Source organism: Photinus pyralis, unplaced genomic scaffold, assembly GCF_008802855.1.
Source record: "Photinus pyralis isolate 1611_PpyrPB1 unplaced genomic scaffold, Ppyr1.3 Ppyr1.4_LG2, whole genome shotgun sequence".
NCBI lineage: Eukaryota > Metazoa > Arthropoda > Insecta > Coleoptera > Lampyridae > Photinus > Photinus pyralis.
This window is the reverse complement of record NW_022170403.1, coordinates 42,605,059-42,677,147: the sequence shown is the minus strand read 5'-3', so window position 1 is coordinate 42,677,147 and position 72,089 is coordinate 42,605,059. Positions and strand designations below refer to the sequence as shown.

Below are 72,089 nucleotides of genomic sequence, written 5' to 3'. Positions count from 1 at the left end.
AATTTTACTATTATTATGTCTAAACCTAAAATAATGAAAACTGCAATATCACTAAAAATTTATTTGAATACCATATTATGTATATCAAGTTTTATAAACGACTCTTTAGACATACCTACGCTCGTGTTTAATAACGAGTGTCTAAAGAAGTTTATAAAACGCGTTACATACTATACTTTTTCTACGAGAATTGTTGAAAAAGTACCTACACAAGCATAATGTCCTCGGAAAAGGATCCTACACGGTTGTGTTTTCGCCATTCATCGAAAATATAAGCTCTCTCATATACTGATACCTTGATTTCTCAGGTAAGAAGAAATTCCTGATGACTTCTGTTGCCGCTTGCGTTATTTCAGGAGGACCAGTAATAACATTTTTCTCTTCATTATCATTCTCTGTGTCCATTTTTGAAAAGAAGGAGTTTCCCTTACGATGAATGTCAAAATGACAAAGTTGGGCATGTTATCAATATGATTATTATTTTTGTCGCCCCTTTTACAGTGCCGCCCTGGACGGACCGCTCCTCCGCCCCCCCCCCCTGTCGGTACGCCACTACTACTACGTTCACCTATTTTTGAAAATTCATTAGAATCAGGAAATATTGGTCTTTTTCTTTCTTTTAACATCTGGCTAAGTACTTGCTCTGCTTCATTTAAACTGTCTAAAAATATTGTAATGAATGTGTACACGACTTTTCCCCCCGCCACATATTTGTAATATCTCATTACGGACCTATTCTTGAATTTCTGGTGATCATTAATAAGATCAATTGTTTAATCGTCTAAATATACCAATTGGGTTTGTTGCCTTGTAAGAGCAGTTGGTAATTTGGAAAACAAGGAAAAATGTATTGACAAAGCTTTCGTTTATCAAAAATGCTTTCAAAACAAATTGGAGTAGCTGCAGAAGTTTGCTAAGAAAGACAAATTACCTACATTACGTTTGAGTTTCACGGAAAATTTAAAAATGTACACGTAAATTTCCCATTTTCCACTGTGTAATTTCTGATAAATGGCAAATAAAATTAATCGTGTTCTAAATAACCTAACCCTATTAAAACACTATAAATGCCATAAAATATCGATGTGTAGATATGCACTTCTTGGGCGATAATTAATTTCTAATAAATATATTGTCGTCAAAAAGGATACTTCACAGAGAACAACTTTCTCAAAACAGCCCCTAATAAAAATAATACCTACACATAAGGTATGTTCCTATTTTACTACAAATGACAATAAGAAAGACGTAATTTATATTAGATATTATGTAAATATTTTGATTTTAACATGTAGAAGCAATAATGAAGTCCTTCCCAGGCAATTTTAATTACGATTTCTGGTTCGCATTTAACTAAATTAGGAGTTGACTAGCTCTCGTTGCTAATAATAGGTAGGTTGTAGTGTGTGACAAATTAAATTAATAACTAGGAACTGGACAAATACTACAAATGTATAAAATTGGCAATAATAGTGACCGGGTGGCGTAGACTAGTTTTTTCGCGGGAAACAACGACCACGTATGGACTAAACAATGTCCTGCGGTCAAAGGACTCGCTACAACCAGTACTCACTACTATTGTTTACTTTTATTTGTCGCATAAATAAATGCAACCTGTTTATATGACTCACAACTGATCTGATCGATTTTTTGCCTATCAATTGCGACTTGTTTGAAACTTGATGGATATAAATAAAACAGGATAAGTAATGTTTAAAATTAAGTGTATCGTACATCGCGCAATTTTATGACAACTGTTCGAATTTTTTCCTACTTTAATGCTTTCTGCAAAAATGTACGATACAAGCAGCGAAAAACTAGAAATGTTCTTTATTTGGTATTTGATGAAGAAAAGTGTGAATCGTGCAAACATTTTGGTACATTGTTTGACAAATGTGTGGCGGTAAATCTATTACTGACAATCACTGTACTCGTACCTATTATGCACAATTGCACATACGCAACTTTTTCTTGCATTTTTGTTCCTATTTTAGTTATACATACCTACACCAAAAATGTAGATACTTACGATAAGCTGTTCACTCAGCATCAAAAAGATTATTTCAAAGTTTACTCTTTAGATGGGTTCTATTACAGGAGTGCTCATTCTGGCACACACCTCGTATTCATCTATACCTTTGAATATAAAATTATATTCAAAGTCTATACATATATCATTAATTTAATGAACATAACATATTAAATTTCCGCGGTTTTTCAAAAACCTTGAAATTGAACTCTAAGCACATTAACAAAATTATTGGTACTAATTTTTTTGTAAAGAGAAATCTTAATAATTATCAAAAACGATTTTAAAATGTGCGGCGTTTGAAAAGGTCCCGAAAGACCGCTAGGTGGCTGTGACGTCACCGCTGCACCGTAGTATTGCTTACAATGGATCCAGCAAAAAAGGAAAAAGCGCCGAATAAGTATTGCATTGCCTGGGTGTGTTAACAGCAGTAATCGCGAACCTAATAAGGTGTCCGAACAGGGAATATACGAAAAAAGTGGTTACAACAAATCTCGTTGTAATTCTGTATTTTCCGAAACTTGGCACTTTATTTCCACAACAAAGTCCGGAACAATACCATTATTGAGTATTGTGGATTTAATAATAAGCCACAATATCCATTCAATCCAAAAACTAATTTTGAACTGGATATTTTACATTTACTCAAATATTCCAAATTTCAGTAAAAACCATGCGGGGGTAATTTTATTTTGCACATACGATAAGAATACATTTGGATGCTTATTTACGAGCCCCTAGCGAGTTCATGATTTTGCAGTTTCTGTCTATTCGGCCGTCTGTCCGTCTGCGGACAAAATAACTCCCGAACGGTTTCGAATTTTCCAATTCTGTTTTCAGTATTTTGTTTATCATCATTCATCACCCAAAGTCCAAGGAAGATCTGATTAAACGTTCAGTGACCCAGGAGCCCGTTTGCTATATTTGTTACAAGTTTATTTAGAGCTAGTGTACGGGTGTATGGGTACAATTTATGTTAAAAATTCATATTTTTCAAAATCTAAATTTCTAATTATCATGCTGCGATATTTATTCCAAAACTTATCTGGAACTGAAAAGACCATTTGATACAACAAGAATTGGCGAAAAAATTGCGTTTCAAGTAAATAAACGGAATAATACCTAAAATTTAATTACGACTATATGAACTAGAACTGTTACTTATGTGTGCAAATTGGAATTTTTGAATTTTGGAAATTGGGAAGGGTTTCAGTTCGAAATTGGCACCGCATGATTTGCGATTGTACTCGTATGTTACTCCTTAGTGAAAAATAAAATTTTTGAAATTTATCAAGGAGTAGTAGTAGTGTAGTAGCACGTAGAACCTTGGTCGAGGACACAAGTTTTCGCAAATTGAAATTTCTTGTTATTTTCTATTAGGTATCGTAAGTTGGTATATTAATAGTCTTTGAATTCAGTTTTTTGAAAATATATTTTATAAATGGTTTACAAATGGTAAAACGGTTTATAAATGGTCGAGATGCGAAAAGGGTACTGTGAATTTTGAATCGATTCGACTCAACTTTTGGCATTGCGTATTACATAGCTAAAGCTATTCCCATATTGAATTTCATACAATTCAGTTCATAACTAACGGAGATGTCAAAGCGATCGGACATGTCTAAACAAAGTTATCGTTCACACGGACAGGTAGAGGGACAGACAAACAAAGGAACAGACGGACAGACCAACAGACATACGACCGACAGCAATACAAAATTATAAACGATCTCTAGGATCGTTAATAAACGGCAAAAGTGTAAAATTATCAGTGGCGGCTCGTGGACTTTGAGTATGGGGGGCGCGAAGATATATTTGTATACATTATTAAATGCGGCGATGGCAAAAGGAGGGGGTTGAGACCACTTTGCGCAAATTTTTTTAAAATTTTCAAGGTCACGCGTTTTCCTGGCACTTCTGAATTTCAATTAAAAATTATTTTATACAAAAATATAGACATTCATAATACGAATTTTTTAGATATAAAAAATCTCAATCTCATTCATGTGAAAACTCGATACAAATCAACGTAACACCGGACACTGCCGCGTTCCAGCCGCTAAAGATGTGCGGCCAAAGGCTAATTTAAAAGAACAGACTCAAAGTAGTGCAGTGCGCATGCTACTATCTGTTGTCATGGCAACGCCGGCCGCGAAGTTGATGCGGCCGAGCACGCGCGCCGTGTGCCCTTGAATGACAGCGAGAGCGTGTGGCTGTCGCTGGTCATTGTGTGCATTCAAATAACAAATAAGAAATCTTCAATCTAGTTTATTTTAGTTTTCGTAGAATTTGTTACGATCCACAATAAGTCTACGATTATTATTACATTATGATTATAATTAAGTATAGGACATTGAATTAATTCTTGCGAAGTTAAGACAGTGAAACAAAAAACAAATTCTTTTTTCTGTTTTCTGTGATTTTTTCAGGAGGGGCGCGCGGCCATGCGGCCCTTGGTAGTAGCCGCCCCTGAAAATTATGGAACATGTAAAAAACGGTTTGTTGGTTTTTTTACAATAACTTTATTAGCAGACAAAATTCCTTGCTTGGTGCAAGCCTCGAGACCATAACGAACCAAATAGCGAAAAAAGTAGAACAATAGCTCTTAAGATAAAGAACTAGTAGCGCCTCAACGAACGAGCGGACGGACGGACGGACCACGTGCCCACAATAGCGCATTTTTTTTATTTTTGTGGAAATGCGCTAAAAATGCGAAAAACTTTGGGAGTAAGTCGGCGCACAAATGACATAAAAAATTAAATTAGCATTAGCGGAGTAATGATTTTAATTTAATTTTTAATTTAATAACCGACGGACTCGAGCGCCACCAAGGTGGCCTCGCCCCTGGTCAAGGTCGTCGGCGGTAGCAGCGCTTTGACGGATCGGTCTCGGAAACCTCGCGCAAACTCAACCAGGGTAAAGGGCAGATGACGAATGCGGAAACAAAATTAAAGCCCACAGCTCAACTCAAGCCATACGGTCGATTCAACTACATAACGAAGTTCCCTTTTTACATTAATACGCCACTTTATATGTTACTTACTTGTAATGGCAAATGGCCTTTGGTGTTTGTCCTTAATAATGCAAAAAATAATTGTAAGCGCACCCTGATTGACTACATTTTTATACACGCTGTTAAAATTGGAAGATGCAAAAGGTCATTAGTTAACTTAAAAAGATATTTTTGGCAAATGTTTAAGAGTTGGAAGTTCATTTTGAATAGCAACCACTGCGTGGGAAAATGGAAGCCCTCGATTGTCGCATGAAAACAAGTTTTTTTTTAAATTATCGAATTAATTATAAAATTTCTTCACAATACTCACGAGATTAATTAAAGAGATAGTTAGTTGCGTGTAACCTAATCCTGGCAGGTAGGTAATAAAAGGGCAAAATTATTCTTTCTGTATGAAAAACCTGTCAATATTGATGTACGCGGTCTCTCTGATGAAATGGGGGAGCACATAGCGCCTCATTTGGTAGCAAACGCGAGAACGTGCCTCTTATCCTTTCTTGGTTAATAGATTTCATTTTATCTTGTGCGATATTTATGCGATGCTCTTATGTAAATTAGGTAAATTAATCGGTTGTTTAAGTCACTTCAACGTAGGATGATTTTTTTATTAGATCTTTATGCGGTGCAATTCCTTTGTATACCTACTAAGCATGTGATTGCGCTACTTATTAGTTACTATATTGTGTACCTACCTATCTATGTATTGTTCAAGTAATGAAAGTCTTTAATCTTAGCATTTGTTTACGAAAATGAAATTAATGCAATTGGCTAAGACATAATTTATTTCGAAATTGTGCGCTCGTTGTACCTATATACATATAATTAGAAAACAATGGAAACCAATAGATTAAAGACATAAATGATTCCTGCACTGTATAATTAAAGGCACTTTTCCGCAAGGTAAGAAGTCGAGTCGAAATCATGTCAGTTTGTACAATCTTCTGGTGAACATCAACCTAAACTCATGAAGGTGTACATCTCAAGAAACGTGGTAACGTCAAGTTGGTGACAACTCAAATAAGGCGATATCTACGTACGCAATAGTCGTATTTTACGCAATAACAGAAGAAAGAGACATTCTGGAAATTTACGTATTACGTCAATTGATGAAAAAGGACAGAACTCTGTAGTCGTAACGTAACACATTATGCTCGAGCATGGAAAAATCTATTTGATTAAGGAAAGGGTTTAGGGTAGGTTTTTGAACATTGTTAAATTTGGTTTTAAAGAAACAAAAAAAATCGTTCTATCCACTCACGTAAGATTGCAAATCGTTTAAATTGGAGAATAATTGTATATTTAGGGAAAAATGCTCGTTTTTCTAGTCCATTTCTAAAAAGTAAAATTAATTTGGAATTTAGAAATCACACATGTCAAGTTTCAAAGTATCATCATACTTGACACGACAATATTTGAAACATAGAAGAATCTGATCATTTTTCCTTCTGCATGTCTTATCATAGGGAAGCAGTTCTTCGCGAAATATGTTGAGAATAGGACTCTTCTGAATCATCACTTAAATCTGGAAAAACACTGCTCCTCACAATTGCACGGGCTAGGCGATTCAAGTAGATGCCAGTTGGGCTACGTTCAGACAAAATGTCGCGTCTATTTTCGGATGACACTGGACACATTCAATTATTATCCTGATTATTATATTGAGAATAAAATAAAGTAATAGTCCGCGATATTTTTGAATAATCGTGCACCTTTGTATAGAAGCATGAATTTGTGTATACGACTTACCTATACCCCAACAGTCATTTTAAACATTAGAGCCACTCTGGCTCTCTACCAGGGGGGGCGTAGGGTGCCCATTTCAAAACGGCCGTTTTAGCAGTGGTATCCATTCGGTAATACCTCTGCCAACTCGCAACCACTAGGGCTAGAACAAAATTAAAACACGGATTTTGTTGAGCACCATCTTAGCTAAAAAAAATGTTATATTGATATTTACCCTAAATGTATTGAGTGTGGCTTTTTTTGGAGTCAAAGTTAACCTTGATTGTTTTTCCCACAAAAAGTCGAGAATTTAGGCTTTCTTCACTCAAAATACTGTTTTTATCCATCATTGAGAAAGCTTTGGCCCATGCGTTAGAATTCGAAGCCGCCAAGAGAGCTAGTCATGGAAGTGCCCGAGTAAGTATGGTGGAGCCTCGCAGTGAGAGCCGGGTAAGAACCATCGAAGAGGGCAGGTGGCTCTGAAAGTTTTGAAGAAAAGGTCAGTAAAGTAGTGGAAGAAAAGGTCAATAAAGCAATACAGTCACTGGCAAAGAAACGTGAACCACGATGTTGGAATTGCGGCGAGATTGGACACGTTCGCCGCAACTGCCAAAAACCATTGCAGCAGCCGGAAAACTAAGAAAGGTCGACAGGAAGGGGCTATTGTCGACCTGTAGAAACAAAGCCCCGATCTTCACTGTAAACATTACGTCGGCTGGAAAAGTTCACAATAATGCAGACGCTTTGTCAAGAAGACCGTGCAAGGACAAATGCGCCACATTGTTCTAAAATAGAAGACAAGATTGGCCATCTGCGACGAACAACTGTAGAGAGTGAGGAATGGAAGCCAAGCGAAATCAAAACGGCCCAAGAAAACGACCCAAGTATAAAAACTGTTCTGAATTGGATGCGCCACGGACAAAGATCAGGCTGGCAAGACATTAGTACCACAAGTCCTGAAGTAAAGAGTTATTGGGGCCAATGGAATAGCCTGACTCTGAAAGACAACCTGTTGTATAGGACACTTGAAAGTGAAGATGGCACCGAATCGACGCTGCAATTAGTAGTACCTAGAAGCAAAGTGTCGGAAGTATTGCGAAAATTGCATGACGGCGCTTCCGGAGGACACTTTGATATTACGAAAACGTTACAAAGGGTACGTGAGCGATTCTATTGGGTCAACCGTAAAGAAGATGTCCGCCGATGGTGTCGAAAATGTGAGTTATGTGCTACTGGAAACGGACCAGTTTCCAAGAAGAAGGCACCCATGAGGCAGTATAACGTTGGTAGTCCGATGGAACGAGTTGCTATCGATATCGCAGGACCGTTTCCCGAGACAGATGGCGGAAATAAATATATCCTAGTGGCTATGGATTATTTCACAAAGTGGACTGAAGCTTACGCCATTCCAAACCAAGAGGCAGCAACAGTTGCAGAAGTGTTGGTAAAGGAGTTCTTTACACGTTTTGGTGTTCCTATAGAAATCCATTCAGACCAAGGAAGGAACTTTGAATCGGCTTTGTTCCAAGATGTTTGTCGATTGGTAGGAGCCAATAAAACCAGAACAACACCTTTGCATCCTCAGTCAGATGGAATGGTGGAGAGAATGAATCGAACGATGGGTAAATATCTTTCAAAAGTCGTGGCAGAACATCAGCAAAATTGGGACCAGTATCTCCACCTGTTCCTTATGGCATATCGATCAGCCGTCAACGAGACCGCGGGTCAGACTCCTGCCTGCCTTATGTTGGATCGTGAACTACGCCTTCCATGTGACCTCGAGTTTGGGCGTAAACCCCATGAAGAATATGTCGCAGATGAAAATTATGTTGTTCTACTTGGTTTCAAAGAAAACGTCAGAAGGCAAACCTACCTATGAAAACCTCTGGTCTGCTTTAAAAAGCTTAAAGAAACTCATGGCATTCTATGACATAAATAGCTTGGCGATCCCGAAGATTGGATGTGGTTTAGATGGGTTGGACTGGAAGATAGTGCGAACCATGATCGAAGTGATTTTTAGAAACACTAGCGTTCGAATTACAGTTTGCTGCTTCAACCCACAGGGGACGACCCTCCGCAAAACTGTGGACTGTTACTTTTTCAAGAAAGGTGTTTGTCGAGCAGGCTCTGACTGCAGATTCCGACACGAGGCATTAAAAGGTAATACTAACGCAGTTTCTGAACGAGACGTCCAGAATTAAGAAGGGGGCAGTGTAACGGAAACGCTCCAGACGTGACGTCGCCTTTGGCGCTCTGGAATTTTCTAGGCGCGCGATAGTGGGAATGTTCGCGACGTATCTGGTAATTACGCGAGTGTTCTGGACTTACATTGCTTGCGTGTATAAATGGTTGCGGACCGAACATCGCAGGCAGTTTTTACTACCGAACGAGATCGAGTACGGATGAAACATCGAGCGCGGAAATATAAATTGCGATGTGTGTGATATAAATAGTCGATATAAATTGTACAGTTTTTATAGTGTTTTAATTTTGTTTAATAAATATTGATATAAATCGAACCCGAATTTATAAATCACGTTACATTACAATAGCTGGAAATAAGAAATACTCCCGCATTTCCAAATTGCTGCTGTACGTTTTTCTACCCTCATTAGGTACAACGGCTGTTATTTACGAAAAACGATTTTTCTATTCATCGGTGATTCAAGTAATCCCCATGGCTATAATCCCTTTATGATTGCAACCTGATAGTGTCGCACGCGTAATCCTCATATAATATTTTCGTAGGTACATTAGGTATAGCTTTTGGCTCGGCAAAAGAGTTTTTTTCAAATGGAATAAATTGTTTGAAAATTAATTCTTTAATACCTTACTTTCCTTCCCAAAAAAACATTAACTGTTACATGTTGCCAAAAGAAATGATAATTTTAATAAAACGGCAGGGAATAATTAAGTAGCTCGCTTTCTTTTTATATGCGTCCGTTGAAAAAGTGGAAACTTTAGCAGAATACATTATATTATTTCTTCATTTAACAAACGTGTACTAATTGAAAGATCATTTCAATAAAATATAGATTCTCAATCCAAGTTTAGTGTTTTTAGCAGAAATAAAATTAATAAATAAAACAAAGTACCTACTTCTAGCTACTGATTAATCTTTGATGTAGGTAGGTATACCTATCCATTTAATTAACATAATTATTTGAAATTCTGAAAAGTTGTCATCGTTGGTGTAATAATTACAAGTGCGCAGCAACAACATCCTAAAAACTCGTTATTTTTCCATGAACTTGCAGTTCTCACAATATCTAAAGTAATAAAGTAAGTCTCTTTCACATGCGTACCGCATCACTTACAGAATCCTCTTTTATTGAAAATAATGAACAAGTAAACTCTCTCACAGTAGAGCCAGGCAGTCTGGAATATCTACAAAGCAATACCACTTATGGTCTTCCAGAACCAGAACTTCACGAGATATTGCCGCGATTTGCAGAAATCTCTTTACAACCTTTTTACAAATAAATACTTCAGGTAAGCTCGAGGAAATTTAATGTCTGCGTCAGTCTAATGTTAACGGAAAAGCTACCTAACCCTCTCCTTCATTCAAGCATAAATAGTCATATTTACCAACTTATAATGAAAGGAACGGGGTTGTATTTATGCCATTATTTTATGTGTATACTTACCCCTATATATAATAATAGAGTAACCATAGACAGGAAAATATGGCATGCTGTTCTAATATTTAACGCGCACTAACTAAAATTTTGTCACAATTTCAACTAATTCCAATGGAAGAAATTTATTATTTATTATGAATGTTTGATCTTTAGAAATTTTTAGTTTTTCATTTGTTTCAATAAAATTGCAAGTTTTGTGAAATAAAACATAAATTTGAAGGTAAATAAATTTCAACTAATGATAAAATCAAGAAACTAATTTTATATGAATGATAATTTTAAATGATCCTTTTTATCTTGATAATAATGGAAAATAATTATTTTCATCTTCTTGACGCTTCTTTCTCTTTTTCTTCCTATATAAAGCAGCGTATTTTCATCTGAGTATGACCGGAAGAGATGGTCATTTAAAGTTAACTAAGATAATAATAAACGGCGGAAGAATTAAATGCTCTACAATATTGGGTCGATATCTGATCTAATTCAGAAAAATAAACATATGCGGCCCGAAAAGATCTTTATTCGCACATTTCACACAGTAGAATTTCATCCATCCGATGAAGCGGTATGCATCCTTTAGTTTACAGGAACATCTAAATAAGAACAAAAACAAAAAAAAAACGGTTTCGGTTGGTAGATGCCACTCGCGGGCAAGGATGCTATACGAGTATACTTACACTATGATAATATATAGACAATGTAGCTCAGTGGTAGAGCGTTCGGCTACATAGCCGGAGTCGGGTATTCAAACCTAGGCCTTGGTAAGCGTAAGAGTTCTGTGACAGGGATGGGAATTTCCACGTGCACACCCTCTCTTCGCTTCGCCTTTGGCCATTGTTTTTGAGACGAAAAAGTTGCTTATGGTTATGTTCTATAGATAGATGTGGTCACAGAGTTGGGGGAATTCTTTAAACGGTGCATCTCTTGTCGACGACGTTGATATGAACAGCCCTTTAAGTTGGCAACATTTAATAAACTCTCGAACGACTTCTATTGCGCAACGCTATTACTTCGAAGATTGCGAGATTACCCTGTCAAAAGCACCCTTTATGTCCATTCTGCTGAAGTGGTACATTTACCTCTCAATCCGCCATAAAAATAGAGGGGCGCGTGTTAATTAGGGTGCAACGGAACTTAAAAATAGCGCCATATTCCTGCTAGATCTGTCACATCGCTACTTCCATTTCTTCTATAATTTTTTTCTCTACAGCCATGTTGCCCAGCTTTTAAGTACCTATGCCCATTCTGATTTTGGAAATATTTTCTAAAATTCCTACGCCAAGATGGATGGCGCACATCTAAACAGGGATACGAAGAATAATTCAATATCGACGAAATTCCTATAGATTGCCAAATTCTTCCTAATGATCTGGTGAACCGCTATCGGAGTTGCATTTACTTCAGCTGCTGTGGTAGGTGGAGTTGGTACGTTCAATTTACGAGTTTTCAACTTGAGGGTGGAGAACTTGTCTCCCACCCTGGCCATTAGGATGACCTGGGTATCATTTCTAATTCCAAAAACAATCAGCCTCGCTTGAGGCTCGTTTTTGCGGCTATGTGGAAAACACACCCGCTGCATATTTTGTCACAAGAGTTATGCACTTCTAGGCATCGCTTTACCACCACTAGGGCCTCGGGTTTTGACTCCACCATTAGTAAGATCTTGTCGGGGGCTACCTCATTCCTTTTATCGGTACCCAATTCCGACGTTACGTTCACCCGAAATTCGCATTTTGGTGTATTTCGCTAAAAACCCGCCACAAAATACTACTCCATTTTTGGGTACTTTTCTCATAGCATAGCTCGAGCTTCTTTTGGCGACACGATAAAGAGAGACCGCAATTCGAACTCGAAGAAATTTTTGGGCTCCCAAAGTCGACTACCCCTCGAAGTCGCTCGTCTTGCAAAAGGTGGTTAATTTCGCCTCAAGGGAAAAAAACAACATGCCGCCACGCAGGAGTTGTGCGCGTTTAAAGATTTTTCCGCCGACACCAATTTGAAAACAATTGGACCAAAACTTTAGAATCTCCAGGTTAGTGTAACACGCTTGGAGATGACTCCCAGATGTCGCCGACCCCACATCATGTAGACCCGTTCCTAAAGTTGTTAATTCATTATACGACCCCCGTGGATACATGTGCACTCCTCGTCTTTCTACAAGCGTGCTTCTACTGGCCCGCATTTTCTGCCAGCCAGCCAGCTAGCCGGCCACAGTGAAATTAAAAGATAAGATAGGGTTCTTATTAGATTACAAATAAATTTGCAGATATGTGCTGAAAAGAAATGATTATTTCAAAGAGCCGAATCAATTCATATAAGCAATGTTATTTTTATCTGTTCCACGGACACCAACACCTTGTTAATAATTAGCTTGTTCCAGAAACACTGCTCATTTGTTTGTATTAACGTGACTTGAAGACAATACGTAATCTACCTACTCTATCTCTGAACACCCTTAATTTGCGGACCTATGTAACCTATGTTTCTTAAGACGTTTTGGTTTCTTTTCATGATGATGCAATATGAGTACCTACTGCACCGTGGATAAAATATCCGACCTTTTTTTTGAAACACCCTGTATAACTTCAGGAGATTTTCTTATTGTTACAATTATAGACATTTCTGATATGGGGACGGTAAACAGAAATCCTTCTAAAAAGGGTAAACTTCTCTTTATTCACTTCTCGACTTCTTTATCATTATAGTTGCATTTTTTGTAATGGTTTTTTGACCATCCTTCTACGTGTTGCAGAGTTGAAAAATAACAGAGAAAGAAATGTTTGTACGCTACACACACACGCACAACGCACATATTACATTCACTCAATTGAAAATGTATTAGATGCATTTCTGCAAGGACTGTAGAAATTCCTTTTGTGGTAAATTGTAAGAACGGCGGTATACGGTAGACGGCCTGGCTCCGACAATGGACTTAGTAAATCACTCCTCTAATTACGAACTAACGATCAATTTACCTGTTTATTTATCTCTTCTAACATATAATACTTTGAATTTGAATCATCACCTATTCAATTGCCTGCCTCTTTAAATAAATATAATTAGATGAGTATATCTCCGTTTAGTGTCCATGAAATTTCCGCCATGACTCGACAAATTTATTTATTGACAAATCAGGATGATTTATTTGCCCCAATCTCCATTGTTTAACATTATTACAACAATTGTATAAGAGAGATTTTAAGCGTTTAATAGATAGATGAAAATACATACCTAAATGTGATGTGATGTGATGTAAATACACATTTTTACAAAAGTATCGTACTCTGTAGTCGTTTTTATGCAATATAAATATAATAGGTAGACTAATTATAATGGTCAATTGAATCTACGAGTATAGGTATACCGTGAGGATTAGTTTAGCATCTTACAGTAATACAATAAGAACGATTTATGGTAAGTAGATACCGATACTGTAATATCAATCAAAAGTTAAGAACATTCACAGTGATTTGATGTTAGTGGTAGGTAGTGTGGCAGTTGGCCTTTACTAATAGCAAAAAGTGCCGTTGAACGTCCGTCGCTAACCCCTCGCCCATTTACCATAATAATAAGAACGATTTTAAATATTAATTATTATATTCATTAACTGCATGCAATGTCAATTGATCCGAGACACTCTGATGTATTTTGATATACCTACATAATATCCCTTGAAGCTCAATTCCAATCCGAAAGAATTTTTTCTTCCGCAATATTACTACTAGGACTTTGAGTTCCATTTTCCAACGTAGGTACTCTCTCTGATGCCTAGGTCTAAGTCTATGATTCTTGAGCTATACCAACATTTTTAGCTTCCTTGCTCGAGCTACATAGGTGGCTATTGCGATCACCGAAATTTCATCAAATGTCGCCGGAGTGCCGTCATGTCCAGAAGTTTGTTTATCTTGATGACAGTATCAAGTACCATGGATTCAGTGTCCTAAGAAAGGCGAATGCAAGCTTCGCGAGAAAGATTGTTTCTGAAGATTCAAGATTGAAAATTAGGTATAAAAAGTAATACATACCCGTTTCCTCAGAAGATTGTTAACGTTTTTATGCAATACTTTTCTTCACCTATAGGTGGACCATAAACTAAAGAAAAGTATTGCATAAAAACGTTAACAATCTTCTGAGGAGACGGGTATGTATTACTTTTTACTTCCATAAGAGACATGTTACACGATATTATAGAGGACCGATTCGTTTGATGGAATGTGAATCGATCGAAGAGTACGTACGGAAGATTATGGACACGGCGCACAAGATGAGCGCCATTGGGGGAGCGATTTCGGATTTTTGGTTGCGAGTAGGTAGTGTTACTGCACGGTTTGTAAGAACGTTATGATCCGAGCGTAATGGCGATCGAAGATTTGGGCATAAAAATCACCGCGCAAGCAATCAAAACAAAATTAATCAATTTATGATGTGCGTGGAACCGGCAGAAAGTGAATTTGAAGTTGCAGTGGCTCCTAAAACGAAGCAAATGAAGGCACAAAAAAGCAGACCCAAGGTAAGATGCTACAATTCCAATGAATTTGTGAATTTTTCTATGGACTGCAATTTGGAAATTGCAAATGAAATCTAAAGAGGAAACTTTGCTGTCTTGATCTGTTGCACACGAACCGTTAAGATGCGATGAATGATTTATTACTGGGCCGTCCGGCCACATGACGATGACACAGGGATATTTGCAAACTCTGTCACCGCCAAATAATGAAGGTTATTGTCGCGGAAAATTCAAGGCTGAAAATTGAAAAGCTTGGAAACGTTCGTTGAATAATCAACCAGAGACAATAACAATCCAAAACGTAAACTATGTGCCAAAATTGTGCGTTAATTTGTTGTGTCAGGTAGTAAATGCAAGCAATACAGTCATATTCAACAAACATGGCTACAGCATAATTAACGCTTCAAATGAATTCGTAGCAAAAGCAATACTAGTCAACAATATGTATCAGGCAGTTTGTTATAAAAGCATATATTATTCGGCAGAGTGCATTTTTGAGTCTCAAAAGAAGCGGATTCTTTCAACGCTCGGCTGTTCGGGCCCCTTTTAAGCTTTTTGTAAATCGATCAAAAAACAAATTATTTCAATGAAGCAAATTTTGCGTTGACCGAAGCACATATATGTACAGTGAATTTTTTTTAAATACGAACATAGGAGTTTGCATGCAATGTAATTTCCCTATGTTCGATTTTTAAAAAAACACATCAATCTATGAGGTGTGCGCGGTTCACATTCCCAAATCGTACAACTTGTGTGACTATGAACAGCAACTGATAGTCTTTATGATGAAGAGCACTAGGTAAGATTTTTTTAAATAAGCCGTGTGAGGCCATAGCAACTTTAGGATAAATTTTTCTTAAACTTACGATAACTTGACTTCACTTGGCACGCGCTGACATCGCAATTCATTGTGAACCAACCTTCAATTATTTGTAGGTCATGTGCACCTAGTATTCTACTAATTTGATTTATTCAATACATAAATGAAGAAAATAAGAAAATAAATACCGAAAACAATTACAATAAATGTTGGAAGTGTCCTCATTGGCATTCTAAGCAATAACCTAACCGATTTCGTAATTAAATTGGACGGCGGTATTTTCAAAAATGTGACAGCTGTCAATTGTATCTACTACTCATTTGAACTACTCAATAGATTGATGTGTTTTTTTAAAAATCGAACATAGGGAAATTACATTGCATGCCAACTCCTATGTTCGCATTAAAAAAAATTCACTGTATGTTTGGATAGGCCAACTATATCAGTGTAAGTGACAATATATTTAGGCTATGACGCAAATTTTTATTAACCCAGACACAAATCAAATTGATTTAACAATTAATTTGGTTTAAGTGAAAAACCTATTTTTTCTGCTAACCTCGCAATTTATTTGGTTTAAATGCATTGCGCCTAAAGTGAAAGTATCTATGTGTTTGAATTAAAAACCATATTCAAGATCAAAATTTAAAAATATTTAAGCCAAATATATCATGCCTGAATAAACTAAACTTAAACATTGTTCAAGCCATACTTTGAATTGAAGCAATTATTAAATATTTAGCCCAAAAGCTACATATTTTTTACTCGAAATGCGTAGTTGAGACTAAATAATATTTTGGTGACGCAAATATATCATTCTTTGATTTAAATATTGTGCTGTTAAGGGGAATTTCCGTAATATTATCCACAATATCAAAAATTAAATATATAATAAAAATGCAATATGAATATAATTCATTTATTCAGAACTTTTTAGAAACAAATCAGAACACAGTCATAACTTACGGGGCTTTTGGTATCTAGAGGGCGAAAATCGTAATTTTTAAGATTTTGATTTACATACCTACAACCTCTTATTTTGGCTCTCCATAGTTACCGGGCACCCTATGTACAAGAAATAGATATAAGTAGATATAAAAACTTAAAAATGTAAAATTCCAGGTATGATGAAGGACTAAGAACTTACAAAATATTCTCTCAGAAGTCCACCTACATAAAAATGGCAGGTATCTTAAAAATATAAAACAAAGCTAAAACACTCTGGGTGAAACGCACTATCTACGCACTTGCAAGAAATTTTCTCGGTGTCGCAACGCCAAACTTTGTACGTGTGAAGAACAACCGAGCCGCATTTTACGACATGTTTTTATTGGAGGGGGAAATATTTATGCACCCATGCCATTGAAATGAATTCATTTCATTCCAGAGATTTATTTAGTTAAATTCATGTACCTACTGGTTATTATATAAATATATGGTTGTTATATAAATGATTTCTTTTCTAAACTACATGTTTAAGCGAATTGTATGGATATTTATGTGAAACCCCTCAAAGCAAAATTGCTTGAGTCAAATATAATATTTTTGAATCAAAGTTAATCCAAGTTAAATATTTTGTGACGAAACATTAATTACCTACATCGATTTATTTGAGTCAAAATAATTATTATTGATTTAAATATAATTTGATTATTTTAAATTAGTCCTTACTTCTTTTAAAGAAATACGGGTCAAATACATGATGAATTTGTCGTTACAGTACGATTTTTGTCTGTGTACCTATAATTTTTTATTTTCGGGTTTTCAACATTATATTCGTACAATCGTGATATTTCTGCATCCCTTAGTTTGAAAGCTGAAAACCATTCCTGAAGTCATGTATGAGTTTCCTTTAAATTTCTCCTTTTATAGCTCGATGGTTACCTACTATTTATTTCTTGTTTTTAGGTGATTTTAATAATATGGATTACTGGAGCTTGTCGGAGGCAAGAACTCTTAGTATAAAGTGTAAAAGCAGTGTAGTGGACATTGCTTTAAAAGAACTGGGATGTGTTTTCAAATGTAACCAATATTAATTCTTATTTTAATTCTAAATAAAAATCTTTCATAAAAATACGTTAGTACTAGTGCGCAAAAGTACCTTATCTTAGCACTTCAAAATCATGACAAAATGTCGTGATATTGATTCAAAAATGTAAAAATATATATGAAATAATTCTTTTTTGTTTTTTTTCAAAAGCTTAGGTTATAGTTTCACTAATTGTCGATTGGTCGACCATTCGTTCGTTGAGACGCCTTTTATAAATAAATCGAGATCTCGGTACGGCAAGTCGTAGATCCGGCGTTTTAGCATTAGATAAATTGTAAATAGTACATAACATCAAAGACTGTGATGACTTTGATAACATCGTACAATCGAGTTATTCTTGCATCACAGCATGAAAGCTACTGATCTGCCACATCAAAAATACGTTGAAGTCTAATGATGGTACAGCAGAGAGACTTTTTTTTTCTATTTTACAAAAGTCTATACCTGCAACCTCTCGAAAAGTTCTAGTTTTGGCCTGCATAGGAATCCGGACAAATTATAAATGTTTAATCTGGTTGTATGTTTCTTTTAGCGGAAGACAGATTATATTCAAAACTTCCCCGATTGGCAACATTTTTAGTCCAATTAAAGAAAATAGCATTGGATTCATCATCAATTACACATCTGTAGGGAAGATTATAATTAAAATTCTCGCCACATTTAATAGGTACACACTTGAAAATTTATAATAATTGATCTTTTTGAGCGTTTGTAGTTGGTATTTCGGTTTTAATTACCCATTTATCTTTAATAAATCGACATCAATCACAATTGCAGTACAGATTTAAAGTTGTTTACAAATTGTCAAGAAGATACATAATAAATATGCAAAATACAAGCACACATGCCCCTAAAAAGAAATAGCGTAATTTTTCCGCCTACATCAGTGACGTAATCGGCAGTTAATGTTAAGACGTACTAACGGGTTAGGTGTAGGTATATTTCCGGGCGATCATTTCTTCCAATCCGGGGACGGCGGCGGCGAATACGTGCTTTTCAAACCCCTGCTGCATCCTTCCTTACGACTCATTTTATTTTTAAAATGGACCCATTACTTTTAACTGTGTAACATTTTTACACTGGAATTCCGCGTGTACGCATTGACGAACGTGTTTGACAGTTTTGCTACTGCTATCAGCGGTGGGAGGGATTTGAACTTCTCCTTAAAAGGACGCGACGTCCGTAAAAGGAAGCGATCCATTCTAAATAAGGTATTGGGCAGTCCTATACGCTTATGTTTACATCCCACTTTTGCGATTATTGCATGCGGTTTCGGGGGCAGTTTTTCGCCGTGCGCGAATAGACGCATTTTTTGTATTTGTAACTCAAGGATTTATTTGGTTGTATTTTAATTTTGGCAAATTTGAAGCGCGGTTAGGTCGGATTACTTTATTCGTGGTGCGTGCTGACCGACGTATAATAAAACAGGAATTTTAAAAGGACGACGACGGCGAGATAAAACAGATAATGTATGTCGTTGATTAGAGTTTGCGCAGATATTGACTCGGTGAACATGCCGTTAGTGGCGCGCTCCGCAGTCTAGCAGGAGTTGCTGTCCCGCATTATTCTGTGCTCAGCTGTGTTGTGTGTACACAAAGTAGTGACGCAGTGCGAGTGTCTTCGAAAATCTGCCAAACTGTGGTGCACGATGGAACCGCCAGGCGGGAGGGACTCCCGATTCAACCTGGGCTACAGCATGAACCTTTTAAGTGGAGAAACACCGCCCGAAATATATGGAAATCCTAACCTGGGGCGGCCTTCGAGTAGCCTGCAGCAGTTGTCACCGCGGCACACGATGGTTTCGAGTGCCTGTGGTACGCAGAGCATTAAAAGAGACGTATGTTACGACGAACGTGGCATGACAACGCAAGGGTTAGGATTAGATTCGTGTGGGGTGAACGAAGTGTCAGATGATACCTATAGCTCCATACAAACTAAAAAGTCACCACCTAGTAATGGCAAGAAAACCAAAGGTCGGGTTAAAATTAAAATGGAATATATAGAAAATAAATTGCGGCGATACACAACCTTCTCGAAGAGGAAGACTGGTATAATGAAAAAGGTGAGCTAACCTCTTTACGTGATTTGCAGGTTTACGAGATCAGCGCATGCACGTTGAATGCGTGCGCAACGCAGTCGCCGACTGTGCTTCAGACCTCTTATAAAAAATAACATAAGATATACATCTGCGAATTATATTTTAAATTGTTTATTGTTTTATGTGTATATTTAAGCAAGTTCGATGTTACCGATTTATCCCGCTTAAAACTTCACCATTACGTTACTGTTATTGCGCTAGCCTTTTCTGTTCGATGCGAAATGTTCCAATATGTAACACGTGACAGATAATTAGGGTCGGGATATCGTTATTCTGTTATTGTAATTTACAAATGCCTCACCGCGCCACTTAAAAACACAAAATTTCGACTTTCATGTTTTTAACAAATGCGCGGATGCGTCCCAATAATGCCGCTATTTTTAGTAAATTATGAGATTGTTGAATAATTTTTCATCCCTAAAGTGTTCATTAAGGTTTTTTAATGTTTTTCACTTCATTGAGGTCAGCTGTGAAAGATGAAGAATGTCCTAATGTCATATATATTTGCTCCAAACTTTTCGAGGACCAATAGCCATACGTAGGTATTCGTTCCTAAGTTTTTGCCAATTTCCGTATATTATTCGAGGACGACTGACGAGATTCGAGATGCCTTAAATCAAAGCCCAAAAAGCCTATGTATTTAATGGAGCATAAAATATCTCTATGTGCAATATTTAATTAAAAAACCGTCAAACAAATCACGTCGATGACCAACATTGTTTTATTGTGTGATAATGAGCATTAGTATTTTGAGGAAGAGTTGTCAGAATTTTTATTTATACACTAATTTCGTTGCGAAAACGTGAACTCGAACATTAAAATGCATCAGCCTCCTGTCACATTTTACTAAGCACGTGAATACCAAATATATTACTAACCGCTTTTTCAAGATCTGTAGGGTTATTTCAAAGACGTTTTCTAACAAGATTTCTAATTTTAGGAAGGCATAAGGATCCATGAAAAATGTGTAGGGAAATTTTAAAAAATATTAGATAGTACGAGTCCGACGTATGAGTATTACCTACCGCATTTGAAGTTTCTAAGATTTTTTCTAAATAAATCCCTAAGAATTTTTCAAAGAGGGAAATATGTTTTTCAATAAGATTTTTAGGAAAATCGCTAAGCGGAATATTAAAAAAAAAGTAAAACACTTGGGTTTTTTCTCGGGTTTTTTTTACCTAAGAGAATCCTTAAGAAATTTCTGCGGTAGGTACTTAAAAATTGTTTCGAGAAATTGCCTCTCAATTTTCTGCCAGGTACTTATGGCTCAGTTTATAGTTGAAGGAAGATTTTGGAAAGAATTTCTATTGGAAAATACTTAATTAATACTTAATTAAAAAAAGTTTTTTTTAAGTTTTTTGAATCTTTTGAACCAATCGCTTTACTGCTTTAGTTTTTGAAATGCCACTTTTTGAGAACAAAATATTCTAAAAAAAGAAGTTTATTTTATTTTGCCTTTATTTTTGAGTGGGCGGGGTTTCAGCCGAGGCTGATCAAAAAGGTCCAATAATTTTTTTCACAGACGCCGTACTTATATTTATTTGAAAACGGCAGGGTCACACTGATTTTTATCATTTTGGTTTTACCCAAAGACCACATAACATTCTATATTACTTGTTTGATAGCACCAACAAATTATCCTATAAAAGTGTCGAAAATGTGACACCCTGCACCTACTTATTAACGAGCGACTCAGCTCGTTGATTATTTTGGACTTTCTTCGGGACTTCCTATCCGTCTGTTCTTCTACATGATAACTCCCGAACGATTTCGAATTTTCGAATTCTGTTTTCAGTAATAGGTAGACAATGGTCAAGGGACTAACTGATTAAATTTTGATCATTTGGACTTTCTGTCCGTCCGTCTGTGTTTGTCGCTCGTTGTCTATATTACTGTGAAACAATTTATTGTACTTACAGTAGCGAATTTCACGAGCAATTGCGATGGTATTTTGCTTCCAAACAGAAACTTTCCACTTTTTTATATGCAAGATACAAGAAATTTAAAAGGCTACATTGTTCTAAAATTAAATAGACTTTAAAATCATTTACAGGGTCCTACTACAGAGGCCGTCTTTCCTAGCTCATACCTCATAAAAAATATTTAAAAAATCCTTTTGTGCATATGTCAAATGGTTGCGCATCTATAGAAATTATTTTTGAATCTATAGAGTGCCTCATTTTTACGGTGCAAATAAATAACTGATTTTTTAAAATAGAACACGCTGTATATTTTTAGTTGTTTCGATGTAATTTGTAAACTTCTACATTGAAACCTATTCACTTTTTGATTTTTTGTCAATGTTGCCATCCGATTAATTTTTTTCCGAATAATTCCATATAAGCAAGCCTCACTTTGATGAAAAGTAGGGGTACCTTATTGTCTCGCTTATTGTACTCGAGTAATAATGTTAATTATTTAATTTGATAATGAGAAACTTAGATTTAGTGGTACAGGGTGTTCACAATGAAATGGTAAAATTTCCAAATTTCAAACTATTTTTTTCCCAAATTGAATTATGTCTAAACCTCATAGTTTTTCGATTATTTAATATTTGTCACAAAAGTACTTACCTATCCATTAATTAATTGAGGAGGTTGCGTGCAGAACCGGATAAATCCAGTTTCATTAAATTGTGGGAAAAGGGCAAAAACCTCACACTGCAAGGTTAAATTGCTTGTTAGATATGACATATTGACATTACAAAAAACATTTGGATATAGCCGAGTTTGATTCAAAACCACATAACAACCAAACATTTTTTTTATTAAAACATTTAAAACTCAAAAATTAAGGCACCAAAATGAATATTAAAAATTTACTGATATTTTTAAACCAAAACCGAAGGTTCTTAATACATAGTTGGTCACATAAAGTATCTTCTACATCGGTATCGGCCGAGTTTGCTTCAAAAGCTACTTTTTAAACGGCAATGTACTGATGAAATAACCGCTTTTGCTTCGAAATAACTGCACCAATCGATAGTCTGCAATGTAAAGTTTAAAATAGGAGAAAACATTTTTTTTGCTAAATTTGGATATAGCCGGTTTTGCATGGCAAGCTTCTCAATTATATGTTTATGCGCCGTAATAGGTCGCGATAATAAAAAACAAAAGAATTCCCGAAAGTAAATATTAGCTGATGTACCTATACTCCCTATTTCTTAGTAAAATAAGGTCTAAACTCTGAAGAACCAACTGTAATGATTTTACAGCGTGTAGACACGGTTTACGCAGCATAGGGATTTCAATGGTAGGTAATTTGTTGACATATTTTCTCCCTTACTTGTAAGTAAATTTTTTGTAGATTGTAAAATTCCGCATCTATTCATGCGCACATTTGTATTTTTTTATTGTGGGAAATCGGAGAAATTAAGGGAATGATAAATTAGCATTAGGTATAGTAGAAAAAGTATATTTATGCGAAAATAAGTACTAAATTCTAAATTATTTTTTCCGGTTTCCCGAATTGAAATAGTTATTTACCTGAGTCCGGTAAGTTAATTTTCCCGCATGCGCACTTTGTTTTGCATTGCGAAATGCGAATACGGGAACATTCTTTCCGACGGAGTTAGGTACAATATTTTTTGTAACGAATTACGTAGAAAACGAGGTAAAAAAGGTCAACATTAATAAAACTGATCGCACTGAACTGCAAGTCTTGAGTACCAACAAATGTGCTTTGAAAAGAGTGCTTTTATTGGTCGCGTAATTACATTGATCGTATTTAATATCCCCAGAAGGCTTGTGTGTGAACAAATGTGTTCTGAAATTTGATTTATTTTAAGTTGCGTAAGTACACTTTTTACATTTAAAATCCTTCGAAGCTTTGTGTGTTAACTTGTCCTTTCTTAAACTGAAAATGCGATTCGTTGCAAAATAGCGCTGGTCACATTTTAAGACTTCAACAATTATTTTACTTTTTCTTAAGCTTCCACTCAATAATTTGTTTAGGTTATCAGTTCTTGTATATTTACCTCGATATTTACTTAAAACTTAGGCACTACCTCGGTCACTACGTCTTAATTGATTTTACAAGTGACAGTTGACCATGACATGACGTTCGTATTAATCCGACCTCAATCCCTCCAGCGGAAACTAAAGAACACCGCAGTGCGGGAATATCGTTTTTCCGTGCATTGACGATACTTAGGAACATTATCTTTCCATACAATGAGTGTAAAGAATAATAAATGAGGACATGAGGAGAAGCTGAATTTTTCAAGCTACAAGAACCTAATTACAACTTGATACTCTCGTTGATACTCGAGTTGATACTTGATAATTTGACTTGCTCTATATTAATTAGGGAAGATCGCGGGGAAGATAATATTTCGACTTATTCATTTACAGCTACTTTTTCGGGAAATTTTCCAAAACAAGCCTCTACAGAATACACCCATTCGCCATTAACCTTATCTCCGTTTCAAAAATAAGATCTATTAAACACGCTTTTTGTTCGTCGGTGAAATCCATTTTTTTGTCTTAAGTCACATAAACTTTTGGACTTATGGAACTATGCTGCAGGTTTTTAAACCTTTTCTTTCCTCTGCCCTTGTGTTGGGCATTGAATAACGAAATCAGATTTTCACTCAACGTTTTGGGGCAATTTTTTGAATAATATGGTAGTTTAATGGTTTCCATATAATATATTCGTATCTTTGAAATATCGAGTGGTGCCTCGAGTGGTGTCGAATTATTAAATGATGCATGTACAGTTACGTAGTCCAAGCCATAATTTGGCGATTAATCATAAATTGAAGGACTCTAAAGAACATGACGTGCATATAGTACACAATTTATGATCGGACTGTTTTATAATAATTTCACTAACAAGTGCTTTAATAAGGTTCATTAAGTAACAAATAACAATCGATATTATTAGTACTCTCCAGTTAAAACCTTACAACATAAGTTGCAGTAGTTTTCCGTCAATCAAGACATTACAATGCTGCCCGCGTTAAATATACTTATTTAATTTCCGTGAAAACAGTGTAGTATTTGAAATTACGTGAGATATAGCTTAACTAAGACCGGTCCAAAATGTGATTTTTTTCATTCATATTTTAAGCGCACTTTTGCCCGCAAAAAGGAGCTTATACTTTGATTAACTCTCGGTTAACCCATTATTCCACCAGCAAACGTTTATTAATAATGATATAGATAAGTATACAACTTATTGTGGTTGGAAGTAACAGTAACATATTCACATTGCTGCGGTTGCTCCTGACTATGTCCTCTTCAGTTCGAACTGTCTTTTAAGATAAATTGTTCGAAACCATAGCAACGATATCTTGTAGATCATTTGGCCTTTCAACATTAGATTCAGATTAGTATCAAGCTACGGTATTGTGACCAAATCATATTAAAATCGTTATGTATGCATCAATTTCGTTCAGAAACGCATTATCGCGGTGCTCATACATCATTGGCGACCGCGTATATTTCGACTAAATGTTCGAGTTATTCCTATATTCTTCCGTCGAAGACTTAATGACCAGGCACCTAAAAATGCGCTCAATTCTTGCGATTGATTAATGAGTGAATTTTTTTATCGTTTGACTTGCCGGTATGGGATAACATACCCGTCAATGTCGATCAGTGGTTTAATCTGATCATATTTTTATAAATTGTCGATTAATAGATTGACCAGTTTTTATTAATCTACCTATTATTATCTATCGGAAAATGCGGTAGTACGTGTTTTATAACTAATTATATGGTAGAAGTATCACGAAATCAGTGGGAAGTAGCACTAGGACGTTTTTTTTACATGGTTTACTTCATTAGATAACGATTAGATAATGAATACTTTTTTTGTACTCATTGGGCGTTACCTAAAAATCGAGTTAAAAACCCATTGCAGATAATGGGAAGCGAGATGGGAAGCTTGATAAAAAAAGATCAGTGTTCCAGTTCGGATGATTTAAGGCATTCTTCTATTGCTCGTTCCTTCAACACTTTGTCATGATACGTTGAATAATATACGATTACTAGCAGACGCCGTGAACTTCGTACCTTCTTTGGGAAATCTCGTTTTCTTGTATGGGCAATACCTCGGGCAATACGCTCGCACCCCCTGCGAACTATAGGGCCGATTAAAATTTGAGGACCACTACGGCAATCTCGGAAACCGTATGGGATAGGATTAGTTTAAATGTGGCAAAGTTGCGTATTTTGATACTTACTTAAGGTGGCGTTTACAAAAAAAGTGCAAAAGTTGCCTTGCGATTTCCTCAATAACTTTGTTTCGAGGTAAAAAAATTAACTTGTGTTAACGACCGATGGTTGCTAAGGGTTTAAGCTTGTGAATGAAGTTAAATTTGATAACAAATTATTATCAGTGTGTGATAAAAATGAAAGATATATATTTTATATGGGAGTTTTTAACAACTTATTTCCTAAATAACGGCGAAAGTGCAGGAATTAGCTAAATATTTTTGTTTCATGCAAATGTCGGAACATTAAATATTTGAATGAATGCTATTTCAACCTAAAATGTGTACCCAGAAGGCAGGTATTGTGGAAACAAATTTCCAATTTTTCAATGTAAACGCCACCTTAACCAAATGCCCTTTTGACAATCCGTTCTTGAGGTATAAGGCAATATACTCGATCACGATAAGAGGTCGAGGAGGAGGGCTATGGTTGGTAGAAATCAATTCCTTTGGTTGAGACCTTTCATTAGAGTACCATGAAAGATGTAACTAGTTCCACTCCCTTCCCCTCCGCCCCGTACGGACAGAAAGAAGAGCCAGTAGTTGGTAGAAAACGGTTCCTTTCGTTGACTCTCTTGCTAGATGATTAATGGGAAGGGAACACAAACATTTAAAGGCCGCTTGGCATACATTCAAAGTCTACGGTACACAGGATGTAAACGGAACTATGGAACGCGATTTTTCTTGGAAGTTATAAGAGATACAAAATTTTGTTTCACATTACTACATTTGAAGAATTAAAATATAGAATAAGACAAGGAGTGAACGAGTTAATTAATAAAATTAATAATACTGTAAATCAACATTTGTTAAAAAGGCTCAATTTTTGTATACGAGAAAACGGTAAAAATTTTGAACAATTTTATAGTGTTACCAGTATGACAATAATTTGATATACATTTGTAACTCAATAATTTTATTTTCAAGGAACACAAACATTTAAAGGCCGCTTGGCATACATTCAAAGTCTACGGTACACAGGATGTAAACGGAACTATGGAACGCGATTTTTCTTGGAAGTTATAAGAGATACAAAATTTTGTTTCACATTACTACATTTGAAGAATTAAAATATAGAATAAGACAAGGAGTGAACGAGTTAATTAATAAAATTAATAATACTGTAAATCAACATTTGTTAAAAAGGCTCAATTTTTGTATACGAGAAAACGGTAAAAATTTTGAACAATTTTATAGTGTTACCAGTATGACAATAATTTGATATACATTTGTAACTCAATAATTTTATTTTCAAGCCAACTTTTAATGTTGAGTAAAACTATTTTAATATTTTCTTTAATATCTCGAATTCTATTAAGTTAGGAGGTATAACTTATGAAACTTTTTTTAAGTAAAAAATATTTCCTACCAAATACCATACAGGGAGTACCATTAAAAAAAAGTCAAAAATAAGTATATTTTCCTGATAAACATTAATTTATGTAGCTTTTTTGTATCTCTAACCATTTCCTAGAAAAATCGCGTTCTCTCGTTCCGTTTACACCCTTTATAATGCAAGAAGAATCTCCTAAATATTGTGTAGGTACTTTACTCCAACATTTTCGAGATAATCACAATTCCGTTTTCACATCGCCAGGAGGTGTGTCTCGTTTAGACCATCTTCAGGTCTTTGTGAGTACTTTCTCCGACACCGTTCTGCAAATATTTGCACTTGATATCACCGGTAGATGTGTCTTGTTAGACCTTCCACTTGCCCTATATGAGTACCCTCTTCCGACACTTCGTTTTCAAGATATTCGTTTCGAGTTCCCCAATAGAATTGCAGTGGAATTTTTTTTTTCGAATTTTCAAAATTTCACTTTCGTGCTATCATGTTCAAAAACCCGCGGATACCAAATTTCATCGAAATCAGAATTTTTTTTCGCACTCTCATTTAGGGGTGCGTGCGCCCTTTGGTGGTAGGAATTTTGAAAACAAATTGGCAAACTCGGAAGGGGCATAGCCGAAACCTATTCAAGGACGTGCCACCAGTCTTATGGTTGCTGAGAAAAACGAAACGTTGGACCCTCGGTTTATTTGGAAAATGTGCTTGTTTTGATCCCCTCTACCATCCAATTTTTTGTACATACTTAAATGTAACACCCTGTATAGACAATCGACCACTCAGACGAACTATAAATTGATTGGCATTATGCTGTACAATAAACGAGACAATAAAGTAACAATGTAACCTATCCGCGCATTTAAGCGTACGATTAAACATTGCCCCATACAAAATCCGAGATACTCCATAGTGAATTTACCTCGGAATTTACGAATAATAGTTATACATGTAAAATGTTTATATCGTGCACTTTATTATTATTATTATCTATCTAATTAATAATATAATTTATTAACCAATCTGTAGATCAAGAGATGTCGCTTTCATTGAACAAACGCTGTCAGAAATAGCTAAAGAACGTGATAAACATTATGTTTTTTTTGCAAACAATAGTCCTCGCAATAGTCCTAGGGCAGCGAATCAAGACCACCAGTTCAGATTATGAAAGCTTGATTTTAAAAAAATGTCAAAAAAATTGGGGGAGGGGGGTTAAAAATTAATTTTATCTCTCGTCGTATTCTAATTAAAGGTCTCACATCAACATCAACAAATACAGCATGCTACTAATACGTTATAACCCATCTACATATTTAAGTTTATAAGTTATTTCGGTTTAAAAAACGTGCTTTACAATTTATACTTGTTTTTATTTATTCATGTTTGCTGCGTTGTGATTGTTCGTTTATTACACCAATATGCAGTTTCTTCTCATTCTTCACTTTGTTTCCACTTTTGTTATGCAATGCTGATTTTTGTGTGAACTGGAACAGTGAATGATTACTCAAATTCAAACGGCATATGATTTCTTTGCTGAATTACGTTCAATAAGAACATTGAATTTCGAGGGCCATTATATCGAGAAAAAATTAATCATACGTATCCGATCTCCCCAATTTAATTTTACTACGATTTTTGCAAAAAGAAGCGCAGTTAAAAGGCCACAGAACATTCAACAATAAAAATGATGAGGTTCCATCTCCATTTCACCTGATTTAGTTCGTCAAAATAGATTGCTCCGTTTCCGATCTAATCGGTGCAGAGCTACTCACAAAGCTGCTTACAATAAATAAACTAAATATAGACAATTCGCTGTTATCAGATGACAAAAACTCTCAAAATACCATTACTGGTGATATTTTTATTTGTAATTATGCTACCAATTCTCAAAATTATGATCAAGATTCAAGGCGATTGGTTTATAGCGGGAGAAGTCGGTAGTTAAACTTCTTATCAGTTTCCTACATCCAAAGAAGTTGCGTGTTTAATTATATGTGTATTCGATATTTAAATGGGTGCCAAAAAGTGCGCTTACTGCTAGGTATGTTAATCGAGTCGGCCGTTAAGACACTATGGAACGATTTTAATCTTTCACTTTATAGTCAGTCATAAATAGTCATTTCATTATGCACGGTCATTGAACACTTTGCTTTATTACAGCTGTATCTTTGAATAGGTAAATTAAAAGGATAATTGTTGTAATTAAATGAAAAACCATGCGAATTTATTGCAATAATAGGTACTGAGTAATTGACGTTGAAAGTATTAGTGGTTTAAACTCGGTTTTAAAGTAGGTACTTAACCCTAGGTCTTTTAAAATAAATCAGATTTTAAGGGTGTAAAGCTGCTCCATTTTTGTAATTGGCTAAAACGTGTTCTCCACGTGTCATTAGTAAAAGCGATTGAATGAATTTTCATTAAAGTTGGTTTGCGCACGCGCGAACTTCATTTTTAACTGCAGTTGAAATTTTTATCTTTTTAGTATGTTATCACTAAAAAGATAAAAAGAATTCGTTTGTGGCCGTAGACCTAAAGGGGTGAAGTTTCGGGTCTTCTACTAGCTATGCATTAGTTTGGGCGCGCACAGCGAGTGACAAGTTCGTGGCTGACATTCAAATTTTCATGGTAAAAAAAAATTAAATTTTATACGAGTGTATAGCCCACATTGGTGTTTAAATGCCGCATAAAAATACGCATTAGTCACTCGCACGAGAGCGACGGCATTACAACTTGTTGATCTGAATATTTGGAGACAGTTGATACTCAAAACTGCCACAGGAAACCAATTTGTTTTAAACGAACTTATGCTCCCGATGTCCAAAGACGAAAAGCAGACGACGTTCTTTATTGCTCATTATTTAATGCCACAGTGCCGCTTTTGAATTGTAAAATGAAAAAAATCAAATGGCCAAAACAATTGAACACTATCTAAGAACAAACACGTATAAATTGTGCACAACTCATGTGCAGATAAAGCGCATTTTTTTAAACCGAAGTAGCTTTTGTTTTGATATCATCAATGGATATATTCCTTGCAGACGTCTCAATCGCCCTTTGTGAGTGCCCTCTTCCGACAATCCGCTCTTGAGGTATAAGGGAATATACCCGATCACGATAAGAGGTGGGGGAGAAGTGCTGTGGTAGGTAGAAATTAATTCCTTTCGTTGAGACCTTTCATTAGAGTACCATGAAGGATAAAACTCTCCACCCCGTACTTTGATAAGAGGGCAGAAAGAAGGGCAGTAGAAAACGGTTCTTTTCGTTGAGACCTTTAATTGGAATACAATGCGAGATAAAATTAATTTTTAACCCCCCCCCCAATGAAGGGTGGAACCAAGGGTAGAACATGTGCCCCCCCCCCACCATTTTCTAAAGTTTAACTTGGCGCCACTAAACGCATGCGTATGCAAAATCTGAGACCAATTGGTTGTCGTATGTAAAAGTTATACACGGTTTTACTTTCAAAAACAGCATCTCAGGAAATAATTCGTGGGGGGGGGGGCTTTTAGACAGCGAAATTTGATGGCCGCTTGGCACACCTTCAAGGTATAGGCTACCTACTGCAAAAAATTCCAGGACTCTAGGACCATTCCCCTAGAGTAGTTCCAAACGGCAGAAGTGGGTCCAGACCGAGGTCCAGACGGACGGACAAAACGCAAACATTTTTTTAAATCAATGCGTTAAAAATTGTTCTTGCATTCGACTATAACAGGCATTTATTACAAAGGTCAATTTTAAGGTTTCCACATATGTATAGCTGCGAGCCGCAACATAAAAAAGTTCACAGTAACAGAATTTTGAATTTTTTATTATTAGCATAAAAAGTGTACAAAGTAATATATATGTCGTAGTCCTTTAGTGAAATCCGTCATTTCACGAAACGCCTAGTCCGAGGCCTAGTCATTTAGTGAAACGCTGAAAATTTGTACTTGTGGGGTAATTTCCCTTCCCCTTCTAGATCGATAAGGATACCATTTATCGATTTCCAATGGGAACGGAATCCAATGGCTTGGCCCTGGAAAGTACACTGTGCCACAGTTTCATATAAATGACTAGGCGTTTCGTGAAATGACGGATTTCACTAAAAGACTACGACATATACAATAAAACAAAAAAAAAAACAAATAATCATAAAATCATTAGCACGTGCTCAACAAAATGTACTGTGTGTCCTTGGTTGATACTGCAGTGTATCTCAGCTGTTTTTAAAGACAAAAGACTTGGGTTTTCGGAATCATGTGCCATTTTTTGTGAAACTTTTAATACAACAAACAGAATCATTTTAGCTACGTTTGGTTCTGAGATACAGGGGTAAACGGAAAGTTGGCCTTTTTAAGGTGTTGTTCATATTTTACTGTCAATGTAAGATAGAAAAAACGTACAAAATACCCATTTTAGATATTTTTACGTAGATTCCAGTGGCGTAGTAAAAAAATTTGGACCTCAGTTTCTGACATTTTTGATCCAAAGATGGTATTTGGTGGACAGTTCATCACCAAATCTTCATGTATAATTTTTGATAACTGTTACGTCTGATACACGTGCACATCTCTTGCAATAACTGAAATTTTAATTCTTCAATCTGTTGTATTCTTGCTTAGGTTACCAGATCTTGGATCAACTAACAACTCGTATGACTCTCGACCTCAACCAAATTATTTTGATCAGAATTTTACTTGATAATGTGACGGAGCATTCTCGCCATATACGACAACTTAGCCAAACATTTTATAATGGTTCTGGGTTCAAGTTTTACATGTTTTTCACCAATGAAACCACTACCAAAATGACAAAAATCTGACAATTTGTGGGATGTTAAATTAGTTTTGCTTGTGCTTGACACGATTTGAAAAAAGAACACCTTTTGAAGTTAGCTTCACGCCGTTGATTCTAAAATTGGCAAGGCAAAATACTCGTTACATTTATTTAATTTTACTTTTTGCATAATATAGAGCAATTCACAAATAGCGAAGTTAATAAAATGTTCATTTGAACTACAAGGCGTATGACACGTTTCAAGTTTTGGATAATTCCTGTTTTGATTTAAATGTTTTATTTTTCAATTTATGAGTTGTTACTTATAACATCTTCCCGAATTTTAAGGACGATAAAAGTTATTATTAATATAAGCACGTTGTTAAAGTGGAGTGCCAGAGAGAAAAATTGGAACGTACAAATTTTGTAATGTTTCATTTCCAAATTATAGCACAAGACCCTAATTTGCTAGAGCGTGGGTGTAAATGACATGATCTTATGTAAACTGTTTAGAAAGTAAATTATATTTGGCACAATTTAAAGGAAGCAAGGAACGATGTTCATAATCGAGACGATAAAAATGGGATTTTGGCGGTCGCCGAATCATGTTTTTCTACGCCGTGTGTGTGTAATAAATTACACAACTTGGGTGTAGGTACCCGCCGTGTTTAATTTGTAAGTATTGTTTTAAAATTTCTGAATAAGGAGAAATTGAAACCCACTCGTATCAAGATTTCAAGGCTGTTGAAGGTATTAGGTGTGAATTTTTAATGGAATAAATTATTCGAACCAAATTATGTTTAGTAGCTAATCGTGTACTGTGGGGTACCTTTCTATACACTTGACCTAATTTTTTTGTTACCAGATTTTTTCACGAAATGTTTTTTTCTTTTATTGACGTTATTCTTCGCTTTTATTTTTGTTTTAGGTAGGGACAGGGGATTACCCAGCATAGTATAGGGATGTACATTTACAAATCACATTTTGTCCAATCCAATGGGCAAAACACTTCTCTAATTTTGCGACAATATTTCCTTGAACACCTTCTACTCGTATTGCCATATTATTCACCACTACCTCCATATTTGGAATAATTCCAAACAGTCACAGGTATTTCTTAATCTTTCCCCGTCGCCCGTACTTCCTTATACAGTGCGATCAATATTGAGTTGCTGCGCCGCTTCAATAAATTATGACGTTAGTAATCATTTGCCGCAACAGGCCTGGTGCACCAATACTAAAACATAACCTTAAAGTAAACTTTTGACGTTTAACCATATTTAACCTAAATCAACGATTTAACCACCTTGTAAGTTTCCAAATTATGTGGAACTACACGAATAGCAAATTACTACAAAAATTGAAACGATTTTATTTCTTTTACAACTCGTTAATATCGAAGTAATTGGATAAATTACATGCACACTATAACAACTGTTCGAAGTGCTCGCCACCATTATTAAGACAGGGATTCACTCTTTTCTTCATGTTTTCGAAGCCGGCATGTAAGTGCTGTTGCGTAATGTTTCAAACGGCAGCTTCTATACCTGCTCGGAATTCGGCAATGGTGTGTAAACGATTTCGAATACTGTTGCCATCTCGTAAATTTGCATGCAATAATTTACGGCTTTGCAAGTCTGAACGATGAGTTCTTGTAGCACGGTTACTTTAAAGGATAGAAGTACAATTTTCTCCAGGCAATTGCGTCACACGTTCCTTATGAGATGCCCGTTAGTGGGACAAATTGTCGCAGCTGCTTTTTCCGACTTTGCTCAAGACGAGCAAGAACATCTTTTACAACCTCCTTATTAGCAATCACTAAGCGGCCAGGTGACTTCCCAGAAGCAAGACTTCCTGTATGTTAAACCGCTCAAGTAGACGATGAGCATTTCGGCGTATATTGTTGTAATCGAGGTTGTAATCCTCGTCATGGTTGACAATCGTTTATCGAAACTCCTGTATACACAAACGTATCGAGTACTCCCAAACTCCACTTTCGTCTTTAGTCCCATTACGGAAACGGGACAGCAAACGCATCTTATTCTCTTAAGTAAAAGGCTTGTCGGAGTAAACCTAGGGTCTAGGACACTTCGCCGACTGCCCACAACGCCGACACGATTTTTTGAAGGTCCATATCGCCGACTAGGGACACTACGCCGACCGTGCCCACATCGTCGACAAGTGTGCAAGGGACACAACGCCGACCATGCCCACTTCCCGACGGACACTACGCCGATCGTGCCCACATTGCCGAAACGTGTGCAAGGGACACTAAGCCGAACGTGACCACAACGCCGACTGTTCGAAAATCTAGGCCCCTCATACTCTGTCCAGTGTATGAGTTTGCATTTTAAAAAGTTTAAAAAACATGTCCTAAACCTACAAATAACCTAATATCCAAAGCTGCTTTGCTTCACACTCCGTCCAGTTTGATTAAGAATTTTTGTATGAGTCTGTAGTTCGAAAAAAGTTAAAAAAAATATTTTGAACCTACAATAACCTAACGTCAAAAGCTACTTGGTGTTGCACACCGTCCAGCTTGATTAAGAAGTGTTGTATATGAGTCGACGTTATGGTCACGTTCGGCTTAGTGTCCCTTGTTCACTTGTCGGCGATGTGGGCACGGTCGGCGAAGTGGGCATGGTCGGCGTTGTGTCCCTTGCACACTTGTCGACGATGTGGGCACGGTCGGCGTAGTGTCCCTAGTCGGCGATATGGACCTTCAAAAAATCGTGTCGGCGTTCTGGGCATTCGGCGAAATGCCCCGGCCTCCCTATTACACGCTACAACTAAAAAAACGTTTGTTTGTAATTTACAAGTAATTTACCCACCTTGTAAATATTCGAAAGAAACTGGTAGTCTTGAAAAAAGCCGTTTTGAAAGGGACGAAAGTATTCGAATAAGAATCACAAATCATGGTTTTGGTTTGTAAAATTATAGGTTATGTTTTGAATTGGTACACATATACCTGGTTGCGGCAAATGATTACTAATGTGATATTTTATAAGAGCGGCGCAGCATATGATTATTGATCTCCCTGTACTTCCATACTATACATGTATTACGGCCAAGTTTTGCCAATATTTGCTAGGCGCTTTCGCCCTCGCCTGAATCCGGATTCGAACCTAGGATCTGTTGGGAGTAGCCACTCCACCGCTATGCCTAGTTTTCCTCGTAGTTTTCCGGCTATCGTTTAGAAAAGTTATTCTACACGACGTTACTTTAAAAATTAGACAAAACAGGCCGTGATGATCGACAGCATCGTTTATTTGAAATATGAACTATTTAAAAAAAAACTAAGTATGTATAATGGTGAAGGATTTTTGAATTTTTTTCAAATCAAAAGTAGAAGACAAAATTACATAACGCTACATAACCACGTGCTTTACGAAAAGGAAGTTTGTTTTTTTAATTTAGAAGCAATTGTTAACATGAATTGCAGATCATAGAATCGTAGCAGAAATCCGTGTAGCAGAAATCCGTTTTACAAAAAATGGCTGGCAAAAAATGAGCATTAGTAGAGATTCTTTGCATTTAAACTACGGATCCAATTTTTTTCTTTGGGAAGCTATTTTCCCAAAAGTCATAAAAAGTTTGCGAACTTCTTTATTTTGTTATCGTATTTTTCATACATTTTGTCGAAAAGTCTTCGGTATCTGCACATCTACCAATTTAAGTAAATCGGAGTGTCAGTTCAAAACTGGATAAGAAAAAACAATGTTTCACTAATTGTCTTTTTATTGTCTGTTTTCGCCATCGATTTCGGACATTACGTCCATCATTCGGTTCATCATCAGGCGAGATTTCTTAAATTATGATGATGGACATAATAAATAAATAAAGACAATTAGTGACATAAAAAAATATAACACATTGAAGCAATAACGTACATTAAGATTAAGATTCGATGTTGGCCACTGCCGGCTGCGACTGCTTACCACTTGCTTCTTATAGATCAAGAGTCTGTGATCAATTTTAGGTGGTCACGGGTGGTCATTTCAAAAGTCATGAAATTTCCACATTAAATCCTCTACTGAATATTAAAAGTCACTGCTGGCAGCCCTATGTGGTCGGGGTAAACCTGAGCCAGAAAAAACTGTCAATCTGTCAGAGCGAGAAACGTGTCCGTGCGTGAGCAAATGAGACAGCTATATGGCAACGTGCAGGTTGAAGAGAGAACTCACACACACACAATGCATCCAAGATAAGGATGTCTATCATAGGGATCTACGAAACCATGGAAGATACGACGATTGTCAAATTAGAGAAAAGATGCCCAGTTAAAGACTTATCATGCTTTAAAAAAAACCAGAAAATTCCGATTATTTCCGAAGATGTGCCAGAAAACCCTACATTTGCAGATTTCGTCTTAATTTTTTTCTGATATTTTTTAGGCAGATACAAAAAAATAAAAAACACTTTCTCATTGCCACTTTTTGAACTTTACAAGACGGTTGCGAGATTTTCAATGCATTTCATTTCGGAAACCTCAGCATCAAATTTATTCTTTATATGGCCCCTAAAAAAAAGTACATACTGTATCGAGTATTGATTTAGGATTAGGAAAAAACGATGTACGGCGCACAAAAAAGTTGGAAACTGTTGGTTTCCACAGGATGGCGCGCTCGCGCCTTTTCTGGCATGTCTTCGGAAGTATCCCGGATTTTTTGGTTTTCTTTAAAGCATGATAATAACTCTTTAATTGTTCTAACGGTTTACGGTGTTGGTACCTATTCAAAATCTCAGTAGTTGTGTATGAATCTGTGCATTGATTCGCACATATTTATAGCGTTCTGTCAAGAATTCGGAGCGATGCGATCAATGTTGTGGCAAGAATTTATATGAATATAGAATACTATCGAAAGTAATTTTCTAAAAATTTATTATTAATATTTTGCCCAAAATGAATGATATCTCTTACCCTCTTTTAAAAATGTTTGATAGATTACCTAGGCCACAGAGGACTGCCAGAAGTGAGTTAATATTCGGTAGGTATAGAGGATTTACTGTGTGAATTTTTATCTCTTTATTCTTCTGTGGTGCGGACGTGCGGTATGTGTTTTGACCCAGAAGACAATGCCCAATGTGTTTCGCTCAGACCATAGATTTTGTTTAAAAAACAACCAAAGGTTTTACCTCGACGCCAAAGAGATTTAGCGAACTTTCGTGATCATATGTATCTTGCTCAAAGATGTCAAGACCTTATTTATGGGTCAATGCCATTGAGAAAAGGACCACCTGTCTGATGCGCACAATGCGATCGATACACTTTTTTGCTGCCTAATGTCATAATCATTTTCTTTGGGAAAATGACCAAGTGTGTTCCTTCAATGCCAAAGAAAAAGTGTGGAGCGTTTTTAGCGAGAGTAGGTTTTTTAAAATTTTCTAAATTAATAATAATATTTATTAAACCACTTTACAAATAATAGACTTTGTGGCAAGGCAAGAGAGAAAGATTAAAAGTATGAAGAACATTATTATTCAAGGATATGACAAACGTAGTGACACAAAATAAAATTAATACCGGTAACACGGTCACTCGGTAAGTAGTTGCGGAGATATGAAGAAAGTAAATGAAATTAAGACAAACGCATGGACTGAACGAATTTGTATAAGTTTTTGTGTACATATGTTTGGTTTGTCAGCGTGACCCAAACGCCCCCACATAATAAAAAAATGAAAAAGTTTTTTGCCCTAAGACTAGTAACGTTAGCGCAGATTTCATGCATTCAACAGTACTTTCCAAAATGCCATACCTATGTGCGCTATGTTTTTCCGTATTAGAAGTTAGCATTGCTCAGCTTGTGACCGCGCACTCCTGGTGTTTACAATATGCGATACGTTGGCATTTACTAGAAGCATTTGTGGTTTGCGCATGCGCACATTAATAGTCAAGGTTTTTCTTGGTTGAGGTGCCAGAGCTATAAGCTACCTAATACAAAAAGAGGGAATTAAATAAGGAGTAGTTAAGGCCTCGGACGGACGGAGAAAGTGGCCATAATAGAGTCTTCCAGGATGAGTTGAAAAATGCGCTAAAAAGTATTGCATACACGTCCGCGGATTTTTAACCATGGCTAATCGACCGTACTGTAAACGCGTCAAAAGACGGTGCTGATGTACACTAAAATAACACTTGCAGAGGTTAAAGTCTTGGAATAGAACTTAAATATTTTTACAAAATCAGAAAGGGCATACCCGAAAGGTAAAGCTGCAAGTTCCGTCGTTCTATCTGTTACGGTTCCTGAGAAAAAATTTAAAATTGTAGTGTTTGGGGCGAGGGGTTAATCACTGTGTGCAATAGGTGGGCGGGTAGTAATGCAATGTTTGTGCAATGTGTGCAATGCGTGCAATATTTGTGCAATGTGTGCAATGTTTATGCAATGTGTGCAATACTTGTGCAATGTGTGCAATATTTGTGCAATGCGTGCAATATTTGTGCAATACGTATAATAATACCTCGTAAAATACAATATGAGCTTTACTGCTCGGAGTAGGCGCAATATGCAGCCGCCTCGGCGCCCACAATTAGGAACCTAACCGGTATAAAACGAAGTATGAAACAAATGTAACGATGGTTTTTGTCTTTCGAGTGAGTAATATTTATAACTGCGCTGTGCGGTGTTGAGTGCGAAGTGTTATAGATCGCGGTATATAGTGTGTCCCAGATCGGGTGGGATTGCATGGGTAACTTTGTTATTATTAAGGATAGAGAATTGGTTAAATGGGCAATGTTTTGCAGTTTTAGATGCTTATTTAAAATTTCCTTTTGGAAATTCAAAATGTCGCATAGGTTCGACGTAAATTCAAAAAAACTAACATTGGTCATTTCCTTGAATGTCTTATATCATCGAAAGTATAAGAGATATAAAACAAAGTTTTATATAAAAGTGACTGTCTTTGATATGCTTAATTTAGAATTGAGGTCAAAAAAAAATTCAAGATGGCTACTTTTGAGGAACATTTAACAACTTCCTAAAGTTAAATAGGCGCCATATGGGATTTTTAGATTACTGATAGATTTTTTAATTCTCTTTTCAACGAGCCATCATAACATAAGATTGAAAATAAGATACCAGTTATATCAACGGTTTTTATATTTTAATTAAGTAGGCTGTGATGAATTAAAAAAAACAAAACAAAATCTATTCGAGGCAACAAAACAATGAAAATAATTACATCAGATGTTTAAAAAAATCAGGGACGCACTCATGAGAGGGGGGGGGGGCATTACAACTCCCTCCAAAATTTTATATAAGCATTAGGTCTAGAAAAATTTGATTTTTATAACATCGCCTGAGACGGATACAATCGAGCCTACACTTTCAATTGGAAACTATGTTTTAGTTCAGTTTGCAACAAAGAAAAGCCACAAACATTACATTGGCTTAGTGTTAAGTAAACGACTAAATGATTCCGATAATCGTAATGAGGAAGTATATGAAGTGAAATTTTTTAGAAGACACGGAAATTTTTTTACGTTCCCTGCAACTGACGATGTGGCGGATGTTTCAAACCAAGACATTGTTTTAAAATTAAGTGAACCGTGTATTGACACTCGAATGCGGCACACGTTTTCTGAGGATTTGTCAAAATATAGTGTTTGCTAAAATCGACAAAATAAATGTATGTATATTCGTAAATATTACGAAAAGGTGGTTTTCTTGTTTAAATTTCGTTTTTGCAGCCATGCCATGGTGCTTTAAAACATTGCTTGATAGCTTTTAACGAGAACTTTAACCATATTTTAATTTTTAAGGTCCACAGGGACATTAGTTAGGGAGTAGTTGAATATAGTTATGAATATGTTTATCTTCAGAAAGAACATTAATTTGCCTTAAAGTCGACTTTAGCTAAAGGAGACTTTAGCGTAATTATGAAAATGGTCCTAAGACATGCAACTTAAAGGAAGATAAAACACGTAATGTAGGTACCCGATTACGTGAAATGTCTGCAATATTATAATAGCACCACAATACATAGTTACGCTTAAGCAGTCAATTATAATTGTGTAATACGCGCAATAGTGGTGCAATGTGTGCAATATTTGTGCAATGGGCGCAATGTTTGTGAAATGTGTGCAATAATCGTGCAATGTGTGCAATAATCGTGCAATGTGTGCAATAATCGCGCAATGTGTGCAATAATCGTGCAATGTCTGCAATAATCGTGCAATGTGTGCAATAATCGTGCAATGTGTGCAATAATCGCGCAATGTGTGCAATAATCGTGCAATGTCTGCAATAATCGTGCAATGTGTGCAATATTGCACAAGTGGAACCTATGTTTTTGGAGTGATCAACCCCTCGGTTTGGGGGCGTAGCTCTCAAACGATTCATTTCGAATCTTCGGTTTATTTGGGAAAAATGCTTGTTTTGGTGCCCTCTATGGTCTAATTTTTGCATAATATTTGTCACATTACCACCTGTATAGCTAAAACCGAAAATTGTCCTTCCCACTCATTCAAGTCATAAAAGACCACGGAAAGTGCTATTGAGAATCCAATTTTTTCACCTCCATACGGTTTATCCAAAAATGGTCGCATTTTGAATTATGGTCCAGTTTGTAAAACTTGCTCGAAATTATTACCGCATTTTTTACTGCCTAGAGTACGAACAACAGCAGAGCAGGTGCACGTCTCAGCACGTGTGATATTTTGCACAAAGAAAATATTCACTATTTGGTGCACCTATGACTTTTCCTCAATTGCTGCACGTGTACCGCTCAACTGCATATCCTGGATATTACATACCGCAGAAAGGTGAGTCAATAACAGCTGAAATAGGTATTTTAGTGTACTTGCATGAAATTGATAGGTAGCTTTAATTTTGATTGGCAACTTCCTACTACGCCAAGAAATTTGCTACACCTTTACCGGAATTACAAGAGTGACTTCATGTAATAAATTATCCAATCACGACGTAATTGTATATTGAATGTAAATTTTACTGGTGTGCCGTAGATTGTGAACCTTTCCTCCATGTCTATAAGTTGCAACATTTTTAATCGTTTTGCCGCCCGATCAAGTTGTTTGTAATTAATGACTTTCAAAATTTTAACCACCTAACAAACGGAGCTTTGTGTTAAACTACGAGTGGATATCATTGCATAATTTGACGTGGTACGATGTTGTTAATGTATACAATTAATTCTTATAATAATTGTTATTATGTGCAAGCTATCATCACACAATGATGTGAAGGAATGTTCTTTGGAGAAAAGACTATGAAAGTACATTATTTAACAAAGAATAAGATTGATGGCCATTGATGGTCGCTTCTAACAGATATAAATAATCATATCGATTCGATAAAGGATTGAATGCTTCATAACCGACAGAAAAGTGGGCGTTATTATCTTTTTTTTTGAAACGTCATTAGTATCATTGAAGCTGTAATGACTTCATAAACATCTTAATATTCACAAAGAAATTTCGCACTCTTTTGTTCAGAATTCCGACTCGATATCCTCAATATTAGGTAATTGTTTACCAAGAAAATATCTTGTGTGTTAGTTTTTTGTTTGGAGAAAATAGCGAAATCATATTTACTTGAACCGTTATTTAATATTCTTTGCGTATATTTTAATACCCTTTGTTATTAACGAAAATCAATGACGCCGTCAAATTTATTTAGTTGACCAGGGAAGTAACTGTATTATTATAATTTTTAATGTTTGTACGAAAATTAACAAGCGCCATAAATTTCTTCTTAATGAAGAGGTCGTATTATATTTCTGAGATTATTTAAATAATTTCTTCATCTCGCGCGAATAAACCTGTCTCAGTGTTTGTGATTTGTTGGAACTCAAAGAAACGTCCGCTGTAAGCTGAGAAACGGTTTACCTTTAATTTTGGTTGAAACACGAATTTGTTAAATATTGTCCGTGTTAAAGTGGCGATATTTAAATTGAACAATTGATTAACACTTGTAAAATCTTCCTACAGTTCCATGTTGTCACAAACTCTAACATTTATTACCTCTTTACAGTTTTTAGGCTCTGGACCTTATTCGTTTTAGGTAAGGTCATTGTTCTTCTATAATATTGTGGTTTGTTTGTTTAATGAAGACATGTAGTACGGTAATTCGGCACGTGCCTACGCTAAATTACTTTTTTGTTAGCAGTTATCAACATTCGATTAAAATCTTTAAGTTGTAAATACACGCTGCGATTTTGTCTGCTATTTTTTAATAGTGAAAGATAGTTTGCATCAATAGCTAATTCGTCACACATTTTTTAAATAAAGAATCTACAAGTTTACGTTACAAGATAATTTGGCATTGAAATCATCATGAAATCATTGTGAATTGAAGAAACTTTTCTTCTATAAAGTTTATTGCATTATTAAGATTTATTTACCTAATCAGTGCAAAAAAGCACATTTCCTCCAGTGTTAACATTTTAGCGGAAAGTATTATCCGAGGTATTATCCTTTTTTTCAAATTTAGAAATGGCAATTTGCTCCTGGCTTATTATTCACCACTACATACATGATGCTCTTTTGAAAGAAAAGTTTGTCTCACGTGTTGCGCATAAAGATTAACAGAAACATAGAATTTTTTTACAAAATAATGTACCTACGAACGTTTCCAATTGCGACATAATTTTGCGTTTGTACCTCGGTTTGTAGTAATTTGAGTCTGCTATCGCGCTTTGTCTGCCAGTATTAACAAATGCATACAGGCTACGCAAAAATAAAAATCTTGGAACGGGCAGTTATCTCCGTTATCTGCGCATCAATCTCTTTCAAATGTGATATAACCTAATCGATCATGAAAGCCTCCACCGCATTCCGCTTCCACTCGTTAAAGAAGCTTCTCAGCGCCCTACTAAAAGGGCAAAAAATTCTAATCGCTACGAAATTGGAGGTAATGAGAAATTCTTTTATGAAATAGGAAAGCGTAAGTAATCGGTTATTGTTATTGATGTCACTAACACGACTACTTCATACTTTCAAACTAATTAGTTCATTCTTTTTGCAGTCGGTAGCTTATAGCACCCAAGAAAAATCTCGACGATTAATTTGCGCGTTTGCGCAATGTCACTTCCTTATTTATGGAGATATTTTTTTTGAAATTATAACCACAGATGCTTTAGTAGACAATCATTTCGCAAATATGATGTGCGCATGTTCAAACTGCGCAATGTCAACTTTCTTATTTATAGTTTTTTTTATATTTTAACTAAAGATCTCATATTTAAAACATCAGGTGTGAAGGTTCTTATTTATAAGAATATTTATGCCTTAACTTTGCGTTAAAGTTACTCGCGTTAAGGCGAAAACCTATATTTCATTTTTTTATGCCCATGAACCTAGCAGAGCAAGGTCAGCAGAACACAATCAAACATATTGCATAATTAGGTGCTAATTAAGTACCCTATTCCCGAATAAAATGTTTCTTTTTTTTTTAAAGTATTACATGTTTTGCCAGGTTCATATGAACTCAGCAGAATACTACCTTTAAAACCCAAGAAAATGAAAAGTGAACTAACTATAATTAGGTGCCAATTAAGTGCTCTATTCCCGAATGACATGCTCCTTTTTTTTAAATTATTACATGTTCTGTCAGATTCATATGAACTCAGCAGAACACTACCTCAAAAAACCAAGAAAATGAAAAGTGAACTAACTAAATGTTCGGAATTTTTTCAGTTTTTCGCGTATATCTCGTGAACTAAGAATATTTTTTGTACTTTCTAAAATATCTAATCACTCATCTTGGAACACCTCTCCCCCTCCCCCTAATGTAGGGGAACCAAGTGAAACCGGTAGTAAAAGACACAGATTTCTCAGCTGCTGAGAGGTATGATGTCGTCATCATAACAGGGGAAGACATACAGAGTGGCGGAAAAGTATGGAATCAGCGAGCTACACCCTTAACCATTCGCTATATTGAAAAAGTGTGAGATGAAAGTTGTTTGATATTATATGCTTCAAAATGGTGTAGTGTTTTAACAATCTGAAGTTCTCAGATTTCAAGATATTTTAGTATTAATGTAATTAAATCAAAACTTTTTTCAATATAACGAATGGTTAAGGCCGTAGCTCGCTGATTCCATACTTTCCGCCACTCCGCAGATCTCCTGGTCCTATTCACTGCTTTTGTTTTTTCTGTGCTGCATTCAACCCACTTGTTCAAAGATGAACGACAGGATATTCTTTTCCTGTATACGATAAGTTGGGGTGACACCACCTGAGTGCCCTTTGATATTGTAAAGAAGAAGATAATGCAGTTATGGCAAGAACCCTACCCTTTCAGAGATGGTGGCGATTTTTAAAGACCACGAGGCAACTCCATCTCAAATCCAGGGTTTCTTAACATGCATTTGTTATATTAAAATGAGGCATTTTCACGTTAGGGGGAGAGGGAGAAGTCGAGTGAGGGAGGGTCATAAGAGTTCTAAGATGAGTGATTAAGATAATTAAAATAGAAATGATAGGAATTGACCCAAAACCTTCGTTTTTCGGTAATTTTTTTTTACCCAAAATCATCTTGAAACCTTAATTTTCATGCCTACTTTCTGTCAGGAAATTTTAGTTTCCATGACAGAGGCAGAGCAGACTACGTTTCCTGCCGCTTGTCACTTTACTGGCCGCATCTGGCACTTTACCGGCCGCACCGTCACTTTTATGACATTTACAAATGTCTATAATGACTCCTGTCATCACTGACAGATTGACATTAATCAAAAGTTCTATATGAAAATTTTATATTAAAATACGATTTCGAGTAAAATTTAATACAAAACTCGCCAGTAATGTGTCATTTTCCTGACTTTCATGAAACTTTGTCTCGAAGTCGAAAACTTAGAACCGATATCCTGGTGTACCCCCAAAAAACAACCTGTAAGAAATTAACTTTGGAATAACAAACAGAGTCTTTTCGTAGTTCAGCTTTTGCAACGATTTCCAGAAGAAAATGAGTACCACGGTTCGCGATTATTGTACCTCCGTTAAATCGATTAAATCGCTTTCTTTCTCGTTCATAGTGTCTACCACATTTTGCAAAAATCAAAATGGCGCCATCACTAAACGTTGTGTATGCCCCGCTAGCCCGTCCGTCAAGTACTTTAAATGGAAAATTCATAAGGTTTTGCATGTAAGATGAATGCAGCATAGCGGTGGAAGTCACGGAATAGGGTACAATGACATCCATTAATAATTTAAATCTGAAAATTGGCACACCAAAACGAAACAAAATATTATTATGATCATTTCACTTCGGGTTTTACCGGATGTCGATAGCAACTTTCTTATTTTAAATAGAACACCCTGTATTTTATTACATTTTCGAAAGCTACATGATACCACATTTCCCTATACCCAGCGTCCAAGGTTTTCAAAATTTTTAAAGTTTATTGCTGTTCTTTAGGGTCATATACTTATGACTCCGTTCACCTGAATTTTAAAAAGTCTTGCAAAATCAACAATACTGACTTGCGCTACATGAGAATGTTTTAAATTTTGAACGTCCTTCTACAGGATGTTTTAAAATTAATGGTCAATTTTAATAGTTTCAAACCTTCAGCTTCAGTAGTAACAAAGGTTATTATTATTGATGAAAAGAGGAAATGTAAAGTTTAGGCGACAGGACTAAAAAAGAGCAAACTCAGTTCACCCAAATCAACCCACGTTTGATTTACAATGTGCTCTTTTTCAGTGTTCGTCGCTCATCTTTAAATTTTGAAAATTTTGTAAAATACGTAACTTATATTGATTATTTAAATTATGACGTTAATTGGATTGTGGTATTATTTTCTTCCTTTAACTATGGGGCTACGAAATTGATCGTCTCATTCTGTAAAAAATTTCAAAATGTGTACTTCGAATTGTCGACCTCCGGGTTACAAAATAAACTCTGATTTCTACGACTATAAATTCAACTATATTGAAAATTAAAAAAAATAAGGGGGGTGAAAGTCCGAATTACTACTTTACGTGAGTTTTTCGATGTAAGAAGAGCCACTATAGGCATTCTAGAAACGGTATGAGGTAAATTTGGTTCAGTGTGGAAAAGTTGCATAATTATTGGTCTAAGAAGAGAGTGTTTAGAAATTTTTTGGTTTTGGAAATACTTTCAAAAAATCGGATTTTTAGATTTTACAAATTATTTTTCTGGCGTTAATATTTGACATAGAGCAAAACCAATGACACTTCTCTACGGCAACTTTTAATGCTCTTTAAGGTGACGTGAATTTTGTTATCCAACATTTCGTCTTTGCGAATAATCAACTTCTTTTTTTAAATACGACCCTGATATTCCGATTCAAAATTTAATTGCTGTGTGCCCTTTATTTCCGGTTAATTAGGTAAGAAAATTCCTGTTATGGACCTGTACCAAGACTTTTTTTAACAATAAAGCTATCAATTAACGACACTTTCTAAACACAGATAGCATTTCCTCATCGTCGATTCTAACATCCTCATCAGCATTTATGGAGTAACACTAGCAAATAAACCCTTCAGTTTTTGCCGATAAACACGATTTTTAATGAAGAAATCAAACGGAGTTATAGGTAATCCTGTAAACGCGATGGCCAGGGTGTCCAAGTGCGCGCTAACCACTGTTTCTGGAAATCTCATTGACAGATATTCCCGAATAGGAAATATAAAACATAAAAATTCTTACACTTTTGATTGCAATTTAATTAAATTTGTATCTCCTTACCTTTTCTAGAATGGTCATGGTGGCCCTCTTTATCTCGAACATAGTGTAAATGAAAATGATATTGTCCGATATTCTGTAGTCGTCTCTGACATTCTTTTGTAACTGGTACATCATTTCATACGTGTTTTTTTTAGCATCCCTATGTCGTGGTAGACCTGCATAAAAATCGAGCTTGAGCTTGGTGATGGTCGAGGTGATGTTAATTTGACGTAAATAAAGACGGGTTAGTACCTCTACCTATCCTGTGTCTGTCGCGTAAATGCAATGCGATTAAATGCGTTTCCTAAAAATGGCTAAAATTAGTTTTACGTTAAAATCTCCTGAATATCTGTACAAGAGGATTGAGTAAGCTAGTGGGGCCAGTATTCGAACCATAATAATGATGAGAGAAAGTGTATTGTATTGTAGAAAGAACTGTTTTTTCGTAATCACTTTGGAATGATGGTTAAATTTTGGCAAACTTATTCCACCAATTTCTTCGGGGAAACTGCAAAATACAGTGGTTTGCTTTCCGGGATTTAAATGTTGTGCTTTTCCTGTAGTACTCTCATTTTGGTTAAGTTGGTAGGGCAAAATTTGCAATTAGCTATTCACCATTTTCGTCGGGGAAACGGATTGAATTGGTGCACAGGAACTAGATCTTGGCTTCCTGTTAAACTACATTTTTGGTTAAGTTGGTAGAGCAAAATCTTAAGTTATGCGGAAACTGCAAAATACGTTGCTTTTTGATGCACAATAAACTTATGTTCTCTTGCCGTATTGGTCAACTTTTGTGCAATTTCGCTACCGCGATAGACAGGGACAAGATACTATAATCTACATATGAAAAATGCGCTATCTTTGCCCAAACGTGTTTTTACAATAAATAATCGTTTATCCTACAAGCCATATGGGTCGGTTTGGTGACTGATATGTGTTAGTTCCGTCATATGGCGTTACATTACAGTTCACCCCAGGTAGCCGTAAAAGAAGGTCATTCATGTATTAATGTTAAGACATTGCAATAAATGCCGTATCGAATTAATGTGCGTGTTTTTTTATTTACAGGCGTACGAGTTATCGACACTAACCGGAACACAAGTTATGCTTCTGGTAGCGTCAGAGACGGGGCATGTGTATACGTTTGCGACCCGTAAACTTCAACCCATGATAACTAGCGAGGCTGGAAAAGCGCTAATACAAACTTGTTTAAATTCACCAGACCCGCCGGCCGGTTCTTCCGCTGGCGACCAACGAATGTCGGCCACGGGCTTTGAAGAAACCGAGCTCACCTACAATATCAGTGACGAGGATTCGAAAGTAAGACAAATGGTATATGGATCGCCACATACGCACACACATGCACATTCGTTAGGGGGCCAAGCGCATTATTCGCACTTGGAGCAAAGCCATTTGGGGTTAGGGGGTTCACCTCAGCATGGATATTCGCAAGCGTGTCCTAGTCCTTTGCCACCACCTCATCAAGGTTATGGCTTATCCTCCCAACACCCTCATTCGCATACGCACATGTCACATTCGCATCCGCAACGATAGATTTAATCCAAAATCGTGCAATTAGTTTCCCAAAGAGAGACTAAACGAAGCGACTTATTTATTAAACAAAGATCGTGTCATTAGTGCAATGCTGTGGTTGTGGCGTGAACGCCATTTCGATCTTGATATTTCACATACGGTTACGATGATTATACGCGTACCAATAATTTGTTTGGATAAACCAAAACCAAAGTACAAATTTTTGCATTGATTGTCAAAGTCAATTAGCAGCCGTAATGCGGAACAGAATCTTGCACTGGACGCGTTGAACTTAATTTTAAAAGTGAAGCACGATGATCGACTTGAATAATTCATCCAAAGTCGGACCTCACGCATTGGAATATGAGATTTATTTGGTTTCTCACCGTGCGTATTTGGTAGGCTGTTTGGACACCTTTTTTTAAAATAAATTGCAATACAGTAATTATGATACAGACTGCAACGGTATTGAGTTTGATTGTTTCACATTAGTATTACTTCCGGTATTGCGGAAGCGGAAATTGGCTTCGTGCATTTCTTCTGTTTCGTACCTATAGGCGCGTGTACGCAGTTTTTACAGCTATAAGTAATGCCCTTTGTTTAAATTAAATTAAATTCAATCTGTGTACGTATGTGGCGATGTTTTTGTTATCGTAAAACGAAATTGTTTTATTTTTTAAATTAAGCATGCCTTTGTTAAATTTTGTAGTTTGTGTCAGTTGTGTTTTATCTATTTGGAATGAATCCTTACAAGCTGTTTACAAAAATAAGTAGCATACTTTCAAAACAAAAAAAAAAGTTTTTAATCTAGGCGCGTCCAACATTTTTAAGATAAAAATCTCAAGCGACATCTACTTTTAAATATAGCGCCGTTTGCATAATTTCGTCGTATTAACGAACATCTGCATTAATGGCATACAGGGTGCTCCAATGGTAAACAGTTTGTAGCGCCAGAAAGACGAAGAACAGCTAACTGACTCAGGGTATCATTTTCGAATCGATTTTACACGTTATTCTAATATTACGGTGTAGTTTGCAATTTTCCTTTTATACAATCCGGCGGGCTTATTCCAATTGAGGCAATTTCATCCTACCTGTTAAGTTTACGAAATCTAACTTTTATTGGCCAGGTAAGGTACCTACTCGTGTTGTATTCGGTGTAGGAGTTTTTTTTATTTGCGTTGGTGGTACACTTATTTTTCGGTCGTTGCACCTTCAATTTTCACATTTCTTGGCTGCTCAATTAAAAATTCTCCGAAATATTATGCCACCATCGTCTAGTACATTTTTAATTGGATCGTTATCTCTATTAACAACAGTTATGATAATTTGGACAAGGCGTTTCGTGAATGTTATTAATTAAGCGACGTATCTGTGAAAAAATTGCAAACTATCCCTTAATATCCCTGATTTTGATTTATGTACATAAAGTGTAGGTGTTAAAGTTACTAGTGTATTTTAATTAAATTAATTTCTTGTACAGACCTTATTTTTAATTATTAATTTCATGTAAAATTACATTCCGCGAACTTCAGTTTCAGTCGAAACTTGTGCTGGGTACAACTGCGGTGCACTGCATTTTAAATAAATTTTTAGTAACGGTGCATCCTAAAAAGTCGTTAAGTAGTCCTTTTAGCTGTTACATATTTATTTACGTTTAGACAACGATATTTATAATTTGTTATTTATTTGATTATTTCTTACTATGCTCTTTTGTATGACAGAAGCGATCAATTTCTTTGGCATTATTAAATTTTTGTTTCTCAAGTAATTATGACCATTTTTGAAGTATTATTCAAAATACTTACCATAAATGTAACAAAATTAATTGTGATTTCGAAAATGGTCAGTTTACTGTTTAATTAATTACTCGATGCCAGTGCTCGATTCGATAAAGCTTCGATCGATAATAATTGTTCCGTAATTGTGATAAATAAACATGTTTTAATGATGAGATTTCTCATTTATACTATTCTTTTACTATGCCTTTAACGACGAAAAGAAAATAAATCAATAAGAATAACTAAAATTTATTTAAAGCTCTTCAGCAATCCTCCTTGTCAAGCATGGAGTTACTTAAAATTAAATCTTAATTAAAATTTACAAAGCATTGTGTGATAATAATAATGGTGGTGGTGAACTGTGATAAATCTGCGCTGGACTTGAAGATCTTCTCCCACGTCTAAAACATAAAACAAAATAAGCGGGGTTGATGATCTACTAGACTGGAATTAAATCGCATCGATTAAAAAATGTGAACCAATTAACGCTAAAAAGTGCAGTTGTAATACATTAAAGATCGGAATGTCATACATGCGTTTGATTGATCACTAACACAAATGTAACAGTAGATACCCTTTTTTCAATGTACTATCATTATTACTGTTATTTAATAAATATGTCCACGTAAAGCAAAGATTCTTGGTTCGTTACATGGAATCTAACAGCACAGTGCAATTGCATAGTACAAATTGAAAGTGATTAGCAGAGGAAAAAAGTCATTTCCATAAAAGTCAACGATTTTTTGAGGCCACGTTAGAAATGTATAATTTGCATGTCGTAACGTAAGTTTGGTAAATTTTGCCCGAATGCATAAGTGGGCGCAAATCTTCAGTAGGCGTTAGTTTTTTATGGCACTTTTTGTTAGATACAAGGTTAACAGAGTGACGACCAACTCTTTATGTTACCAAAAAGCTATTATTCGTTACTTCCTTATAAGTAGCCGAAATCTGAGACGTCACTCGGATTAAATCAAAGCGCGAAAAAATTTTTTGAAATTTCATTCAACCCTCAAACGCAAATTTGGTAATTTAATAAATGCCTCCAAAAATTCTCGTTCTATGTGCGTGTGATTAATAAAAGTCACTGTGCTGTTACCATAAATGAAAATCTCGGCAAATTAATCCGATTTTATTTTTAAAAAAGTTAACATTCCAAAATCGATGCGTAACTACCATTAAAGTAATTATGTTCGCATTTCGCAACGCTGAACTAATGGTAGTTTCCCGAAAATCGCTCGTTACAGCCTGAAACATCCACTAAATTATCAACGTGCACCACATTATTTTCCACTTCCAGTGTAAATGTATTGGTTGATACCGCTGATCTATAAAAAATTAGTTCGTGAATGCATTCAAAAATCTTTGCTTTACAATTAAATCAAATTAACTAAAATTAACAACAAATTTAATTCAATTAAAATTTTTCCACATCTAAACGTGATAATTTAAAGAAATTGTGGGGTGGACAATTGCGTCTATAACAATAATTTTATACGCGTTGATGTAATTAGCGCGTTTAACAACACCGATCACGAATTATGAGTAAACATAATAACTTGTTTATTGCTCATTGTTTATGATGGGTAGGGATAACAAGTAGGTGTATTTATAACAAATTAATCTTAACCTATTTGATCGGTAATTGGATGGAGAAATGGGAAGGGATGGGTTTGTTAAGACGGCAAAGTGGAGGATTAATTAAGCGCGTCGGAGTAAAAGAAAAAAATCGTTTTCACTAAATTGAAAAGAAGGCATAGTAATTAGATAGATATGAATGAGAGATACCTTTTGAAAATATCCGTCGTGATTTTCGACATCTACTCTTCGTGCTGACCGAGTTGTTGTGCCGAAGTGGGGGGCGGCGCGAGGTCACACCTGTTAGCCTTTCCTACCCTCCTGGGGTTCATGTTTGTCCCTTGGGGATGATATCGGTCGATAAAGTTTCTTTTAACCATATTTTACCCTGTTGATGTGTCCATTTCGTTTTAAACTCGAGGGTGGTGTAGGTGGACACCGTTTTCGAACCAGGTGTTTGCGGGTCGTTGGACGCGCACCGCGCACTTGCTGGAATGATGAATCTCATGTGTTAGTATTTTAATATTTTTTCGAGATTATCAGAACGATTTCAAAATCAAAATTTGATTTATTTAATTAGGCCTTAAAAGAAATTTTATTTTAAGTTTAATTTGGATGATAATTTTTTGTGCAATTTTTACCAAAAATTATTCAGTATTTAAATTTGGAACGCATTGTTTTACCACACAGCTGAAATCGTCGTGACAATTTTAAGCGTTTTTTACAAATAAAAAATAAATGTGACACAAATTAGCGTAATGCTATAATTAAAAATGATCATAAAAGCGCAATAAAATTTAAAAAAAACTTACCCATTAATTTGAAAAGTTTCGGCGTGCAACAGGTGGTATACCTACAGAGGATGCGGTTCATCAAGCGCAGATATCAAACTGTCGTCTTTACCTGACGGTCTTAGAGTCAATACCGGGCTAAGTCGATTGAAGCCGAACACCCATGTCCATACATGGGTTCCATTCCTTAAATGGTTGGCGTATTGTTGCTAACCACGGCTACTGGGCATGGTCCTACAACTTCGTGGAGCAAAAAATAGAGACGCGGCACGTGCTATTGTATTCTGCAGCTTATTTTCACAAGAATGATGGTCGGGGATTGCAATTATGCTTTAACCGACTACTTACCTTTTTGATTGATTTGATTCCACTTGACTGGAAAAGGGCATTCAAATACAGATTTGAAAAAAATTCGACCATCCCGTTTAAATCACTTCGATTACAAAACGGCAAACTGAAACGACCGGAATTAATGAAATTCTATGCTATATTAGTCAATAATTTGCTCATTTTCGCAGAATATTAATGAATTTAATAAATTACATCCTAGATTGCTACATTCAAGACAGCCTTGAAATTCACAGTATTTTTATTCACGAAGATATGACAAATTTTAATTTTTAACGGAATTCTAACTTTATCGTGTCAAATCTGTTAACGAAATTCATATTTTAGGTGCATTCCATCGGCTTCTTTATGTAAACGAACTTAGTTTAATTGACGGAACCCCCAACTCGAATTTATTATTATTGTCGTTGTAATATTTCAAAACATTCATGAATTCTACAAATTTTTGTTATTAATTTACTTAATAAATCGCGTTTATTTAAGAAAGCATATGACCTGAGGTCCTTTTTTTAATGCCGGATATTATGCAATACTGCTCGATTTACATTTAATTTAATTATACAGAATCGTCTTAAGACCAATAGTTGATATTACTGAAAAGTGTTTTATCAAACCGTCCGGCGGTACTGAAAACGAACGAGAATCTTGGATCCTTATGAAATGGCTGTCAATAAATTTTAAATATGAATTAATTAAACATTTTCCTTTAAATTTTAAGAAATATCACTGCTATGATACCTACTGAATATTCGTATAAAAATATTTCGGAAATTGTTTACAATATATTTTATACTGGTATGGTACGAATGTTGTAGTGGTCCACATGCAAATCATTAAAAATAACTGGACATTTAATTGCTGATAAGCAGCAGTTAAAATTCCCGCAATATTACTTAGACAATTTGTACGAATTGAAATTATTAATTCAGTGGACTTCGGCGAGAGAGAGTGTTGGCCTGAAGAATTCCGATTGCCTTTTTTTAAAAATTGTAAAGAAAGTAATTTTTATTACCCATGTTTAAATAAATTAAAAAAGCAGATTATTTATTTTTCGCATATTGAAATATCAAGCATTGCTTATTGTACGAATTAAGATGCCCCTGAAATAGCCACCCAACTGATAGTTCGGAAAACCCCAAAAGAATTTTAACAAACTTGGAGATAATAATACCCCATACATGAGACATCTGATCTCAAACTGTCACTTTTTGAGAATCGTTTATTTTCGCCTCACTAGTCACTTGATCCGAGAATGCTTGTTATGAATCAGCCACGCATTCGATGCATTGAAAATGAGTCCAGTCACTAAAGATAATTTTCTTATGAAATTGACGTTAAAACAAAGCAACACTTTGTTGTAACGCCACTTCACATTTAATGCTTCATTATTGGGGGAGGTTTAGAGATTTACGATACTGGTTTAACCCTCATTTCGATATTCGTTGGAGTATGCAAAATATGATTAAAAATTCTTGTTGCTCTCGTTGAGTCATGGAAGATAAAGCAGTTTGAGCAATCAGAATGGGAGCCAATTTAACTCCATTTATCAGCCGTTATCGGTTATACCCTAAAGAGCGTAAATAGAAAAGCTGTTCCTTACATAAGCACATTTTGGAAAATTTCTGTATGCAGAGTAAACCGACCAAAAATATATTTGGACTACTCGAAATGATGTTGATCTAAAAGTTTTACAATAAAATTACGATAACGAATATACAAAGTGTCTCACAACGAGTTGAGTGGATTGTTATATGGGAAAGAAATGCGAATAGATAAAACGCATATGCGTGATTCATAGAGTCCGTTTCATTAAACCATTTTCAGATTAGTATGACTTCCGTTTATACCAGCATTTGACACACTTCATTATTTTAACTCATTTTATTCATTTATTTTTTATCTGCACTATTTGGAGTAACTTTGATATTAATCACTGAATTTGGGTGGACAAATTCTATTAAATTCAATTCAAAACACTTAACCATGCCAATTAAAATATTTAAGTCAACTATTAGTAGCCCCCGATAATAATAATTTAAAACATTTTAATTATTGCCGTTTTGTAGTATTTTTGCAGTCAATCTAATGCATTGAAATTCGGACAAAAACTGTAGACGTTTTTTAGAATACACTCTGTATGCTTAAATGTCAGATTTACATGTATTTTGGTTTAGCAATTGTGTTTTATAATTTATATATTTTTATATTTTATTTATAAGAGACAATTTACTTATAGAAGTATATTTTCCAAAAATTTCAAAAGATGTATAGATTTAAAAAAGTGAATGAGCACAAGGGCACCCCCTTTAAAATATCGAAGGCGATTTCCGGTTTAACAGAACATATTTTAGCTAAGTATAACGGATTCATCTCATATCAAAAAGGTATTCTCATATCCAACATATTACAAACAAAAATGAAAAATGTATTTGGTCAAAAACTTGTTTGTTTTAACCCCAATAGCAGATGTGTTTTGTCCAGACCTTCACTTGTCCCTTTGCGGGCCACAACTTTTCCGCCAATCAATTGTACAGATATTCGCATTTAAAGTTTTGACCCTACCTACTGGTCTGTTGCATAATATCCATTAGTTTTAACGGATTGTGTTTAATATCAAAATTTCACAAAAGTCACTCCCTTTCATAGTATGTCCACTGGGTTCACTTGCATGATAAGTAATTTTAGTTGATATATCTTAGTAAATAACAAAGTTGTAATGCAGTTCTCTTTTCTTTCTCGTCTGTTCTACGTGTTGAAACCTATCAAGGTTGAGATCCTAAACCTTCGAACAGACGGACGACATTCACGTATAAGTTGTATTTTTCTACCGGTTCCATAAACAATGAACCGAAAAAATATGATTTCGAGAACATTTGGTATTTGATTGTCTTTGAGCTACTAGCGGGTTCAAAACAAACGTTGGAATAAATCTGTGTAACTAACCATGGGAGTGAGGAGTCAAAAAAGAGTGACGGAAAGTGGAAAGTACGGAAATATCTATCAAAACAGAGTGTCTGAAGATGTCATGCGAGTACTTATTGAAAAAACTATGTCTAAAACCTCTAATATTATTAAGGTACTAAAATGCACACAAGCTATGTTTGTTCTGTTGTGCGGGAAAAAGTTTTTTTAAAATTTGTATTTCTTGGAGTGATAATTGCTTTTACGCCTCAGTTTATAGTTATACCATAGGGGTAGGAAAGAAAAAAAAGTAACACAAATTTGAATTTAGTTTTTTTGAAAAAAAAATTTTCTTTTTTGGTCGTATAGTATAAAAATCCTTTTTTTGTTTTTAAGATGACAAATTTCAATTACCGACTTTAAATTTATTACGAAATTTACCTACTCTCGTTTTTATCGCATTTCTCAACTCATGTTGGAAGGGCACTATTATGGCCACTTTCTCTCTTCAAGGCCTTAACTACTACAGTTTTCAAGATATTTAGTTCGTTCTTTTTATATTCGGTAGCTTATAGTTCTAGCACCTCAGCCAAGAAAAATCTTTACATTAATTGTAATTAATGTAATTATTTTTCTTAGTTTTAAATAGTTTTTTGCATATTGCCGTGGTGAATTTTGATAAGGATAGAGACGAATACACGAGGACATAAAAAGGTGCACAGATTATTAACAAGTTAAAAAGTAATCGTAAACGATTTACATAAAGCGCATTTCCACTTGCATTCATTTCCCATTTGTAAGATGCAACTTCTATAAAATCGTAAAAATCCGGCCACAAATATGAAAGATAGCGTTGCACATGGGCAATCCATTTTTGTCGTGCTACTTCAATGTCAGTTTATGAGAAGAATTTCATTTCAATGCTTTTCTAAATAAGAAAGTTGGAACTGCGCATGCGCAAACCTAAATTTTGAAACTAATGTTAGATTTTCCTTTGTTCCAAGCGCCTAAATATCAAATTTCACTTAAATGCTTCCATAGATAAAAAAGTTGGCACTGCGCATGCGCAAAACCAAATTTTGAAATTGGCGCTAGATTTTCCTTTATTCCAAGTGCCTATGTATCAAATTTCGTTTAAATTCTTCCATAAATAAAAAAGTTGGCACTGCGCATGCGCAAAACCAAATTTTGAAATTGGCAGTTGATTTTCCTTTATTCCAAGTGCCTATGTATCAAATTTCATTCAAATGCTTTTATAAGTAAAAAATTTTGCAATTCGGTTTATAAATGGTCGAGATGCGAAAAGGGCACTGTGAATTTTGAATCGATTCGATTCAACTTTTGGCGTTGCGTATTATATGGCTAAATCTATGCCCATATTGAATTTCATGCAATTCAGTTCATAACTAACGGAGATGTAAAAGCGATCGAACATTTCTAAACAAAGTTATCGTTCACACGGACAGATAGATGATAGCAATGCAAAATTATAAACGATCTCTAGGATCGTTAATAAACGGCAAAAGTGTAAAATTATGGAACACGGTTTTTTGTTTTTTTTACAATAACTTTTTTTGTAAGCGGTACAGAAAAAATTCCTTCCTTGGTACAAGACTCGACATCATAACGAACCAAATAGCGAAAAAAGTAGAACAATAGCTCTTAAGATAAAGAACTAGTAGCGTCGCAAAACGAGCGGACGGACGAACGGACGGACGGACGGACAAAGTGGCCACAATAGCGCATTTTTTTTTATTTTTGTGGAAATGCGCTAAAAANAGTGCCTATGTATCAAATTTCATTCAAATACTTTTATAAGTAAAAAAGTTTGCAATTCGGCTTATAAATGGTCGAGATGCGAAAAGGGCACTGTGAATTTTGAATCGATTCGATTCAACTTTTGGCATTGCGGATTATATGGCTAAAGCTATGCCCATATTGAATTTCATGCAATTCAGTTCATAACTAACGGAGATGTAAAAGCGATCGAACATTTCTAAAAAAAGTTATCGTTCACACGGACAGATAGATGGACAGACAGACAAAGGAACAGACGGAGAGACCAACCGGCAGGCGACAGATAGCAATGCAAAAATATAAACGATCTCTAGGATCGTTAATAAACGGCAAAAGTGTAAAAATATGGAACATGTAAAAAACGGTTTTTTGTTTTTTTTACAATAACTTTTTTTGTAAGCGGTACAGAAAAAATTCCTTCCTTGGTACAAGACTCGACACCATAACGAACCAAATAGCGAAAAAAGTAGAACAATAGCTCTTAAGGTAAAGAACTAGTAGCGTCGCAAAACGAGCGGACGGACGGACGGACGGACAGCCGGACGGACAGCCGGACGGACGGACAAAGTGGCCACAATAGCGCATTTTTTTTTATTTTTGTGGAAATGCGCTAAAAATGGGGATCTAGGCCATAAGGTTTCCCCTTTTTATCAAATACAGATTGATACTTCTACTCGTTTTAGGGACGTTTGTAACCGATGGACCGACTGAGGAATTTTTTCATGACACAAAGGATCATAGTTTAACACCCGTCCAATGGAATTTTTGGAGGTTTTCAAAATTTCATAATTTTCAGGATATATTAATTTCATCAGGATGATTTCGCCCATCGATAACGTAGTCTCTTAGATGAGTTCGTACGAGGGCAGCGTCAAATATACACGGCCTAACCGAATGAAACGGCGTAGACTAAGAATTAACTTTTATTTTTCAATATATTTCCCCTAAACATTAATCCCTTTGTAACATCGCTTCAAGAACAGTTCAATACCACTAAAAAATATGTTTTTGGTTTGTCCTGCAGCTTTCAGCACGTCTTTGTCACAGTAGTGACTTCCCCTTAGGTCTTTTTCCAATTGGTCAAATAACTAAAATAGTCACTCGAGTCAGGAATGTACTGCAAAGGACCCGAGGCCTAAGTACGCGTACACTCATATCGTAATACAGAATCCTGCCAGGCGGATTATTTGCTACCCTGGCAGATAGTAAGGAGTAATATCGCAAAAAACCTAATGCGTTTCTTTCTTACTGACTTTTGTTATATTGTACTATTAGGTACTGCTCAATCAAACACACCCATACAACGTTATTTTTAAAAAGGTCAGTTCGAAAAGATAACCGTATAGTAACTTGCATTAAAAATTAATTGAGATACCTATACGATTTCTGCAAAAACTATTTAAGTAGTTTTATGGTGTCGGCCCGATTTTTGGATATTACCGAATGCTGGTAATGTTAAATTTGAAACTGGTTTTCGATAATTATATATTTGCATTAATGATTAGTGGCGTTGTCATCTTCATTACGTGCTCAACTGCAAACATCTAATTGTATGTTGTTTATCAAAATTTGATGAATTAAATTATTCCTTATATGTTCACAGCGTGTCGATGAAGCTCTTTGAGGAACATAATTGGTCGATTTTTAAAGTTATTAAACTGGATAATTTAATCGAGATTAATTCTTTAAAGGTATAATCTAAGCAGCTGCATCGAAGTTTAAATTAAAGTGTAACGTACGGTTTGCTTTGATATTCCACGCATTATGTTTATTTATACTAATAATAACCGTAGCTGTTTAAGTATCTGGAAATGTAACTAGCAACTTCAACTAACTTAACACGAATACAATTATGTTCAATAAATAGATGATGCTATCTAAAATGTTAAAATCTTCAGATCTGGAGGATATCTTCGGATATATCTGGCAGCGATCGTAATCGGAGGGCGCACCGTCGGGTCGCGTTCTTCGTAAGTAATGGTCGCTTGTCCCACAATTACATGGAACAATGGCTATTATATTGTTATCGAGTTACTTCGCAAAAATATTGACTTATTATATGCAAGTATATACCTGCTGCCGACCGCGTAGGTGTAGGTTACATCGCATGTAGTTACATATGCTATCCCCTTTAGTTATACACTTTACCGCGTTTTAATGATTTTACCTGAATCTGTGCCGAAATCATTTTAAGACAACCAGCTCATAGTCGTCTTCACTGCTCTTAGCAGGGTCTACTCTACACGCTGTTCATGACAAAATTTGTTGACACTCGAAAACAAGGAGTAACGTTTGTTGGTATTTTGGACAAGTACTTAGGTACGCATCGGTACAATAAGGTTTTATTATTAATTTATTACTAAAAAAGGAAAGTTTTAATTCGCCTGTTATCTATTATAGAGATGAGGAAGAATGACTGTAAATTCTGTCCAAATTAAATCTAACAATATTGGAATCCTGAGGTGTAATACAGTTTCGTATACACAGGGAAAAGAACAGTTGTATAACACGGGCTTTGTATTTAGTTCGGATTGTCAGTCTGCACTCTCTAGGAAAATTTAGTGCGTGGGGTAATAGAAGAACATGAATTACATCTATAAAACAACAGTGCATATTTTTTAAATACAAATAAGTTCATCAAATTGCAAAAAACACCTTTATGTTAACTTATGAGTGTTTATATGGTGTAAAAACTGAAACTGAAGAGTACGCGTGCCGGTGTTTCTAAATCATCACAAATTCTAAAAGACCACACGTTTAGCGTTTGGCAAAGGCTTGCGTGGGGGTTGGAAGCGTTCGCTGTTCTAGAATCTAATTAGAATGCTTCTAGCGATGGAAATAAAACCTTGTTTTAGGCTAAATTGTCAAAAGACGTGGCATTCCTAATGCACTTTAGCAAATTGTATGCCTTGAAAATTTCCACTACATTTCGCCTCGGGGGGATACTCAGTGGTGTACGACAGAGGGGGGGGGGTGGAGGGGCGGTCCGACCCGGGCGGCACTGTGAAAGGGGCGGCAATAATCATATTGACAAAATGCCCAACTTGGTCTATGCGTACCAACCATTTAATGAGACGAAATGTGTATAAGAATCTTGGGAGACGAGTTGAAAGGTTTTTTTAACAATATGCATCAGTGTTGCTGGATGCGGAAGATACTTTTCAAAGCTGAAATTGATCAAAAACCACCTGCGATCTACTATGAGCACTTTGAAGTTGAGCAACTTAGCTATATTGTCAATCGGGAATACCCTTACCAACGAGATTGATTTTGACCAAGTCATTGCGAATTTTGCAGCTTTGAAAGCACGAAAAATTTTGTAAAATTGATTTTTAGTGATATTTCAGTTTTCTTTATTTTGGGTTTAGATATAATAATATGTAGTTAAATTTCGATTATCTTTAATAGATTATTTCCTCGATTATTTCAAATAAAAAACTGACATTAAAACTTAACCTTTACTCCCCTCGCCTAACTCATTGGGGCGGCAAGTATTCCACCTCGGGCACCAATGACCGACGGTACGCCACTACTCATTAAGTCATTACCCATAGTTCCATTTTATTCAACCATTTGTGATAAATGCATGTTTGGATTATTCTGGTCAAACGTGGCGCAAATTATTTTGGCTTTTACTGACAGCAAGATAAGTTCGTTTCGAGTGGCTTGAAATATATTGTGAGAGCGCGACAACTTTACTCATAGGCAGGCAGTACAAAGACCTCAAATGGGAGACGTGTGATCACTTCATCAAAAATTCAATTGTTTTTCGTCACTCATTTGTTTTTTTAAATAAAACAGCTATAAATGCTGCCTTGTTATCGGAAATAAATTATTAAACAACTTTTATACAGAAAAATGTTGTATACAGTCGGTATTTACAGAGATATATAGTAAATTCCATGCATAGTAGGCACCCTGTATTTGATTTTTTTTAGATTTAATTTTTAAGGGGACGGGGTTTCAGGTAAAGCTGAATATTATATGGGAAAGCAAATACAACCATAGAGTAAAAACGTTGTTTACTCTATGATACAGCAAGACATTGTATTATGGAATTGGAAGTCGCTTGCTTATTGTTTAATATCTTTAGGGCACGAGGGAACATTGTTATCAACTTTCGGCAAAATGTTTCCAGTCAAAAAAATAAATTCTTTTTGAATATTAGAAGATAATAAATAATTGCGAATAACATTAAATGTGATGACAAATTCTTTTTGAATATTAGAAGATAATAAATAATTGCGAATAACATTAAATGTGATGACATCAAATTCCATTCCGTTTATGCCATCTGACGCACTATTCCACAGTAGATGCGTTGAACTCACTCTAAGTTTGTTGGATTGAGTTGAAGTATTGTGTTTGATCAAATTTCAATCCTGCAACGTTTATGTCGCATTTCAATCGGATCTGTAGAAACCGGACAGAATCTATCCACTACGTTCATACGGCGTAAACGTAGTCTATGTAAATGTAAGAGAGGATAGAGAACTTAAAAGAAATGGTTCACAAAATAATTAATCGCCTCTAAAGAAATCACCATGCAATTTATTTTGGGTTATAGAATCTAAATTTCATCGAAGAATTTCCGTTCCGCCGAAAGAACACATCAGAAATATTTGGTACTACCCATGTGGTCAAATCTACTTCTTAAGTCCCTCTATCATCTCTAACATTTATAGCATACCGTCGATTTATAAGCCTGAATAGAGTTTACTAATAACTTTCACAATACATACAAAATTACAATTAACACCGTGCATACTTATAAATGCCTAAACGGAATAATCATTGTTAACTTGTTTGTCGCAATTTAATCTCGTAATATTTGTTAACTTCCGCTCGCTTTGATTCAAGTTTCTAATTTCTAGATTACGACACATTTTAAAACTTTAGGTATGCAATATCTTACCCCGTGAAGGAGTAGGTGGTAGTAGTTTCCATTAACATAACGAAATATTCTTCGGCAAATAAAACCTTCATAAAACTACACTATTTGGTTAATAAATTCAATTTTCGTGTTTTTAGCTTGCATACAACGTGTGTGGGTTGGTAACCCCATTGCGCATCCAAACACTATTTTGCCTTCAAATTGGAAAAAAGCCACTTGCAAAATGGATACGTAATGTATGCGCTACATATACATATTAGGACACTTGAAGAGATTCCTCTTACTATTCTTTCAGTTTCTGTCTGCATTTTCGTAACCGGGCCCCAGTTACGTTCTTACGGTTTGTATTAACAACTTATTACGAGCCTTGATTACAGTGTTAAAAAATGTCATTTTGTGAACGGTTTTGTTAACTTTTTTTTTGGCATTTCGGAATTGTTTTATTTTTCTCTAAATTTTCCCGTTCTTAAAAGCGCGTTCAAATCGCTTATGGGGTCGTTTCAACCCTTAAACATTTCAGATGTTAAAGAACGTGAGCTTGTGTTGACCCGGTATCGGTTCGGGTCAATACCCCACCTGATCAAAGGAGGACCGGCGCCAAAACACTTGACAGTAGATCTTCCAGTACGTTTAGTGTAGCATAAATAATTGGTTTTATAAAAATGTTTTGTAGGTTTACAATTATTTTTGTATAAATGATATGAGGATGCTTCTCGTTGTCCATTTCTTGATTCGAATCGGTTAAGTAGGTATACGGCGGCTTCTTTAGCGTTAACACGTTTCGCCTTATTTTATTGTCTGATTCGCTAATCATTTGCTTTTCTTTTGTAGTTAGAATTAACTGATTTTTTTTGTACTCGACTCGAATTAGTCGCCGTCCTATTTTTGAATGCGATAATTGAAAGTTACCACAAAAAATTAAAAAAAATTTGGTCAAATCTGAACTATTAATTCATGTTTGTACAATTAGTCATCCGAAGCAGTACACGATGTTCAAAATTCCACGGAAACATATGGCATTCAATTTTTTTTCCAATAGTCAAAATTCGCTCTGTTCGGCATTAAGCTTCTTATTATTAGAGTTATGTTAAAATTTCATCATATGTCGACGTTTTAGATCATTTTAAGCAACTTTGAAAGAATAATGTTTTTTTCTGTATGACTCGACGGCATTTGTTCAAACTTTGGATATGTATATTAGGCATAACGTAACTATTTTTGAAAACATAATTTTGGAGCGCCGCAAGGGCATCGAACTTTTTTTTTCAAATAGCAACTTAAAATTCTTCGTTATTCGAAAAACCTTGTTTTTTTTGTGCACAACCTACAAAAATTATGCGAGGTTTTACTACAAAAAAATGGAGAAAAAATGTCAAAGTTAAAAATCAAAAATATTTTTTTCGTCAAAACAGTTATTTTGATTTTTTAGCGCCCTGGAGTTCTACAACTGTTTTAATAAGATACATTTTTTTATATAACAAGCGAAGTTTTCGACAAGTTTAGACAATAAATGAATTATTAGATAGTAATAAACACAAACAAAAGTAAAAAAAAGCGCGCGAAGTCGCAACACAACAACGTGGAACTTGAGGTATTTACGAGAGAACGTATTATAAAAAATTATCGACTATCGAGAACTAATTAAAATTATAAGGGGCAAACTTTGTTTTTGGCCGAATATAACAATGGAATTTGGAACAAAGGAAAATAAAATAGTGGGTTATATCTTTACCACCGTGAAGCAAGCATTTTTGCCTAGAATAGATATCAGTTTCAGGGATGATTTATAGGGGTTTAACCTCGGGTTTAAGTACGAATTTAGGGAGTAGCCGAGGGGGGGAATTTTCAAATAGAAACCTATTTCATATTCTACATCGGAAAATAATAAACTTGCGTAGGAAAAGTTTATTGCATACACTTATTATTTTTTGTAGACACTCTTCTAAAAGCGCTATTTGGTTTGAGATAAGAAGCTGTTTTGTCAAGAATTTGGTACATTTTTTTCTGTAAATTATAGTGGCAAAACACGGAAAACCAAAAAGAACCCTCAGTCGCCATAATAAACTTAATAATAAACAAGTATAAATTGTGCACAACTCTTGTACAGATAAAGCGCATTTTTTTAAACCGAAATAGCTTTTGTTTTGAGATCACCAATGGATATATTTCTTGCAGACGTCTCAATCGCCCTTTGTGAGTACCCTCTTCCGACAATCCGTTGTTGAGGTATAAGGAAATATACCCGATCACGATAAGAGGTCGAGGAGGAGGGCTATGGTTGGTAGAAATTAATTCCTTCGTTGAGACCTTTCATTAGAGTACCATGAGGATAAAACTAGTCCCAGCGAGGGGGGGGGGGGGGGAGTGGAACTAGTGGTACTCTAATGAAACGTCTCAATGAAAGGAATTAATTTCTACCAACAATAACCCTCCTCCACCTCTTATCGTGATCGAGTATATCCCTTATACCTCAAGAACGGATTGTCGGAAGAGGGTACTCACAAAGGGCGATTGAAACGTCTGCAAGAAATATGTATATCCATTGCTGATGTCAAAACAAAAGCTATTTCGGTTTTAAAAAAGTCGCTTTTTTTACTTTGTCGAGCCCTACTTCGTGGGTTGTAAACGTTTGGAGGAACTGTTTTTTGGATTTGGAACTTGAGTTGTCTAATTCAAAGTTAAGGTCGTTGTCAATCTCGTTGTCAATCACCTGTGTCTTTTACCGTTCTCTTAAACTGTTGGCAATAAAAATTTACATGTCTACTGTAGTGGTAATCCCACTTTCAAAATTATTAAAGTATGACAATTTCATTCTTCCTGTAAATGTTAAATATGTCGAATGTTAATCGTAGAAATTATTGATAAAAAATGAAAGTTGATCCCCATGTTTAGAAAGAAATAACAAAATAACATATTCTTAATGACATGTATGTTTGATATTAGAATAAATTTTTGTCTAGCTTTAACCGTAACCATTTCAGTTGTATTATTAAGCGGTAGAGCAAAGCGATGCAATAGGGGAGTTGATGGTGTACGTCCGTTGGTCTATCTTTGGACTGATTCGGTTCAAACTTTGCACACCGAGGTCATGCTCCGCCGCTTTTTTAGATCCGCTTTAGAGGTCGATTAACGAGCGACCCAATTCGTCCATGATTTTGAACTTTCTGTCCGTCCGTCTGTGTACTTGGTAATTGGCGAACGATTTTGAATGTTTCAATTCTGTTTTCAGTAATAGGTAGACCTCGAGGTAGAGAATGGTCAAGGGACTAACTGATTAAATTTTGGTCATTTGAACTTTCTGTCCATGTCTGTGTACAAACACTTGTTGTCTATATTGGTTTGAAACAGTTTATGAATATATTAAGCAATCTTTGTGCTCCAAAAATATACAATTAACTGGCTCTTGCCGTGAAATGGTCGTCACGCTGTTGTATAGTATATTATATAGTATCAAGAAGGTGTCGAATAATTAGAATATTACCATGGAAATTAACTGTCGGATAAAGAATTTTTGAACTGAACTAGCCATTTTAAGTCGACACCCGGTATTACTACCATAGACTGAGAAAATGTTTCCGTGTTCTATTCTGCATTATCTATAATTATATACCTTTCGCGTCGAAAGTTTAGCCCATTTATATTTTTTCTATCCAGATGCAATACAAACGTCTCCGTTGGTGATAGGTAACTTGACTCACTTGTGTAGGTCTACGTGCTTAAAGTTAAAAACGTTTCCAGTATGGTGGCAAAATGATGTCACAAATTTGCATTCGATTACCTGTACCAACCCATGCAGAGTAACGAACTGCTTGCGAATTTCCACCCATACCATTATTATTGTGTAGGTCTCCCGGCGTCAATGGGACTTTGGCGTGATGTTGGTAGTATGATTCGTAACACTTCTTTGTAAGAATAGCTAATTAATATTAGAAGAAGATTAATGATTTGTCCCCAACGGATTCACTTAAAAATGTGTTAATTATGCTTGCTTTTTTTATTTCGAAAATGCTGGGGCATTAAAGCACTGTTTTCTTGGTTTAATAATCACCACTTTTGTAGATCCTTTTGGCGTGGCTTGTCACGAATGACATGGGAAGACCGTCGGAGAATTTTACACAAACGGACTTCCACTTGTATCAATTTTGAGTGAATCATTATCTTTTACGCATTCTCGTATACATTATTACAATTCCAGGAACAATAAATACTGAAAGTCAAGAATACTTTACAATAAATAAGGACAATAACAATTAATTTATATAATTAGTAGTCTCAGTGCGCTTAGATTGCAGATTTACGTATGTGCCGCCATCGCATGCAATACCAAATTTGACAAAGACGGGTTTAGCAATTCCAATGGAAAATCGCAGACTGCGTGGCTTTGTTTCCTATTATAGCGTTATTGCACCGAAGACCGCATCTGGCTTTAAACCAAATGTGGCGATCGTAGAAAAACTACGTTATATCATGGAAATTGTACACGCAGCAAACAGGAATTCGACCTTCTTTCTTTTGTAAAAAAAAAAGGCACTAATCTAATGCAGCCACAATTACAAAGGTTGTACAAATTTCCCTGTTTGCATTCCGCTTCGCTCTTGGAATTGTTTCTTTACACTCTTCCATGTGCCGTCTGCGAAAGGAGTGCCATTGTACTTTAAATTCATAATTTCATTTTTCAGTTGAATTTAGCACAATTGCTGTTTTTACATTATCAATAAATTCCTTTTCCAATAAATTTTATAAAAATCTAAGGAATTTAAATTAAATTACGATTTAAAATAATTATCCGTAAACGAAATAGGATTGGCCATGGAAAAATCACTTAGGATGAAATATTGCACTGGACTGGCAATAGTTTCTAATTGTCGTCTAATTATGTAAAATTCTTTGTGATCGTTTATAATATTGTGTCGCAAAAATACAAGGTAGCATTAACGTAACGTCAGGTTAGATATAATTGGTTCTAAATTAATTACGTTTATTGCGTTTTAAGTGTTTTATTGCTTGCGATTTCAACGTACTTGTATTTGTTTCTGTAAACTGAAGTTCTTTAATATAACAAAATTTCTGCTTTCATAATTTTGGCGTAAAGCCAACATCGGGAAAGGAATTTACAATCTATCCTGTATTTTCTCTTTCAGTCGTCTTTTTATTTGAACTTTTAATATCATTTTCAAGCATAATTTCGAGTGTTTTACTTGTTTGCTAAATATTTTCAAGATGAGTCGGAGTAGTTTCCAGATGATATTTACTTAATGGTTAAATTGGAAACAGGATTTTCATTCCAAATGCATATATTTGGACTGTAAGTATTTTTGTTTTAGATCACAAGTGACGGGGAATCGATGCAATTTTTTGTTTCCAATAAGCGAGATTACAATACCATCACGTTCATATTTCACCGTTAATGATACTAAATTTTTGCGAAATTTCAAAAATGTGTAAGTATAGTATAAAGGGTGATTTAATAACGGATAAATTAAAAAAATTAAATGGAGGCGTATTCGGTAATACCTTGATAGTATTTTTGGACTGCGCATATTTTGACATAAAATGTATACAAGATTCCCCAGAATGGCATGGCACAAAAAATATTTTTGCCTTAAATAGAAATACCCGAATATTATTGCATTTTTGGATTCTCCAGAAAATTCTAAACATGTTTCATGTAAATGTCATACACCTAATTGGGGTCCGTGAAGTGAGCAGGACATGAAAAGCACAAACGATGGATTTAGGTTTAATAGTTTGTGCTGGTTTGTGGTGCCTTATAATAAGTATCGGCAGAACCAACCATACAAAAATTATTGACCATTCAAAATGCTCAGCTAACTTCACGCATGAACTTAAAACACAAACGACGGGTGTAATCCCAATCGTTTGTGCTTCATTTGTGCTCGTTTGTATCGAATAATAAATATCCACACGGCCCACCATACACAAATGTTTTCAACAATTGTGTCCCTAATCTTGAGTATTAAATTTCATTCAATGTGTATATTTCTCTAAACTATTCTTTAATAGCTAAATATGTGGGTGTGATACGCAAAGCGTCACTGCATATTCACCAAACATATTTATTGACGTATGTAACTCAATGACTTCCGGATGTAGTGTATAAGATAGATTTGTGCGGAAATAGCTATTACTCTCGCCAAGAAAGATTGCCGATCACAGCACACCTCATGTCGATCTACAATCTATGTTCTTCTTAAGATGCGAGCGACTCCCGGAATAGGATCGTGCCAATGTTGAAGTTCCTTATCCTTAGAAAAACATAGACTGTAGACCGGGATCAGGTGTTCTGTGACCGGCAATCTTTCCTGGCGAGAGGTTTATCTATCTATGTAATCTAAGTTTTAGATCTAAAAATCCTTAGTTAATAAAAAACGACGAGACTACAGCGTTGAACTATAGTCTAATAATCTTATTTGTTACAGGAGGAAAATAACATGTCTCAAGAGGAATCAAGCGATAGTAGTGAAGATGAACTTCCTGATCTAGGATCAGAATCAAAATTTGTACCTCCATCAACCACTCAAACGTACCCGCCCAAGAGCCCAACATCCCCTCGTCCGTTACACCAGCAAGACACTTCGAAATCGTTACCACAATCAGTCACATCGTCATCTACCCTAACTACGAGCACCAATAAATCATCAACCCAGCAGCCTGCGAGTACAGTTCAACCGCCCCCAATATTGTCCGCACCCTTAGTATACCAAACACCACAAGGTATGATGTACGCAACACCTTCAAATGGAGGAGTTATATTCAGTTTAGCGCAAGGTGACGGTAATTCAGGACAACCGCCTCATTTTATTACTATACCATTATCAGCAGTCATGTCTGCTAACGGTCAAGGAGAATTAGATTTGTCAAAACGGAAGTGACTATTGCTAAAAGTTCGGCACGTTTATTTATTTCCGTTCGTTATCTTACGTACGTGTATTTTATTTGTTATGTACTTCATTTCCGCGTCTTTATTACTTGATAAAGGAGGACGACACAGGCCGTTCGTTTGCTTCCGAATTTAAGAATGCGTGTGGTGCCGCTGTGTTGTATTTTTTTAATGATATGATATTCGAAAAGGTCGCTCAAATTAGTATTTCTATGTGAATTAGGTATAAATTGTAATTTATAATCGACAAGTTGTAATTGCGAACACGTTTGTTTATATTGTATCAGATTCCTGAAAGGTGGACAATAATATAAAATTGAAAATTTACGATTTGGTTCGTTATTGCTCTCTCAACACATCGTTAGAATTTTGTATGAATTTACGTGCATATTAAAAAAATTCAATTTTTAGTATTCAGTTCTAACGAGTTGTAAAAATATTGCTTTTTTATGGGAATACAACGGGAAAATCTTCTCTTATAATCTATGGGAAGGATTGTTTGGAATTTTCTAGTGTGATGCGTTTCTTTGATAATTTAGACAAAGTAATAAAGCCAAGTCTACATCAATGATAATTAATTTTTAGCTTACAAAGTTACTTTAAGTAAGTAATTAATTTGTGATAAGCGAGTAAAATCTTCTTCATGTTTTGTTCTTTTGCTTACATTGTCAATACATTTCTCACCAACAAAATTGATACATATATGCGATTTGAAAATTGCCGTTTCGTATCCTGACAATTGCAGAGCCATGGAATGTAAATGCTCAATACCCCCCCCCCCCCCCGCGTACTCTTACGTGCGATTATGCTTTTCTTATTTTGTTTGATATAAACCAACGACAGTTTTAAAACTGCATTTAATTTGTAATCCTAGTCTCACTAAACACTGTGGTTTGGCTTGTTTTAAAAGTCATTTTACTTGAAAATAAAGGTGAGTCCAGGAGGATGTGAAACATGAAAGGAATTTTTGGAAATGTCACAACATTTTATTCAATGAAATTTACCTACAATTTTCGAACACTGTGCATTTAACGAGAGTCAGGAGAATGCGATTGGCTGCTGCGATCATGGCCGAATTTCCTTTTTTTTTGGAATCGGTGCATTTTTTTCTATTAAAGTCGAACTCATTCCGAAATCATCTGTAGTTTCACTATCACTTCGCGCCGATTTGGTTTTATAAATCGACCTCGGTGTATTCACAAATACTCCATTAAAGTGTGCTGAAAAAGAGAGTGTACAGTGATGCGTAAGTTGGAACCTTTTTATCTTATTTAGGAGCATCAGAAAATAAATATTACAGGTGAGACAGCCGACATAGGTTTTATTCTTTTTAGCGCATTTTTGCAAATTTATTTGTAAAAAGTAGCTTTTAATCTCACGTTGGCTGGCTGGCTGGCTGGCTGGCTGCAAATGTGGGCGCGTAGAAGAACTCTTGTAGAAAGGCAACGGGTGTACGAGTATCTACAAGGCCGTGAAATTTGTCAACCTTAGGGACATGGCTACATGATGTGGGGTTGGCGACATCTGGGCGTCCTCCTCGAGCGTAGTACCTATACTAACGTGAAGGTTTTTCAGTTTTTTCCTATCTTCTACTACAGTTTTGGTCCGATTCTTTTCAAATTGGTGTGGTCGGAAAGATGTTGTAAACGCGTACAACTCCTGCGTGGCGGAATTTTGTTTTTTGGCCTAGGGGCGAACTTAACGACCTTTTGCATGGCGCGCGCGCGCGTCTTCGAGAGGTAGTCAACTTCGGGCACCTTTTACCTTCCGTTGCGAATTCTGTCACGCGTTTTAACGTTTCGTAAATCTCGAATGGCTGTCTCTCTTTCTCGTGTTGCCAATAGAAGCTCGAGCAATGAGAAGTGCCCCCCAAAAATTAAGTACTATCTTGTGGAAGGTTTTTAGCGAGATCCACCAAAATGTGGGTGTATGCACCGAAAAAGGAAATGTGGTAGCCTCCGACAAGATCTAACTGATGGTGGAGAAAAATCTTCAAACGCGAATTGCGGGTGAACGGGACGTCGGAAGTGGGTACCGTCAAAGGGAATGTGGTAGTCCCCGACATGATCTTACTGATGGTGGAATCAAATCTTCAATCGCGAATTGCGGGTGAACGGGACGTCGGAAGTGGGTACCGTCAAAGGGAATGTGGTATCCTTCGACAAGATCTTTTATTTATGGTTGCGTCAAAAGTGGCTAATAGAATACTGATCTGCCACACAAAAATGCGCTGAAGTCCCTTCGATCTCACACGAGGACTTTGATAATTTTTTCGCTAATATCTCGAAAACGGGCCGCCGCTGTAGGGGAAAAATTTTGATAATCCAATGAAATCCAATGCAAATGCTCCACAAATTTTATTTTGTACAGTTTACGAATTTGGACCGATTTCACGATTCACACGCTCCAGAAGAGTACCATTTTGGGAAAAAAAGATACTTTCATTAATTATTCTACTTCTAAACCATTAAATTTTGAAAAGTCCTTTATAGAGGACATGTTAGAAAATTCAATTTCCTGTCAATTTATCTCCAACAGTCAGAAAACGAGAAGAAAATCTGACGGTAAGTTTGGCGCTTGCGCAAACCAACTTGAATTAAAATTCCTACAGGGTTTAGTAGTCACAGATATAGCGATATCTACGAGTAATTAGTGTTATGCTGTTATGCGTGTTAAAGGTCATGCGTGAAATACACACCCTCGTACACACCTTAGCAAATCGCGCCGGT

The 72,089-nt window shown here is 35.7% G+C and overlaps 1 protein-coding gene and 1 long non-coding RNA gene across 2 annotated transcripts; one reads left to right on the top strand and one right to left on the bottom strand.

The window, feature by feature from the left end:
• Window positions 1-19,003: 19,003 nt before the first annotated feature.
• LOC116163014 (serum response factor homolog) lies at window positions 19,004-69,687 on the top strand. The gene is made up of 3 exons (XM_031476836.1): window positions 19,004-19,844; window positions 47,908-48,159; window positions 68,900-69,687. The coding sequence occupies exons 1-3, from the start codon at window positions 19,431-19,433 to the stop codon at window positions 69,350-69,352; spliced, it is 1,119 nt and encodes a 372-aa protein (XP_031332696.1). The 5' UTR covers window positions 19,004-19,430; the 3' UTR covers window positions 69,353-69,687.
• On the bottom strand, window positions 50,387-52,691 carry LOC116163015. The gene is made up of 3 exons (XR_004143660.1): window positions 52,541-52,691; window positions 51,939-52,217; window positions 50,387-50,554 (listed from the first exon to the last, which is right to left on the bottom strand). It is a non-coding gene; the product is annotated as an uncharacterized LOC116163015 (long non-coding RNA).
• Window positions 69,688-72,089: the final 2,402 nt, after the last annotated feature.

What these genes read in the sequence shown, in the direction of transcription:
- LOC116163014 (XM_031476836.1), top strand. Translation starts at nt 19,431, where the DNA reads ATGGAACCGCCAGGCGGGAGGGACTCCCGATTCAACCTGGGCTACAGC. An exon ending in AGACTGGTATAATGAAAAAG is followed by an intron (nt 19,845 to 47,907) that starts GTGAGCTAACCT and finishes TTTTATTTACAG; the next exon opens with GCGTACGAGTTATCGACACT. An exon ending in TCAGTGACGAGGATTCGAAA is followed by an intron (nt 48,160 to 68,899) that starts GTAAGACAAATG and finishes TATTTGTTACAG; the next exon opens with GAGGAAAATAACATGTCTCA.